Source organism: Phlebotomus argentipes, unplaced genomic scaffold (genome assembly GCF_947086385.1).
Source record: "Phlebotomus argentipes unplaced genomic scaffold, Phlebotomus argentipes genome assembly contig_35, whole genome shotgun sequence".
Lineage (NCBI taxonomy): Eukaryota > Metazoa > Arthropoda > Insecta > Diptera > Psychodidae > Phlebotomus > Phlebotomus argentipes.
In genome coordinates this window covers 48,957-119,831 of record NW_026776193.1, presented here as the reverse complement: position 1 = coordinate 119,831, position 70,875 = coordinate 48,957, and the positions used below count along the sequence as shown (strand labels likewise).

Genomic DNA, 70,875 nt, shown 5'->3' with positions numbered 1-70,875 from the left:
GATTGTACAAAGGCTCCCCCAAACCCCCTTGCGAAGCAGTAAAACCGTGTACGGCAAATGTCAGTTCGTTTGTGTTAGTTGACATTTACGAAGTGAGACAATTTAAACGATTTTCCAAGCTTTCACTCCCTTCATGATGTGGTATCTATCCCTGTGATGCATTTGACATTTAGCAGAAGCTTGAACATGTTAATGAAAAAAAGAAGATATTTCAGAAACTTTCCTCATGTATACATTGAATTAACAAAATCCAATCAATTTCATCGCCAATTATGGTGAGGGGCGGAAAATGTAATTGATTTTGAGAATATTAGTGCTTAATTTAAAAGAATGGCATCCTTGCTGCAAATATATCAGTGAGAAATTGTATTAAAAATTGGGGTATTTGACGAGATTGATCGATTATGATAAATCTAATTAAAAATTTCATTAAGCATTTATTGCCACGTCCCAGTTGAGCAGCAACGAAACATGCTGTGAAGAGGAGCGCGAAGAAGAATTTGGGCCAACGTGGGGTTAATGTAAATTTGCTCTGCTTACATAATTATACTAAGCATAAAATTGTTCGTGATGAAAGAGAGGAATAGAGAGAGAGTGAAAGCGCGTATCTTCACCACCCATATTCCCATTTGGGATGAACTCGTATTTTAATTTTCACCCATTTGTATTGCTATATTGTGTGTATTTGTAATGTCAGATACTTAAAAAATATACACCCTAAAAGATTAATGACCCTATGAAGCTTTCCCTCCATCTGTGTTACCCAGCAAATTGTGAAAATAATTAAATAATGTTTAAAATCCTTCAAAATGAAGAATAATAACCCAATTTACATGTTTCTCTCGTGATTACAATAGATTTTTTCTGTGTACACTCTTTGACTCTTCCTCTTCCACTTTTGCGTTCTGCGAAACACACTTTTTCATCTCATTGTTTGCTTGCTTCTCTCTTCTAAGCTTATCCTGAGCTCAAAAAATGATCTTCCTTTGAGGAAGTTTCGGGATGTCAATAGTGTTTCATAATTTTTTTAAATTCAATTGATTGAAGATGTGAAAATTTGCACGATTGAAATATCCATAAAAACACATGAAATTGATTGCCGTTCACCGTGTTTTTCCATTTTCTCAACTGTTTTTTTCTCAGCGTCATTTTCATAAATTTCCGCGCAGGAACTTTTAAGTCTTATCCCCGCCTTTATTTTTCTCTGCATTGTCGTCGGTTTTAGAATGGTGGACCCTTTTAGTATAGTTTGAATATGAGAAAACTTTGCGTAAAAATTGGTCATAAAGTTTCCATGTGCAGTTTTCATGTTATTAGATACATGCACAGCGCATGCATTTTTACACTAAATGTGTGGCAGAGTATCTGCGGGAGCAAGAAACTACTGCATATCTTCTCATATTCACGAACACGAGAGCTAATGACAAAGTGTGCTATATGTGTGAAATGCCGAAGCGAAAAGCACTTTGAAGAAAGCACCATAAAAGTTAGTGATTTTTCTCTACCGAGAACTGTACCTTTTGTTTTAGAGAATCCGCCGTGCTCATGTCGAGAGAATGTTTGATGTCGTCTTCCAGCTGAAGTGGAGTGCAGAAGGAACTCTCGAGGTTGGTGGGGGGCGGTGTGCACCCTTGGTGTGAGGTGTGCAAAAGGAGGCTCTGCGGAAAAATACAGGGAAGAACGTTATGTGTCCATTTCCTCTAACATAATTTTCTTTCATGTCGCTGCCATTGTTGGGCGCCTCATGCAAATCATTGCTTCACATTATAAAATTGCTGTAATCACTCAAATGGCAAAATATATACATCAGCGGACAAGAGTGAAAGAGCACGCGGGATAATACGTGCCTGCAATCATGTACTGAAATTATGCTGAAACTCTTCCAGATTAGTTGGAGATGGCAAATGATCATGAACTGAGATGAGACACGATGAAGATAGAGTGGAGGCGTTTTTGTCTTCTAATTAGGAAAATGTCTCGGATCAAAAAGAAAATTCCAAGATGTAATTTTTAGGAGTTAACATCAAGGGAGAAAAATTTCCTAATATCCTTCTCTCTGGGCAATATGTTGTTTGATACGATGTTATCCATAATTTACGATTACAGCTCTTCTTTTTCCTATTGCGATATAGAGAGAAATCATAGAGTGATTATTTGGGTAGAAAATCATAAGTTTGCAGACTCCCTTCCTCAATTGAGTATTCTTATTATCAAATAAAAATCTTTTCCCATCTCATCATGCGCCCAGACATCGTCAAATAACTTTAATTATGTATATACAAAGTTATGTGAAGAAACTTTCCGCTATGTAGCTCTTTAATAAGATTATACTTGAACATTTCTTATCGTAAGAAATAACTTCCGAATTTCACAAAATCTCCACCCGTAAAAATCCTTGGATCACGGCACACACATTCTAGATCCGCACATCTGTACACAATGACGAAAGCGGTGATAAATTGGCAAATGGTGAAATCCGATGAGCTATTCTTGACTGGGAATTGCATTGTTAGTCTTTTCAGTCATTTCAAAATTACTAATTTTTCCCAGAAATTGTGTAATATGTACACTATTGTTGTGGAGATTTCACAGATACGACAATTGACTTAGGGAGCTTTCTACTGATAATTTGAAATTTGAAAGCAAATAAAATAGAAATTACCGAAATACCCATACGGCATTTGTTTGTGGAACCGACGACGTAATGTAATCGGAAAAAATTATATAACCCTCCTAGATACATAGTAAGATCCTAGATTCAAAACGCAATGGGTAAATAATTTTATTTATTTACATAGCGATATAAAAAATTAAATAACCAGTACTCCTAAACGGCTTCCCTACATCACAAAATATGTGAGCTTGAGCAAAATCATGTTTATCAGTGGAAAGTAAACATAAATTCTGGGAAGGAGGGCCCATGTTTACTTTATTAATATATAGGGGTTCTAAGAACAGCTCTCATTCAGGGTTTCCCAAATGTTCGGGGTACGAAAGCCAAAGGTTCGTGCGCTCCAAAATCAGATCGAGGAGAACTAATGAGAACACACACAACATATTAAATTCAATTGCAGAGTGAGACAGAGAGAGAGAGAGAGACACTCATGAGCACAATTGTTCTCTTGATTAAATCTCTTCCACACTCACACCACTTGACGGGGAACTACAGTGACGCGCTGGTGTACGTAGTCTTCCTGTTTTTTACAATGTCGCTTTGGAATAGGCTCTCTTACGCACACCCGCAAGCGGTAATCTGCCTCTTTGTCACTCACACCCAGCGTGCGTATTTCACATTTCACGCGAATCTCGCATTGTGTGGCTAAGTAAAATGCTGGGCGAGAGAGGGACTCTTCCGCCATGCAAGTGACAAAGGAGGGAGAGGCTCTCTCTCATGCCGCACACCAACACATAGGCTGTCCTCATGCGAGAGAGAGGCTAGGGCTGGCCTAGGAGAGTGAGGGAGAGAGAGGAGTGACGCATGCTCAGTACTCATCGTGAAGTTGAAATCTCATGGCGAAATCCCACCACCACCAAACATTCGCCAAGAGACCCTCTCCTAGTTTGCTGGACTCCTGCGGATGGGAGCCTGAGAGAGATTTTCAGTGTGATTCTTCTCTGTGTCGATTTACCTGGCCCATTCAACATAAATGGCGTCATATCACTTTTTTGGAGTGAGTGTTTTGTGCTCATTTTTCGCCATTTGCCAACTTTTTCACTCGTGCTCCCGATTGTACTGAATTTTCCCCATCCAATCAACAAAAGGCATCTCATGTGTGTTAATTGATAAAACGCGCTTTTCGCGCTCTTTGCGCCATTCGGACCGGAAAACATTTCTGCCATATGTCTCACTACTTGAGCCACTTTTTTCCTCGCAAAAGTACAGTGTTGCTCGTATGCTTGTGGTGAGTTTTGAAAATTGTCGGAAGAGGAAAAAATGACATCCGCAGCGAGATATGAGAACGGAAATTTGCGCTGCACTCATATTCACTGTAATTTCCACAGACACATCATACTTGAGATAAAATATCCCCTTTGTCGCGCGGAGTGTGTTCTAAGAAATTTTTGTGCAAATGATTTGTGGAATATCTTCCGGTTTTAGTGTTCTCAATGGGAACATGGGTGGAAAAATCCCATTGTTGGGAGAGTTGAAGATGAAAAAAAACGACACATCAAAAGCCCCTCTTCATCGCCATGTGATGTGTTATGAAGTAATTTTTGCGAAATGATGGTAAGTTAATTTACATAAATTTTTATGCTTAGCCTCTGTGATAACCTTTTTCGAACTGTCTCGTCTTATCTCTACGCTGCGCAACAATTCAAAATCACGCTCCCAACAAAGCATATGGGCGCTATTTTGTGCTCTACACACATCTTTTTCCCTCTTCGACTGTGTCACTTGAATCTCTTTTTTTTCTTCCTACATCCACACATTCATATGGGTTATGAGATATGTTATGAGATATAGAACACTTAAAAATTCTCCAAATACTCCATCTCGCCATTTTTCAACCATCTGCACATGGGATGAAGACTGCGTTGGAAATAGCGAGGCAGAAAAATGGTTTTAGATGGTATTGAGAAGGGACAAGAAATGAAATGCCGTAGAAGTCGAGGGGGGTATAGATGGCATTCAAAGTGCCCATATAGCGTGGCAGCAATATTCCCTCAAATACAGCCAAGGAAGATATACCTTCTTTCATGGGAAGGAGAGCCCAAGGACCCTTTTGTGCATGATCCAATACACTCTTGCAAGCGAATTTTCCTCACTACGCTTCTGCACATTGTCTTGAGTCGTCCCATAGGTTCGTGCTGATTTCTGGCGAAGACATTTTTTTTATTTGTAACTTCATGCATAAATTTAAATTGCTTTGCAGTTTATCGCCTAATGTTGTTCAACACTTAATCAAAATACATATTTCAACATCATTTAGAAGCTAATGAAAAGTTAAACTGTTTATAAAATGTATCTAAAATGTCAGTAAGGGCTGTAGGCCATCTAAAAAAACTGTCATTTTCAACATAATAATTGGGACTTTTGCGTTGCCTCAGTAATAGTCATTATCAGTTATGCTTAATGGAGGTTCGCATAGGTTAACAAGTTTAGGCTACATAGATTGCGATCAATGAGTGCTCATGAAGTCACTATCAGAAAACGTGACGAATTTCCGGTGTGACCTAACGTGTTTTTGCTGCTGAATGAACGAGTCTGGGTGCCTGGGGAAGAGATTTAGTGCTGAAAATAGTGAAGGGTCTTCGATCAGGGGTGTACAACCCTAAATAGACCCAGAAAGCGGCTGACACTTTATTTTGGCGATGACACATATTAAGCAAGTGGTTTGGGCCCCGCAACATGACAACCTCCAACCCCAAGCTGGATGATGTGAACCCATCTGAATGCCAGACACGACATCCCGCATATTTGGGATGCTGATGCCTCACGCAGCCTCTTTTTCTCACTCAACAAATCTAAATTGGTACTGGTCGCTCTTTTTTCTCTCTCCTCCTTCTGTGCGCCTCACTGTTTCCCAATTTACAGCAATTACATTTCATTGCTGCTTGCTAGCCACTGAAGCTAATGCGCTGAAGTTGGACTGAGGCAAGACAAGAGTGGATGAACGCAGATTGGGATGCTGGAGCGATGGCCATTCTCGCAAATGCATATACAATAGAGAGAGAGTAGTGACTCTGATGGTGTGGCCACAATAAAATGTCCCATTGCATTCATGCCAACTGATTAATTCGAATAGCATAAGGCGAGGGATCTCAGGCACTCAAGTTCGTTTTCACCGCAATATTGTGTGTAGGTTTCCATATGGAAGGCTAGATAAGCAATGCAAATATTCATTTTGATTTCCTCCTATGTGTGTTAAAATTTTATCATGTCTTTTATCTGGGTGACCAAGCAAACTTACAAATTCTCAAGCACACACCACAGGGCACATAATCCATTTATGATTTTCTGAGGCTCACACATGTCTCGCTCTCTCGCTCTGTCTCTGGCTTAGACACATCATTCTGGTCGTTCTGCCTCTGACGTTTGATTCTATATTCAACAGTTTTTTCTCTTATAAACTACATTTGAGAATTCAATTGGATGGGTAGTTGTGGACTGGGAGTCGTTGGGTGAAATGTGGCCACCAAATATATTTTCCGTGATTTTTTCAGCCCAGTAAATACCAAATGTGGCAGATGTCGAATGGAATAAATACTTATTTAGCATATTTTTGACACTTCCTCTCTGCGAATCGCTGTGAAAACCATTATAAATGCTCATTGAATGCAAAATGCGATTATTCCTAAATGCAGGATCTGTCAAATTAGGGTTGGAAGTGTAAAATTAAATACACATTATCATCTAATTACTGGGGATGGGCTATTTACTTTCAAATACCTAGAAAGCATTTTGATTATTGCAACATCATGCATGCATAGTGTGATAATCGCACTGAAAACATTTAATTAATTAAATATATGCTCTTCACTTTGGATTTGTCAAAGTTCTGTGAACTTTCGCTACATATTTACCAATTGGTTCTATCAGTTATTTCGATGAGAAAGCGATGGAGATAAAATTGGGATTGAAAATTAATTGGGCAATCGCTTTACTAACCATGCACTCGCCTCAACTGATAAATCCACAATGTAATTAAAGAGTGTACTCTGAGGGGAGCTTTCCCGATTGGATCTCTCTCATCTCTAATTACAATTAACACTTGGATACGAGAGCATGTCTGTAGTAGTGAGCAAACAGCATTACAATAATGCACATATTTAACCAAGAGAATCGAGATATTTTCCTCGGACCGGAGAGCAATGCTCCAGGGATTGCAAGCCCTCGTCCATGTGTTCGATTTCACGTTCGGTAATATTGCAGAGGCACATTCCAATCGATAGTGGCGGAATGAATTGTCGCTTGTGGGGCCGTGCGATAAAAAAATGGGAGTGCGGGGGCGGCGGTTTGAAGTAGGTTGTGTGCTGAATGAATGTTTTAATCTCCTATTGATCGATGATAACGGGCAATTTTGTGCGCGATGCAACAATGATGCTTTTCCCTGTCTGGCACTGACCGAGAGAGCTTTTCACCCGACAAATGTCCAAAGAGCGCTCGTATTGGCACTTGCCCGGCTGCCATTTCACAAGTCGCCTCTCCAGTCCAGTGCCATCGACACTGGGGTGTTTATTATCAAATATGGCTCCGCTGGAAATTGTGATTATTAAATGAGTATCCATTATTTGCTTATTTCTCTGGGGGACTCCACTCGGTTAAATGAAACAACTCCGAGGAGAGAGACTGACACACATTAAATGTGTATTACTCTAGCACGGTTGATACAGCGTAAATTATCCATTAAAATATAATACGGAAAGCATTACATAGCACGATAGGCGAGATAGCGAAGCGGCATACAAGGGAGATACAATCGGGGTGAAAAGTGTACGCTGCAGTGCATTTTTCATGCAACACCGGGAAATATGACTTTCACAGTGAATTTGCTATCGATTTAATATTTTGTTGAGCAAATTCAAATCTCATTGGTCAAATATTTATTGGATCTTTTTTTGGGGCTTTCATAACACCAAAGGAAACTCATGATTTTATGATGTGCTTTGAAAATGTTCCAATTTCTGATGAAAAGTTTGCTCTAAAACATTATTTGATTTTCTTTTACTTCCTGCAAAAAAGTTTCATTCAATATAATAGTGACAAACTGCATCAATGTACGCAAAAGTTCATACACAAAGTTTGTTGTTCTTGCTGAATCTTGATAAAATGCGAGAGAACATTTATAGAGATTTTGTCACTTGCTTAATTACTTAGGCTTCTGGTGAACACGCACTTCTCGCAAAATCTGTGACGTTATGATGTGAGTTTCCTGAAAGCTCTCAGTTTACCTCCATCAAAAAGAGTCGTAAATGTGTTAAATTTTGTACCTTTTTCAGGGATCATTTAAAACCCCTTTCAATTCCGACACATTTACAATGTATGCCTAGTCCATTTCAATTTAAAATGTTGATGTATATTAAAAAAGAGTGTTGAACTGGTGTGATGGAGATTTCCGTGTGTATGGCAAAAGGTTGAGCTTAGTGATGTGCACACGTGTCCCACTGTTTGCATAGATACTGAATTCTTATTGGGTGTCACTAAATTGAAACTTCCCCAGCTGGACGAGAAGTACATCAATGCACATAATTCTGGATATTATATTCGAGGAGAAGGGTGACAAAGAGACTTGGTTATTTGTGATGTGGCCTTTATTGTTTTCTGGGTGATTTTTTGGTAAAAGAAAAACCTTCACTAACCCTGTGCCCTGACATTATTCACTTTTCTGGCCTCTTTTGTGTGTCATCCACAATTTTTTTTTAGGTCAGGAAAGAAAGAAGAGAGGAACTTTTATGAATTAATTAGTTGGCGGACTCTTGCATGCGCTCTACAATGGTGTGAATTTTGAATATTCTGTCACGTCTTGTACAATAAATTTTCGTAGTTAATTCCTTGGTGGCCTTTTACAAATTCTCAACTGACTCGGCGTGTTGTTGTGTAAATGTGTATATGATGGTGTTTTATCACGTCAAAAAGTGTGTTATCACTTTCGGTTTTGGGGCTTATCTCGAGCAAACAGTTGCTTCTCTTTTTCGCTCTATCATGCATTCGGGAGAGTCGAAGAAATATACATTTGCCAGTTTGCGACCACGTCATCTTCCGCGTTGCTATTAACAGAGAAATCATGGTGTTTTCCAGTGAATAAAATCACCAAGCTACAGTGTGACGAGTGAAAGCTGAAGTTCCGGCAGAAAATGACGGAAATTGGAGATGGAATCAGTACGAATGGTGTGTGTTCTGTGGGAAAGCGCGTTTCAGGGTGAGTTGTCATCTCGCTCGATTCATCAATATATATATATAGTGTGTTTCTACTGTGAGAGAGAAAGAATATGCATGACAGTGTGTTGTTTTATGAGTTTTAATCGACCCTAATAGTTGCGTAACACAAACTAACCAATTTAAATGTGACCAGTCGAATAAATTGGAGTTGATTAGTTCAATAAATGCGTACATAATTCACTGACGTTGCTTCGATATGAATATGTACAAGTCCGACTGAGTGCAGTGGGTATAATTTCATCTGCGGGTGTTTTCTGCATATTGTGTAAATATTTTCTGTCAATTTGCAAAGTCCTGTATTCCCGCGGTCTAGCGTGTTGTGCATGCATAAATGTAATGTTTAGCGTAGTTGCAGAAGGCAAATGAATGAGGATTATAAGTGTGTCCTTTAGCTCTAAAGACAGCGCAAGATTGTGATGATGCACGTCCGGGTGTATATTTTATTTAGCGCTGAACCAGGGCAGAGTTTTAAGCATGCCCATGAAAGAGGTGCTGATTCAGAAGAGTAATTTATTCACTGGTAAAATTCTGTCGCCATCATGAAGATATTATAAATATTTTCTCCTATACGGAGTGAAGAAATGAATAATCAGACGCTGGCACAATGTATTTAATGTATGTTATCATCGTGTGTGACACTGTGAAAATATCGCGCACACATTCAGCATAAAATGTATGAGATTGAATGAATGAAATGTTGCAAAGGCAGATATGATATTGTGTGGTGTTGAATTTAAATCAAAACTTCCTCCTAACTCTGATGGTGTATTTCAACACTAAACCCTTTCGCTCTTGGAACTTTCCTGCACTTCTGGGATGATGGAGAGCTCTTTGCCAAATGAGTATTAGTTAAAGTTGAGCCACAAAGTGTGAATTTGGGGGCTTTTAACACATTTATTTACATTTGCAGGATCTACCAGCTGAATATGTTCAATAAACTATACAATTACATTTACAAAATATGCAGTTTTCATAAAAATTGAACGACATAGCGTTTTAATTAAAAAATAAACCATATTTTATTTTCCATGTAATTTAAATTTGAATATTTCGTTGCCAACAAAATGAATTGGCGACGAATTGTTGGGCTAACAATGAAAACTCGTATATTTTCTTTTAATATTTCATGGATTGATTAAAAAGCGCAATCACACGCGATGGATAAATGTACCAAAAAAATGTATTGAAAAATATTGTGAAACCTCAAAATGGAATTTAAACTAATAACTAGTACAATATAGCGCTTCAATGGCGCGAATCAGAGTGGCGATATCAATTTAAGTTGAGGAGCTGAGGAAGAAAAATGGGGAAAGAATGGGAAATTTATGCAGCGAAGGGTGTTGGGGGTCAGCTGCCATATTTTATTTAGCTGGTGTGTTTAATAATGTATTTTTTCCTGCCAACACATTACTATGCAATCGTCTACAGAAAATAATTTGAATTTGTAATTTCAGCCATCAGACCCGTCGATTCTTCCAAGTAATTTTAATTCAATGCAAATAGCATATCACAGTGTTTGAAGCCACGAAATATTACCTCCTATTCCATTACTCTTGACCAATATTTTCTCCCTCCCTCAAACCAATTTTCTCACGAGGAAATGCGGGAGTCTTGTTTGTTTGAATATTCACAGTATAGGATGACTTTTGGGTGAATCTTTAAAAGTTTAATCAAGCTTTTTTACCCACTCTGTATATTTACACTCGCTTGTGCTTTTTTCTTAAGTGTTTCATATCAACCTCAAGGTATTCATATTGGTTTACTTTTAACACATAAACTGGACCAAAATAGATTTTGACCGGCGCGATATTCCCTCATACAAACATAAATATGAGAGTGAAGAGATTCTCATGATTAAACAAATAGTGTGTGGTCGGTTGTTCTTCTCCTCAAGTACATTCTATACCATCATTTTTTCGGCTCCACTCTGTGCCCATATATGAATTTCAATGTTGAAATTGGCCATTAAGATGTGGGTAAGTGTGAGTTGAGGTGTGAAAATGCAAAGAGGCTTCGTGGCATCTCAAATTCGGGCGTCTCGTGACCTCATCTTGGGGGATGGAAGGGGTGGCAAGCAGAATTAATCCCATATGTGGAGCGCTGAGATTGTGGCAAAAATTCCTTATTCCATTGTCATTCTCAGAATTTTGTGGCAACCGTACAAGACACAAATTCAAATTACTCCAATTAACTGCTCTACAAAGCATTTAAACTCCACATGACGATGTGGTGCAAGGGACTGTGTCGATTGTGAGCATAGGATGGTGGCAAATGAGATACATTTGAACATACAGGCTTTGACTAACATCTTCTTGGAGCTGTTCCCAACGACAGAGTCTCCGGGCGAAAAAGTCCTGAAATCTCTACTGAAGTGAATTTATAGAGATGGCATGCAAGGACAAACGCTGCACACTAAAGAGTTCCGGTGTATTCGAACCCTTATCATTCTCTCGCCCCGTGTGCATAACAAACTACTGGACGGAGAACTGATAAGGGCCCGTGTCACCCTATCACACCATCATCAAGTTGGAACTCTTGTAAAGTGAATTGCCACAACTGGACCGCATCAGTGTGCAGTAAAAAGAAATCGAGTGGGTTGTTGCAATCAGAGAACGGCTCATTTTGGCTGTTTTCTGCCTCACCATGTGGAAAATCTGAATTAATTGCCATCAAAAACATGCTGGGAATTTGTACGCGAGGATCACAAGAAAAGGCACAAGCGAGTGGACTTGAGAGAAAGTGTTGTGAGTGCTTCCAAAAATTGCTTAATTAAACTATCAGTGGCAGTGCAAAACTATTTATTTTAATTTATGTGTCGAGTACCAAACAGCCTACATAAATAAGTGCGGGAAGACTGCTATGCAAAAGTTCTCTGTTGCGAAACAAGAAGTCTTGGCAATGTAGCTATTGAATTTCTTGTCCCAGCACCAAAAGGATTACTTCTGCAAAGATTTAGATGATTTTGTCAAGAGGAAACAACTAAGGAGTGTAGAAACATCAATAAATAAAATCTTACGTCGACTTAAAACTAGGACAGACAAAGTGCCCTGCAAAACTACTCGGAAAACTTGTCTTGCATATCTCGGTGTTTGAGATTTAGGGACTTTTCAAAAGTTCACATACATTTTGATTAATTTGGTGTGAGAATTGTTAAGTATTCCCCTTTGTTTTTAAGCCTTGACAATAATTTCAATACTGATCGTCTTCAAGTGTAATCAGAAATCTTGTACTTGGAATTTGATATTTTAAGACCATTGAAATCTATGGCGTTATATTGAGAAAGGATAACTTCAGAGTATTTCAGTGCATCACAATATTCTGTATAATTTATGTGAATCGAATCTTGCTCAAATGGACGTAAATTGATATGAAATGAAAATGATAAACCAGTTAATCTCGTTGTATTTGACAGGGTCTGATTCCATTCATTTTCACAATTTCAACTGTCACCAATCAATATATGGGGAGTATAAATTCATGTGGAGAACAATGCGTTGCGGATATTACATATTTACCAAACATGGAAATGGCCAGAAATGGAAGATTCCCGCAGACACACCATCATACTAATCGACCGCCGTCTATTGCCATAGCCGTCCGGGCGCTCGCAGAAATGTGTGTGATTACATAATTCCATTGCTACATTTGAATGCCTGACAAGGGGGTCGGGCGGGGATGGTGGACTGTGCGATAGTGTAATTTTGTGCGGTCACCCTCGCCCCACTCACATGAGCGACAGGAGATCCCGTTGTCACAGGATGAGCGATACACCAGGGCGAGAGGGGGGAATTTCATACATTTTGCGGACAGTTTTCCAAATCCGGAACTAAATGGGATATAAACCGACAGGGATCATTCGATTAGGATATTTCAATTCGCAGCACTCACTCTTTTTCCTCGGCAATTTTCAGCTTCACACCCAGCGCGCGATCACCCCTCAATTTCCCAATGGAAGACACTTACGGAAAGAGATGTCTTTCGTTCTTTGTGAGAATGGTGGAAATTTATTTAACGTCGCACCTTTGCGGGGTGAATTTCAGGGGGTGTTATGATGGCAGAAAATTAGTTTGGAGGTGAATTGAGGCCCATTTCAGGAGTCGTTCAGCGAGAGAAATGGGCCCTTTGGAGGGCGCAGACGAAGATAGAGTAACGATTATTGTTATTTTTAATAACCACAGAGAGGCGTGCAAATTTCCTGGTGATATCTGATGGTGATACTGCAGAATCTCGCCTAAAAGATATACGCAAAGTGGGTGGAGAAAAGTGGGGCGAAGACACCTTGTGAATAGGATGAGAATGAAATTTAGAGGAAGTTCTTAATTAAAATTCTTTTTTAGTGGTGTTGGAGTCTTGCACATAGTGTTGAGTTTCATTAAAAAAGGTTTAATGAGAAAAAAGCCGAGAGGTTGAAACTGTGTATGGAAAAAAATGAGCAGAATAAAATTCACACTTTCAGACAATTGCATTCTTCTGTATGCGGATGGGCGACCATAATGGCAGTTGAGGGGTTAGTATCTCATTAAAATGGCAGATAATTTTCAAAGTGTGATTGTAATTGCTTGGATTGTAATCATGAGAAACAGAATGCCGTTGTTGTTCGAAGGCTGGAAATTGAATAAATTTGTCAAATATTCTCAAATTGTTTGTTGTTCACAAATTGTTAAATTAAATATCAATTTGATATTCATATTTTGTGATTTTGAAATGTCCAAGTAATTGCTTCGTTTTCCTCTACTTTCAATTCAATAGGTAAGTAAACATTTTTAAAAGTTTGGATTTTACAACACAACGAAATTTCAGTTCTTTACATGATTTCCAGATGATAAAGAATGCTGAATAATGCTGTCTCACACTCTTACTAAAGTTATTCTACTTCTAATTCGATTTTCATAAGTTTTCTTCAATATGAAAACACTGCAAAAGTTTTCCAAAACTGTGCTTAAAATCACCAAAATTCTCTTTTTGATGAGTTTGAGTGATTATTCTCCTTTTCCTTGTTAAGATGATATTAATTGGTGGATAAAACTTAAAGGTTCAAACTTTGGCCCATCTTTCAACGAATAAAACGCTCCATTTTATGGATACTGTGCATTCACAGTTTAGTTAGACATAAACAAAGAATTACAGCCAATACATTCCTTTTCAATGGTGATGAATTTCAGTCGACACTCTTGAATTTATTTCTTTTTACGCCTAAGAAATTTATAGAGATTTTGTATTGTGCAATTGGCAACGAAGACATTTGATCGTCTGAATTGTAAATAAACTGTCTTTCACAGGAGACGAGGAGAATCGCATGCATCTGGTCTAATTGTCCTTTGGCAAAGGAGGTATGAATGAATATTTCTATTTGCGTGTAAATATGGGTAAGTGCGAGATAAATGAAATTATACACTTAATCCGCAGTGACAACGTGAGTGACTGACAGAAGTTGAATCGTGTGCATTTGGCGATGAGCTGCGTTTGTCACATTAACAGCCTCGCAGAGTGAGTTATCATGGCGGATGAAATGGGAGGATCGTCGGATTGGTGGCCCTCTTACAGTGCCCCAGCAGTGATGATTTGTATGAAAATCTCACTGATGGCTCTATGCAATTTCCTCATGCTGATTGTTCTCTCTCTTCATGTGACTGTGCATATGCAATGCTGGAATTATTTCATCTCTTCAGTGGATAAAATTCAACAAACAGACATCTCAAAATGCACAGTGTCCAATATGTTAAAGGCAGCAAACAACGAGTGTGTCTGATTTGAATATGTAACCTCGTCGATTGCACATTGTGTGCCGACTTGGTTAAGGGGGCTCCAAAGATGGAGGACAACAATGTTGACAGGGAACCTCCTCCGAAAGGGTCGTGCCCATGTGCAGAGGGTCAATGTTGATTCACTGTGATTGTGTCACACGATTACCTTTGCATCTTGTAGCAATCTAACGACTGCCAGCAAGAATCTATGGAAGAATGGGCGAACCTGGGACCGAAACCGTCTGCTCTTGTCATCCAAGCACAGCTCAATTTCCCTTCCACCGGTCAGAAGGTGAATGCAAGTGCAGTGATTGATTTATTTTCTATGTATAAAATTTTTACACATGCTAGACTTTCGAGCACAACGCAATGTGCCTCTTTATGTGCAGATTTTTCATCTAAAAGCTCACTCTTGCCATCAAGCAAGTGCCACAATGGCAGAACTGAGGGCCCTGCAGTCTGGGTCATCAATCAATTTCGGAAGCGGTGACACTGATGACGCAATGATATCAAAGTATTTTTAATATCTCTTCAAAAATGCATAAATGTCTCCAGCAATGAGGGTAGTAAAAAAGGGACAAAAAATAATGCATAAATTCAAATGAATTCCAAAGTGCCAGATAGACATGATATTGTCGTTTTTAAAGTGGCGATAATTACTGGAAATCCTTCCTATCTCTCTCATGGAGCGAAATCACCCGCGATGGCTGAATAGCTAGCGAATGACTGTAGATATCAGCGTGGCATTTGCTTCGGTGCATAATAAGCACTTCCGCGCAGTGGCTTTTATCAATAATTGCTTGGCAAAGGTAGAGTTAAAGAGGAAGCTGCCACTTTTTATGTTCATTGTGGGGCGGAATGGCGATGCGACTATGATGATAGAGCTTCTGGCGAACGTCTTTTTTCAACCCTTTCACGTGAAGGGACGCGCGCGGGGTCGTGGCCGAGCTTGAGGATGACGATGATGACTGTTGAAGGAGGGCGGGAGATGCAAATTAACGTTGGCTTCTAAATGGAAATGGTCGAATCAAATTAGGGGGAAAAATTGTGATGTAATTCCAGCACGAAAGCAACAGACAGCCACTAAGTCTCTGGGACTTTTCTAATCCGATAAGAGTGGTGGTACATGGAGTAAATTAAATCCTATGTGGCGTGTCTCATCTCAGGTGTATCCTTCCTTTCCCAACTTACATTTCGATGGTTGTGTGACCCAACAAAGGGGTACACATCCAGTGCCACAAAACGTCCCCACCCCGGCAAATTAGCTGGTGAATCTGCTATCTAAAGTGGATGCTCGTCTTATCGTGAATCCATGCCATCTCTTATTTCTGCACGACTTGACTTGCTCTTGTGCACTTCTTCCAGCCGACAATCAGGTGTGTGTGCAGCAGGAAAGGTGGGGAATCGAGGTGAATTAAGCAGTCACACTTGAGTGATTCTCAACCACACAAAACACACACTCACCGTCCGTGTTTCTCCATCCAATCACCATCAATGCCAGCAATGTTGAAAATGGTGACCGGACAACACCTCCACTTTATTGCCACACACGCGACCGGCCTTTAATTTGATTACAGCCGCTGTTCTTCGTCGCACCGTGAACACGCCACTCTCCGCTCCTCATTCGCCTTCCTTTCAGCCTTTCGTGTTTGTCTATTCGACGCTGGAAAGCAACGAGGTTGGTCAAGAGTTGTGTTCCTTGGATTGCACTCCTCATGCTATGAATCACCGCGAATGCCACAGCAATTCAATTGGTGGAGCGCCCACTGTGAGGTCTTTTTGCTTTTAATTTTGGATTGAAAATACCTGACGTTGGCATTTGCCACATACGAGGGCACTTTTGCCATCTCCACCATCCCTAATAGCTGGGGACAGATTACGAGTGAGGCAATTCAAAAACCATGCAATCTTCATTAATTAAATCTAATGCATTTGTCGATTTAGAGCGGGAGCTTAAATTGGAACTGGAACCTCACCAGTGTGACAATTTTATGTTGAGTGCTTTCTCTGGCTGCCATATGAAATCTCTCTGTCCAGGAGAATTTCACAACATTAAAAATTCATAATTGAATGCCAAGAAATCGACATACCGAAATATTTGATTGCTTACTGAGTCGTGAAAATTACAACCATTTATAGATCGAAAGATGGAGAGATTATTGATAGTCACCGTATTTGCTTAGGTTTGATAAGATCTGTAAAATGTTTAATTGTACAATAAAAATCTGTACTTGTCAAATGTATTACTGTATTACCATAAAATTTAACATAATAGTGTGCCAAGTATAGTGTGTTTTCTGCGAATGTTGCAGTAAGTCATAGAACCCAAGTAAAAAGACACTTTTCATGAGTCAGTGCAAAATGTAGTGTTTATAGGGCGCAAGTGCATTGATTCATTGCCAATCACTGGTTACATCACAGATAAATCTTCAAAGGAAGCCATATGTTTATGAATGACTCGATTTCTCAATATGGAGTGCTTCAATCGATGTGAGGAAGAAGATAAGATGTGCAGTTCAGCTCCTTAAAATCGTGATCTTGTGCTTTTTCCTGTTGACTCTGGTAATGGCTAGTGGCTTCATCGTCATGGCGAAGAGAAAGAGGGCAAGAAATTGAGAGAAGAATGACTGTACCTTAACGTTTCCCTAATTAGTCCTCCATTTTTCCCTACTTAGGACTAATAGCACAGAGATTAGCTAATTCGATTCCCAATCTCCCACAGCGCCATCAGAGAGACGACCAAGTCCATCGTCTTGTAATAAATAAATATATAAATAAGTCACTTTTGCATTTGCACCCAGTGGAATTGGGGTGAATTGAATTAATGGCGGGAGACGAGGAGAGAAAGAGTGGCTGGAGAGATGGCGGCGGCGGTGCAAAAGTATCCAACTAGCCAATGTTATTGAGTTAATTTGAAATTAAGCTTCCAAATGATGTTGGAATAACAAAAGCATGCCCTGGAAGTGTTCGCATTTCTCTATTTTTCTGCTCATGTCCGAGAAGCGAGAAGAAGAAGTGCGGTTTGCCGAAGGGATGGAGAGAGCGAGAGCGTAGAAGCATGTGTCTTGGCGAGGACAAACGAAGGACTTGACAAAAGTTGTGAGCTCTTGTGAGAATTATCAGTCAGTCTCTGAAATTGTGTTCTGGAGTTCTGTGAACCGTGAGAGAATCCACCAAAATCCACATTCCCTTTCACATTCCCCCGTGGCACATTAGCACAAACACAGGGCATTGAAAGTTGTCACATACGAGTCGAACTCCACTCGACAATGTATGAGCACCGTAGGAACGCCTCTTCGACCGCACTCACTTGGGGCTTTCTGGGCCACCCTCAATTCCAGGACAGTGCTGGCATATATGAAGTTTTTGGGGAATACAAGGAGAGAAGCAAGTGGATAAATTGCCAAGCATGAGAATTTCCCCATCCGGCAGCACGGCAAACGGTCGATATGCGAGATGGTCTTGTTTAATTAACTGTTTGATAGAAAGGCCATTCAATGGATTACAATAACGTGAGCCGAACAGAGCTGGGCGAAATAGTTTATTGGCGGCTCAACAGCAAAAGAGAGTCCAAATGCTATAGCCATCGAGAGGACGATGGAGAGACTGCCAAAATGTATAATATGTGTATTGGACGTTCGTTATTGATTGGAAAATATCAAATTACGAAACTTTCCTATTATTTTTGACGGCAAGCGCACGACCAATGGGTCCAATCCAGTCGGTGAAATGACCTGCAAAAAGTGTGCACTTTTCAATTTCACATTCTACACGCGCACACAACATATTTTCACAGATTTACTGTGGAAAGTGATCGTCTGGCGAGATGCACGGTTTTGCCCTCTGCAAATGGCTGGGGAAGATCGAATTTCCCGAGATTTCAAGGAATTGAGTAAGATTTTCCACGAATCTGGGAGAAATTGCAATTCATTTATTTCTGAAATTACACCCGTGAAAACTCCCTTTATTTGTTGCGTCGATTCTTTGAATGAAGGCGCCAAGCGAATTCGCAGAAAAGTTCGAGGTTAGATTGAAATGTGTGGAATTGAAGGAAAATCAATTGTTGGCTGTTCTAATACACTGCCTTTTAACGAACTTTAACCTCATAAAGTGTACTGGGAATGGGACAGCGAACAAGTTGCACATATAGGAGATGAAATGGAAGGGCAATGGAGTGGGAAAATTGATTGGAGACACATTGTTAATCTCATTAGACGGCAAATTTCCAATCAATTGAATGCTTTTTTCCTGCCTCCATCGATCCTCACACTTATTTTTGTTGTTTTCCAAATCAATCTATTCAACATTGGCGCATTGAGCGCTTTAAGTGTTGGCAAAAGTTTTCATTAGACTGTAATGAAGCACACACACTGGGATTAGTTAGTGCGAGAGACAATTTGCATAAGGGATGATATTGTTGTACCTGCTAATTGGGATGGCTAGATTTAAATTTCTATTCTGTAAGAGACATGATGTGATTGGGAGTATTCCACCACAGTGATAAATATGAGTGGAAAAGATATTTTGTGGGTCGCTTTGTGGCGCGGTTTTCCCAATGCGATGTCTTGAAAAGTATTTCGTGCGGTATTCAAAACAACCCTGCGAATTTTTCTGCGGTGAGCGCTCTCCATCTTGTTAGCACACTATGTAATGTAACATACAGAGCTAAGGTATAACACCTTTTCCAGTGAAGATGCTAACTAAAAGTTTTCATCATTATCATCATCATTGTGATTCCACAGAGAGAGCGAGAGATGGGCGAAATTGTGGATGGTGGTTTTCATAAACTAGCAAAAGGATGCGAAACTTGCCTCATATTCCTCACCCACCTTTTAAACACATATACACAGATTGAGGTGAAAATTGACTGCCACACACATATATGTTCGGGTGGGTGGAGTGGAAAATGTTTGAGGAACAACGAGACATGAATTTAGTACCAATCATGGGCGAGGTGAGGTGGAATTGCGAGGAGGTAAAAGTTTTCCAGACATCCCCATATCTGGGCAAATAGGGAATAGAGAGCGAGAGAATGAGCAAGAAATCCATCTTAGGTTCTTAAGAGCTTCCATAATATCTCCTTCGACGCTCTACCACACCACCACCCTTAGCATTTTCCTGCCATTTCTTTGTAGCTTTCGCCTATATACACATCGAGGAGAAAACATGTGTGGAACTTTAATCAAAATCGAACACTCTCGGATTGTTTTCCCTCAAATATTGACGATAGGTTATAAAGGGCTCGAAAACAATATCTTCGCGCACTATAATATCCATTTACATGGACTCGTCGATGACGCGGCGAAGATAAATATTTTCCCAGTTTAGTTTTATTAGCACTATCTCCACACGATAAGTCTCGATGTACATGTTTTATATCCTGTGGTCTCACTGATGATTCGTCCGTCGCCTCGCTGTCATACTTCCTTCGCTCCGCACTGACCATCCCGGGGCTCAGCATCCTGATCGGCCCCCGATTGGCGCCACTCGCTCAGGTGTGCTGAAGTGTGCGGACAATCGGCGGCGGAAGTGGAGAGACACAACAATATGGAAGGTGCGAAGAAGAAGGAATGGAAATATACATATTTATTTGAATCCTTCTCCCATGAGACACCTTTCTTCCGTCCTGACTTTGTGTGTATATTTTAAAATAGAAAGCAATTTTTTGGAGGAAATCAACAAAGTTTTGATTAAACTGCCTTTCCACTGTGCGTCTCTCATTCTTTCATGAAAATGAAGGTAAAAATTGTCATATTTTTATGGGTTTCCCTCCCTCTCTCTCCCCACTTAACCGTCCCACAAATCCGCACACCATCGATGTGTCATGTGAACGCTTTGAGTGAGCTTCAAAAGCTCCCGCGTCTCAAACGCCGCCGCGTGTGCTCATGATGGAAATATTTATGTAAAATACCTCAAAAGTGTTTTAGGCTTTTGCCATAAGGAACAAGAAGGGAGTCTCGAGACGGGGAGACGCTTCAAATACACACATACAATTATTTTTCTCGCATTTCCCTCTCTCACCCAGCAAGCCACCCATATTTTATGGTACTCTAAACACCAAATTGCAGCGTCATCATCATCACAGAAGCAGCGCCTAGACGATGGAAGGGGAAAGTGTGGTGTGAATGTAAGGAGCAAAAGATCTTCGCGTGATATCTTTTTTTTCCGCCACCGTGAATACTTTGCTCGTCTTTTTTTAATGACAAAATAGAGAGGAAAATACTATTTGGAATTTTACACTCTCGAGGGCTCAGTCTTGCAAATGCTTCTTGTACGTGCTGTTGCACAATTAACATCAAGGTACGTGATCAACATGTGAAACAGATCGTCTGGCAAAATACTCTATGCTTCGCTTGGAAGTGATACATATTTCAGGAGACGGGATTCCGCATTCAAGCCCTTTCTGCGATCGAGCGTGAGGGTAATGCAGCGAAATTGGACAACTAAGTGTGGGAGCTAGATAATAATAAATAAATTGCTTTAAAGGTCGGTTTCTTGTTCACACCAAAAGTCCTTTTTTGGCATTCTTTTATTAAGCAATGTCGCAAAGTTAATGATAGATTATCCTTATATTTTAGCAAAGAAAGTTAAACTGTTATGAAAATAGTGCTTCGACTTCAATTCAGATTATAGTGAGTCTTCTTGTTCTAAATCCCAGTTGTCTGTAAGTTGAGCAAGACAGATGCTTTATGCAGTTTTCTGAAAATTTGATGAGAGTTTTGTTTTTTTTGTGGGAAACCCATCAATTTAGCTTCCACACAAATCCTTCATCTTCAGAATTTGAGGTTTAGTACTTTAGCGCAAGCCTCAACACAATTTACAACCCGTATTGCGTCACTGGCTGTTTATTTCCACCCTTCGTGCCAATTTCCACCCTGGAAATATTTCCTCCACTTGTATAGTATGAAATCAGCGGATATAGTGTGTCCAGCAATGTGTTTCAAATTCACGTAATTTTCATCAATATTAATTATTAAATTCAATACATTCCATCCCCGCTCCCGAGCCGTGCAGCACCATCTATCCACCCTCGCGCCGGGGCGCAGGGTGTGCTGCCGTCGACGTCGATGGACCGTAATGTGTGAACTAGGTAAGTGGAATGTTGTGGCATTCCTCTCGCTCTCATCTACGCCACGATCGCCCAGGAGCGCCCTTTCGGGCGCATACAGCTTCAACGCAGATTACATAATTCCACACAAAAATGCGCCGAGTTGAAACTCGCAGCTTGTCCATATTGTGCTATATTGCGACATTATACAGTTTTTTGCGTGTGCTGGGAAATGCACGCGGGCGGGGATCGTTAAAACACGATTAAATTATGGGGTTTTTGAATAATTCACGCACACAAACTATCTTGTCTGCCAACTACATGCATGCTGACGCAGTGTTGGCCTCTCCAGTGTTGGATACACATGAATTTGTGCGGGTGAAGTAGTGAATGTATATATTATGGATTTGTGCTCTCGAGGGCGACTCGGTGGTAGCTTAGCAACGCATTCGCAGTCGCCGTGACACCCCACCGATGGAGCTTTCGCTCGATTTCTCCGCCAGCGCGCCAGTTTGCATCGTCATCAGGTGGTGTGGAAGCCTCCCCTCGGCACGGTTATTTACCCTTGGCGGCAAACGGTGGGGAAATTTATGGGTGGCACCCCACTTTCGACGTTACTAGGTGACTTTTGCACACCGCACCTCGCAGCGCTCACGCGGACGGAGGGGGTGGAATTTAGCGACTCCGCCACGCAGTTAACACCATTTTCGAGCCCATGATATTGAACATTTCGCTCGATTGGCCTCCTCGATATCAAATAATTACCCTCCCTCTTGTCCTAGCGCCAAGTGCAGGACCTCAAGATGCGCCCTGTGAGTTAAGGTGTCTGCTGAGCCATAAATTCTCTCCTCGGGAAATTGAATTTTCTTCCTTTTTCACCCATACAGAATTTACTGCAATAATTAGGTTTCTGTGTCTCTGGGTGCAAAATTCGGAGATTGCATTTTCCACTTCACTGCAAAATTACGATGTCGCCCTTCCCCAAGATACGACCGGGCTTTTCCCCACCCGTGAGATTGATATGCCCACAGTAAAGAAAAGCATCTGAACCTCAATGGGACCGAGATGAAATATTTGTGGTATTTGGCCGGTGGGATGAAAAAGCTCTGCTCTCTCGTGGTGGGGAAGCGTTATGGCCAAAATATGACGTCGGAGAGCTTTTGCCTTGCCCCATCGGGTCGATATATCAGAGTAACACTGCACCCACAACTACACTGGCACTTGCTGGTAGATTTGCGCAGATGATAGAGATTCCTCCCGTGATAAGGTGTATGATGTAATTAATATACCGTATGGATTAATGAAAATTTCACACTTAAAATTACGTAAAACCCCATGAGGTGTGAGAATTCACCAACACGAACTTCTGCAGTGTTTCGTAGGTGTGTTTTTTTTTTCGAAAAACATCCCTTTTCCAAAAGTCATATAACTAAACGAAAATATGTACCGTGGATTTCCATATACACTGAATTGACTATTTCCAGCAATCACATTGTTGCCTAAAGTGGTGGACAACAATATGGGATCATAAAAATTCTGTACACACAATTCAGGTGTAAAGTGGAATACCGAGTAACATTTATGAAATGTTCGGCGAGGGGGACTTATAAAATCTTTTCATGCTACATTTATTTCAAGCTCGATGAAATTTCCATGAAAAGTGACGATGAAGAAGTGGCTCGGTGGACGTAAGACAGGACGGCAAGTGGAAAGGCCCCAATGGCATTATGATGTTGAGAAATTCTACCTGCACAGACTGTAGGGGATGAGAAAATGTGGTGAGGAATTCTCCTTTTGGTCTCATTGCAATTAATTGCTGGGTGATTTGCCATTTCGATGTAATGCAAACAGAGTTATAATGCCGCAAGTTCCACTCTACTGTCCCACAAAACCAATTTCCACTCGAGGTCAATGCACAGACACAACGCCGAAAGTCATTTGTCATTGGCTTTTCCCACAGGGGTGGAAACTCATGTGTCGAAATTGAACAAATTTTTCCAACGGACTAATATTCGTACAGCGCACAGAGTGAAAAGGAACGGGAATGACCTTTAGCAAAGGTCCGCAATTCTCTGGTGGGTGTTTAGACAAGGCAAGCAGTTAGGAGTGGAGGAAGAATATTCGTTTTGTCTGTAGTTCATCAAGTGGTCCAAATGTTTTGGGTTGAAATTCCAATAGAGTTCATGAAGATGAAGTTTAATTTTTATAACCTCCGCCGAATGAGGAAAGTTGGGGCACTTATAGGTTCCCTACTTTGTTCACTGACGAGATGCCTATAATGTGTAGTGTTAATATGATCTCTTGGAAGTTAATCGATGGCAATTTCGAGTCCGTGTTGGATAGTGTTTGGACGTAGGGCTCGTTCGGTGGGGTCGGGCTCATCAGCAGGAATGCGAATAAGATGACCAAGGCTCATCGTAAGGAGTTTAGGTACGTGACATGACACTGCAGATTACACATCGCAAATATCAGGACGATAATGACTTTGGGTGATATAACTTCCGCCCTTTCGGGGCCCCAATATTAGGGAGCCATATCACCATTTCTCTCTGGCGCTGTTCAACTGATTGTGAATTTGATTGGAAATTAATTGAAATTCAGTGTTAGAAAGGCAAGAAAAGGTAAAAATATCGTCCCAATTTTCACTCTCTTCCATTTCATCCCTTCGCCAAAGAGCACTTACTCAATTCCATTTCAGCCCATGAAACAAAGTTAGACAAGGGTGTGAGGGAATTTTGTTGCGCATGAGGAATAAACAAAATATCAAAGATTTTCTCGTATACAAATTTCTTCCGACAACACAATCTAAACTTCCTGCATACTTTCACCATTCGAGCTTTTCTCACTTAAAGCTCCATCGTGCCTTTCACACTGAGAGAAATACAGTGAAATGTGTAGAATTTGGCGAATTTGATTTTGTCTTTCACACTACGATTTACACCCACTTCGAGTTTGGCAACAAAGAATTCTACATAGGCAATTTTGCTGGAAAATATATGTATGCAAAAGACTGGGTAACCATCTTTGAGACTACTGCTCTTTTCTCTGTTTTCATGTGACTGTTTAAATTGACGTACTAAGAGTCAAAAACCAACATTTAGAATGTCAGAAAGTAGTTTAACGTCTCTATAGTAAAGCTCTTGCACCAGAACATTGGCAAGCAGTGATTTTTCTGAGTACAGCATCTCATCCCCACGAGGTGAGGGCAAAACGAGAGTCTGTCACTCCACCTTTCTGCCAAAGTGTGTGTGCACAAGAAAGTTTTATCACTCTTGTGACATTTTCTCAATTTTGTTGACGGAAAAGTCAAACTTAAAAATGGAAAGTAAGCAAATCACTTGTGCAGTGTTGCGAAGTGAATTAATTGTAATGGTCTTCAAAGCACTCCTTTGTCTCTGGGGTGATTGGAGATGGGGGAGTTGATTGTGGATGAGGTCAGGTTGGATGTTGTATTTGTTTAATTACTTAACAATTTCGGTGTCGGACGCCTGCTTGATTGATTAACGCGATGTTAATTACACTTTAAGGACTTCTCGCGCGCGCGGAGACTTTCACCGAATCCTGGGGGTTAAGTTTGGGGGTGGCAGACGAATGTGGGGCACGGAAAATCACTTCATTTGCAGAGAATCAAAGATACATATATATTTCTGCTAAAAAGTACTCAATCCATCATTTTTTACGTATTAATCTTCCCAGGGTGTGAATTGTGGGGCGCACGAAGATGGAGAGAAATCGTTTAACTGATTTGATAGCTCATCCGAAATCCAATTTCTGGTCGCTGGGGCTCATACAGTGAGTCGCTGTTGAAGTGAATGACGAAGGGCCCAGGCTGAGTGGCTGGAATAGTAAAAAAAAAAGAGAGAAGAGGAGATAAATTATAGCCAAGGAAAGTGGTAGGTTGGACAGTTTGATGTTGCTTCTGGTGTGACCTAGTGATATTTTGTCGCCCTGCTGGGACATCTCCGCCCCCGCTCGCATGCACTGAAATGACTTTATGATGAATAAATGAAAATTGATTACCAATAACAGAAGTGTTTGCTAAACTCTGGGCACAGAAGTAGCTGGCACGTACGTTGGGGAAACTCTGCCGAATCGCTTGAGGGATGAAGAGGTAATCTTCCGAGCGTCCCGGTGACTCAATTTGGGTGAAGCAAATATTATCGTAGCCCTCGTTATCCGCCGAGAGAATTGTGAAGCCCAATTGGAAGAAGAGCGATGTGAATCTTTCGAAATGGGCAAAATGGGAAAATAATAGAATATCTCTCATGTTAGTGCGCACAAAGTGCCACTACTCACGTGATTCTCTTGTCATTGGGGCGCCTCTTGAAGCAAATGGCGTAGTGCATGTTGCCGGGATAGGTGCCCATGCCATGATTGAAGTTGAACGACTCGATGAAGCCACTGGGCGTGGAAAAATACTGCAAGCAACCGCGCGGGGCGAGAATTGCCTGGTCCAGGATGTATGCCGGAGGTTGATTGTGTAGAACTCTGGGCTCTCTTGTATACTCGTCCTCCGCAGAGAGATCCTCAATCAAGTCCCTCCCAGTGCGGACTGTGACAGCTCCGGGAGCGCACTCAATCTGCGTCACGAGGATTCTCCACTGAGGATCCGGAAGGGCAGGATTCAGTGCGCGATCCATGAGGGTAAACGAGAGCTCCACGTTGAGCTGCGTGCCAGGAGTGACGTCAACATAGGCTATGATTACAACAAAAAGTATGTATGACTGTTCGCAACTGAAAATATCTGTTGCACAAAGAAATTTTACCATGTTGCCCATCGTTAACACCGCACAATTGGAAGTCCTTCACCTGGAATGTGTCGACAAGACACATAGGAACACCCCCAATATCCGTTGGTGGTGCCAACAGGAACGACTCAAAGTCAAGTCTCAGCTGAAAGGACACAATTCATAAAATATCCCGCTCAACTGTAATAATTACTATATTATTGTAAAACCTGGCAGATATTTTCATTAATCATGATGATGTTGTGATTGCAGTTTGTGACGAAGGGCCCTTCGCGCTCAATGTAAACTCTCTTGAGATGTGCCGTTCCACCGCATCCAAGGAAAGCTGAATTGTTGAGCCGCAGGATAAAAGAAATCAAACAATTTAATGGGGTATTGAAAAAGCTCGCTGCTTTTGCCATGGAAAGTAATTACCAGTGCAGCAGTACGTTCCTTTCACTCCACAGTCTCCCGGTGGAGTTTCTCCATCGGCTGCCAGGCAATCTGCTCGTCTCATGCATGTTCCAGCGCCAACAGTGCTGGTGCAAGGACCGTAGGTGGCTGCAATTGAAGGTTGGCGGTTGATGGGAGTTTGGAAAACAGCAAGGATTTCGCATTTTTCTATTATTCACTAAAGAACGCTAGGGCGATGTGCATCAATATTTTGTAAATGTAGGTTAGTTTATTGAATCCGGAAGGTAAATAAAACTCTGCTCCTGGGAATTGAGTGTGTACTCCAAGGATATTGGGGAAAAGGTTGATTTCCAAAAGTCTATTTTGGAGATGGCTCGAAGAAATGAAGGCGATATCTTATAAATCTCAATAAAATAGAAGCTTATAGGATGTATTATTTATCAGGCTCTCGCTATAAATTTATGTGCACTGAATTGGAATAACATTTTAGTGTTGTATCACGTGTATGAACTTTTTAATATTGCACGAGGGCACATCCTGTTGATGAAATAAAACTCACCTCGATTGGCTATATTTTGAAATGGACCAACTCCATTATTGCCGGTGTGGGTACCTGTGCCGCTGGTGAAGTGCAAAAATCCCAGAGAAATGCTCACAATGGCGAAAACTTTAATATCAGGCTGAATCCTCATTATATTTCCTTCTGAGTTTGACTTCAAACACACAACCGAGCAACTTTTCAATCGATGAAAGTTCCTGGGCGAAAACAGGGGAAAACACTTTACTTTGGCGGGCAGAGAGAGGGTGTATCTTGTGAGGGTGGAAGACAGTCGACTGGTAGTGCAGCATTGCTTCGCCCACTTTTTATATCCCATCGACTTCTTGGTGGGATTCACAAGGAGCGGCGATAGCCAGTTGCTGTTTTGCACTTAATTGATAAGCCAATTTCGGTGGGTTTCGCAAGACTAATTGCCTTAGGTCACCGCTCAAAATCACTGTTCTTTTCTAGAGCAATTCAATATTTACTCTCCACCGTTGTTCTACATTCAATGTACTTTCTCTTAGCTGAGAAACTCTACCAATTGATACCCGCTGAACAAATATTCTCCAACTACTGCATCATTCACAAAGTGATTTTCGGTGTTATGATAGCAATCTTACGTGAATAAACGCGTGTTTTAACACACAAATAATTCACACTCTCATGTACAACGAGAATACTTTATCAAATAAGGGGAAGTTACATATCTGATAAAATTTGAAAAACATCTTTCCGCGCCATCACAGCAAATTTCCCTTAAGCATATGGGCAAAAAATATGTCTGTGTTAAAACCGATTGGCGATGAAGCACTGTTTATGCTACACATGCAGCATATACTTCACACACAGGAAGTTCAAATTGAACAACGGATTTTAATCAATGATGGAAAATGTATTTCAATTTGCTTCAAATCTCCATAAAGTATTTGTTAATCCTGTGCTTATTACTGCTAAACCTAAAGCGTGTGATTTTCTAAGAAATTCAAAGCTTCTCAATTGATTCGATCCAAAGTAAAGATGAATATTCAATATTTACCAATTTATTTACACTAGAATCTACACAGAGACTGACTATAAGGCTACTTCTTACTCTCCACCTCATCCTCGCTACTGCTTCCGCCGTCATCCTTCGCTTCCTGGCTCAGATTCTCAGTCACATTCATGTTCTTGGAGATTTCCGCGTACTTCTCAAAACGGTACGCCTTCTTGGCCTCGTCCAGCAGTACATTGTGAATGAAGTTCCTGTTCAGCACTTTGTCCGGCACAAGAGGTGGGAAGGGATTGCCGCGCAGCTCCAGAACTGCCCGCTTATAGTGCCATCCAGGATAATCCCGAGGTGCCTTGTACATACGCGTGAAGGAGACGTTGTAGTTCTCATAGCGCGGCACCAGCACCTTGAATAGTTTGTGGACGCACTGCTTCTCCAGCAGCCAGAAGTCCGCCAGTTCCATGGTTGCTTTGTGGCAGTCTCCATGCCGAATGGCTTCGCTGATGAGCTGTAAAAGAAAAGTGGTCAGCATTGCTTAAGAATCTCTCCAGTCTGCTCTTACCCGTTCTGCGTATCCTCGAGACTCATCCGCCCTGGCAAAGTTCAACTCTAGCCGTTCATTCATGAGGAGCGCCGTGACAGTCTTTCGCAGTTTCAGCATTCGCCCTTCCGGACCGTCTGGACATGATAATTTTCTGTGCTTCGGCCGAATGGCAAACTTCAGCTGTGACACCAGCTTCGACACATCCGCCTGATTCATTTTCACTGCCCTGTGAGGACTTTTATCCCAGAAATGCGCGAGGTAACAGAGAAAAACCCCGGAAAGGGAAACACCACTCTTTCCTAACCTCTTTGGATATCAAACTTCAAGAGTTTTTCTCTACCGGAGATTAGCGTAAACACAGTATACTTCCAAATTATGCCCCTTTTGTCCGCTAGATTCACTGGGTAGTCATCGATTGTCAGTGTATCGTGTGAGTGAGTTTCTCGCGAGTGAATTTGTGCGGAAAAAGGTAATTATCGGTTGATATTTTTTGATTTTCCTGCACAAAAAGCTTCCCAATGGTTCGTTATATAGCTACATGAGTGAATCTCGAAGTTTCCTGTGGGAAATCAGGGTTTTTCACCGGAAAATCGGGTGGATGGAAAAAATCGATGAGTCCCTGATAACTAATCTCATTTAGACAACAACCAATGTCCACAGAATCTTCCAGCGATGTGTCCCATTTTTGTCCACGTGCTAATTTTAAATTTACACTTGTTCACGGCATAATCCGTCATACACTTTCAGTGTTGGTCGTGCTGTGGCTGGTGCTGGTTATTCTGCTCAGATCGTGAAGAGACACAGAGAGAGAAGAGATGTTCCACCTGAGAAATGTTGTTCGACACGCGGCCGTGCGGACGGAGCTGGCTGCAGTGGCCAGGAGTGCCCCAGTGGCGTGCTGGCAAGTGTCACGCGGCTACGCCGATCACCAGATTCCCGATAGACTGAAGGATGTGGGCACGGCCAAGAATCCCAAGTTCTACGACATGGTGGAGTTCTTCTTCCATCGCGCTTGCCAAGTGGCCGAGGATAAGCTGGTGGAGGAGATGAAAGGTCGCATCAGCACCGAGGAGAAGAAGAAGAAGGTCAAGGGTATTCTCATGCTGATGCAAAATTGCGATCATATCATCGAGATTTCCTTCCCGCTGAGGCGTGACTCTGGCGATTACGAGATGATCCTCGGCTATCGTGCCCAGCACAGCACCCACAGGACACCCACGAAAGGAGGTGAGTTTCTCCAGTCCCGGGTGTTCTCATGTGATCCAGACATGCACTGATTACCTCACTTCGCATCTCAGTCTCTATCTGGGCTTGAGAATGTGTGACGAAATGACGTAAATAGCCGGATTTAATGGGTTCTTTTTTTGTATGTGTAGACCAAAAAGTTGCTTAGATGAGGAATTTCTGTGATCACTTCGGAAGTTTGTTAGCCAAAAGTATGATCTTCTGAGATAAAAAGAGTGACACTTTTTTTTTTATCAGTCTGTGATTGCAGTTGCCATGCGCATTATTCGTACATATCTTTAAGTGCAAATATATTATAATATTCGAAGTAACTAAATTGAGTGGTAAAAGGAAGACAGATAAAGGTCTTTCATATCTCTGAATTAAGCCGGATGACCACAGAACTATCTCTTTGCTTTTCTGAAAGGTTGTTAGCCTCGAACTCATGGAGTTTGACGTGTGATGTAAGCATTTTTGGGCAGCAATATATACAAAGTCACTATTCCGTCTGCTATTTGACTACTGCAATTCAAGTGATGGACCCTATTTAGTTTGAACTAGATTTTTAATCAGCGAAAAAGCGAGTTCATGTGCTTTTGCGCATATGGTGAAAAAATGAGTTTCAGTTTCTCTATAGATTCGATCTCGACATTTTTGCATCATAGACGGAAATTATCAAGTTCAATGTGAAATTGAAATGTGAAACCGAGTCTGTTTCGCGCTTATCGCAAATTTTCGACTGGGTTTATTAGCATTCATGATCAATTTCAATTCTAATGGCCACGGAAAATATACAATTTATGGCACTTCCTTATAGGCCAATGGATTCTCTGTCATTCGAAATATTCCTCTACGCAAGAGTCTGGAGCACAGCGATGTGTAATTGCTCTTGTTTGGTATGAGAAATGTGGGTCAGAAGCAAGGGTCTCGTGACTTCAGTTGTCGCTCGGAGAGTGAGAAATTTTCCTCAATCTTCTGCACTTCTATTTCTATCGCCCGAGGTGTGAGTGTGTGAGATTTGTCATGCGAGAGATGAACATCAGCAGAAGTGTCTGAGCCGCGTGTACCGCGAAAACACGTTCCAAGGTCTCTTCCACACACTCTCTGGGCTGTTCTCAGTTGGTCATCGAGCATTTTGAACAGGTTTTATTCTCTGTGTGATCAATTTGTATCAGATCGTCTTCGCGTTGCCATGCGTCTTTCACCTGTTTCCTCGAAAGTATATCAACTTTTATGTAATATGTGTCACCATCTCTAATTAATTGCGAGTTGCCCAGTGAGAGTTTCTGGGTATGTGTGTATAGAAAGCGAATTGAGGATCGAGGCGGGCAGCAATTTTTCTCGCTCTCTTTCTCTCAGACTGATTGATTTTCCAATAAGAGTATTTTTAGCCAGTACGATGAATCTTTATCACTTTTGCCCGTGCACATGAAACCGATAATAAGAATCTCTTCTCTTTTGTACCCATTCTTTCTTTCTTTCTGTGTGAGAAGACCTTGATAGAGAACTTGAGGAAGGCTTTGTGCATTTTTACCGAGCGTGTGACTATCTCACATGCCACATTTCTTATCTGTGTTGCTCTTGATCTCACTACTAAATTGCTGGAAGTTTAACTTTATCAAAACTATAGGTACAAGACGTAATATTGGAAAATCCAGGGGGTAAATCCACGTTGAAGGATTGTGTGAACTAGAGAGTATTTTATGACTATTTAATCTGACATGCGCGAACGGCATTTTTGTAAGCCAAAGAGCATCGGTTTCCTTTCAATATATGTATGTCTCTCACAAATCAAGCTTTATAATCGATTGTAACTTGTGTTGAGGGGTGTGTCAGCGTCTCAGCGAATGAACAAGCCTCTTTAGTCTCTCGGTCATGCCACTTTTCTGTCCATTTCCTGTCGACCACCAACAACATCTGGCAAAAGTGCAGCCCCTCGACAAGTGTTTCTCCCAATTCTTCTTATCGCGTTTGGCGCGCACAAAAGCGCGCTGAGGCAATCATAAATTTGTGCCTTGTTGACAGCCACACGCTTTTATTATTGAATTGTTACATAAGAGTCGCTCTCTTCCCCGTGATAAGGGTCACTCGTCGAGTGTGGGATTTTGATGATCCGCAGCGAGGTGTGGATTTCATAAGGCTACTGCAGGAGTTTTCAGACAGGAAAAACGACCTCATATTCGTTGCCTATCTTGACTTGATTATTCAGAGGTGAATCATGTCAATTGACCTCGTGAAGATTAAAGCGAAGTAATCTGCCGAAATTGTATCTTTCTTTTTGTCGTAGTTTTTTCCTACATTCTGTTCTTTTCTTGTCCGTCTAGAGGAGAGGAATATAAATTGTGATTTTGCTTTGAGATATCTCTGTAACTAAGGGGTCTCTTTTAGTGTGTTAATGAAATTATTTGTCAATTATTGTCTCCGTCTGATAAACAAGCCAGAGGGAGCGTTTGTTCGGGCAATTATCGTGATTCAAGATGAATCAACAAGCTTACAAACTTGAGTTGTTGAAGTGCTGATTGGAAAAATTAGGTGAACAAATAGATTTTTATTTTCATTGCGAAATAAAGGTCTATTAATTGTCCCCTGAATTGTTTTTTTTTTCTAACACAATTATTGTACATTAGTAGAAGAATGTAAAATGGTACATTTTTTGCTTACATGTTCCCTTTTTTATAATCTGCCTCTTAGTTCAGATCAAATATCTTCATGATAATATCATTATGTGCGTTCTTTTTGGTGTATTGTAGGTATTCGTTTCTCGATGGACGTGTCGCGTGACGAAGTGAAGGCTTTATCGGCTCTGATGACGTTCAAGTGCGCTTGTGTCGATGTGCCATTTGGTGGCGCTAAGGCGGGTATCAAGATCAACCCTAAGAACTACTCTGAGCACGAGTTGGAGAAGATCACGCGTCGCTTCGCACTGGAGTTGGCCAAGAAGGGTTTCATTGGGCCCGGCGTGGATGTTCCGGCTCCGGACATGGGTACTGGTGAGCGCGAAATGAGCTGGATTGCCGACACGTACGCCAAGACGATCGGCCATCAGGACATCAATGCTCATGCGTGTGTGACGGGAAAGCCCATCAACCAGGGTGGCATTCACGGCCGCGTGTCCGCCACTGGACGCGGCGTCTTCCACGGGCTGGAGAACTTCATCAATGAGGCGAACTACATGAGTATGATTGGAACAACTCCCGGATGGGGTGGCAAGACCTTCATCGTGCAGGGATTCGGTAATGTGGGTCTGCACACATGCCGCTACCTGGTGCGCGCTGGGGCGACGTGCGTGGGCGTGATTGAGCACGATGGCTCCATTGTCAACCCTAATGGCATTGACCCGAAGGAGTTGGAGGACTACAGGAATGAGAACGGCACCATCAACGGCTTCCCGGGCGCTGAGGCGTACAAGGGTGAGAATCTGATGTACGAGCAGTGTGACATCTTCATTCCTGCCGCCGTGGAGAAGGTCATCACGAGTGACAATGCTCATCTAATTCAGGCAAAGGTGAGTGAACAGAGGAAAGAGAAAGTACATCTCTGGCACGGGAAAAAAAGTCACAATAATATTCATGAGAAAGGTATTAATAGCTGACGAGAAGCACTTTTATCACCGAGTTCTCATTGAAATTCGGCCTAAGTTCATGCAAAATCTAATTTTAGACTGCGACTCTTTACAGAGAGAGAGAGAGAGAGAGAGAGAGAGAGAGAGAGAGAGAGAGTGAGAGTGAGAGATAAAGACAAAGTGATAGAGAGATTTTCTGTAAATATTGCAGTATTTGGTGGGATTTGTTGGGATAAGATGCATTCACTAAGTTTGAATTGGTTTCAATGTAGATTTTACAGATGGAAAACAGAAGGAATTTATGTGTTTTCAAAGTTGAATCACGCTTATGTTGATTTGCGAGATCATGTGGCCAAGTGGATAACACAACGCGCGCTATTATGTAAGGTTTGGGGGGAAAGAAGAATAAGACAGTAGAGATATTTTCAGTGTCTGAAGTAAATAATATTCACAGCGAGTAGTTCTATAAATCTAGAAAGAAATTCAATCTCAGTCGCACAATATTATTACAATTATTCGTACAATCTTATAGAGATAAAATTTATGGAATCTTCAAAAGGGTTCTAAGAGTTTGGTAACTTGACTGTTTATTTTTTGTCATAAGTTTACTTTTTAGGAGCATCATATAAAAGGTAGGTAGAAAAAAACATCCAAACCAAAGAAAGTAATGATATCACGCGATTTTCAAGAGTGTACTTAAAAATTTGGGATGTAAAATTCGTAGGTTTGTCCGTTTTGTTTTGAAATTTAAGTTCAAGTTATACCGCGACACAAAATGTAGCATTGAGCAACCCCTTGTGCTACACCCAAGGACACCCAGTAATTTTCATCGTTTTCATCGATAAAGTGTGAACATCTCTAGTAAATGTCAGAGGGCGCGAGTGTCGAGCTTCCGTGGCGTCTTGTGTTTTGACAGTGCAGTTCCATTTTTTCGTCGCGAAGAAAATCGCTTTTCTGGGCCTCGCTCTTCGTCTGGGGCGCTACTTGTGAGCACAAATTCACACAGAAGGAGCTTCTACTTGGTATCGTGTATTGGGCGATTGATGAAATGTACGGCAAATCGAAGAATTCCACGGTGCCGTCTGACGCCCAGGCGAGGGAGAAACTCGCACTATATGTGTACGAATATCTGCTGCACGTAGGCGCACAGAAGGCAGCGCAAACTTTCTTGTCGGAGATTCGATGGGAGAAAAACATCACACTGGGCGAGCCACCAGGCTTCCTGCACTCATGGTGGTGTGTCTTCTGGGATCTGTATTGCGCTGCTCCAGAGCGTCGTGATCAGTGCGACCATTCGAGCGAGGCCAAGGCCTTTCATGACTACGGTTTTGTGAGCTCCGGATACGGCGTGAATGGTATGCCACACAACACTGGTCCTGCTCCGAGTCCACTGGGGCAAATGGCGCCCAATGATGGGATGTCCGGAGGTCCAATGGCACCCAACTTCTTCCCTCCGTTCATGGGCGCTCCGCGATATCCGCAAGGGCCTCGTCCTGGTGTTCGAATGCCGCAGGGCATGGGAAATGAGTTCAACGGGCCACCAGGACAGCCGATGATGCCCAACAACATGGATCCGACACGTCCGGGTGGACCACCGGGCATGGGACCGATGAATCCGCGCATGAATCCTCCGCGTGGCCCCGGTGGCTACGGTCCGGTCGGTATTCGTCCCCCACCGCCCAACAGCATGATGGGAGGTCCAGGGCCTGGTATGCCGCCAGGCATGGGCATTGCGGGTCGACCACAGTGGCAGCCTAACACGTCTTGCTCCGCCTCGTCACCCGGAACGTACGGCGGACCTCCTGGACCTGGCACACCTATCATGCCGTCTCCGCAGGACTCCAGCAATTCGGGTGGCGAGAGCATGTACACGATGATGAAACCAGTGCCCGGAGGCAACATGGGCGGAGAGTTCCCGATGGGCGGCGGGCCGGATGGTGGTCACATGGGCCCAGTGCTGAGTGGCGACGGTATGGATGGTATGAAGAACTCCCCGGCCAATGGGGGTCCCGGAACGCCCCGCGAAGACTCCGGCAGTGGCATGGGTGATTACAACTTGGGCGCATTCGCGGGACCAGGTGAAAATACGGAATCAGCGGCAATTTTGAAGATTAAGGAGAGCATGCAAGAGGAGGCGAAGCGCTTCGAGAAGGATTCCGATCATCCAGATTACTTCATGCAGTAGAGAGAATCTCTTGCTTTTCTTCTCGGGCTGACTTATAAGAATTATTATATAAGCTTAAATATGGATTGGATATGATAATCTGTAGTAGAATGGCATGTGTAAGTTAATTTTAAATGTTTAAAATCACTGAAAATCATATTGAATAAATTTATGATGAATATCAAGTGTCGAAGGGTTCTTTTCTTACTACATAGGAGGCTTTTCTCTCGAAGCTCATCTGATAAGAACGATTTTAGGAAGAACGTTGCAGAAATGTTGATATCTGACGGATGTGGCCATGTTCTTCTGCATCTAAAGCTAAATATCTTCTTTTCTCTCTGCATTACAGATCATCGCTGAAGCTGCCAATGGTCCCACAACTCCAGCTGCTGACAAAATCCTCATCGACCGAAACATCCTTGTGATTCCTGATCTGTACATCAACGCCGGTGGTGTGACTGTGTCCTTCTTCGAGTGGCTCAAGAACCTCAACCATGTGTCGTACGGTCGTCTGACTTTCAAGTACGAGCGCGAATCAAACTACCATCTTTTGGGTGAGTGTTTTGCTGAGACTGATTGTTGAGGTAATTTTCTAACCGGGGATTTACATTGCAGAGTCTGTCCAGGAGTCTTTGGAGCGTCGTTTTGGACGTGTTGGCGGTCGAATTCCCGTCACTGCATCTGAGGCCTTCCAGAAAAGGATCTCTGGTGCTTCTGAGAAGGACATTGTCCACTCTGGCCTGGACTACACCATGGAGAGGTCGGCCAGGGCCATCATGAAGACGGCCATGCGCTTCAATCTGGGCCTGGACCTGAGAACTGCCGCCTATGTTAACTCCATTGAGAAGATATTCACCACCTACAGAGATGCCGGTTTGGCGTTCTAAGCTGAGAGCGAAGGAGAGGGAGACAGAGAGAACACGAGATGCGTGAGATCCTCCGAAATGAAATTTTTGTCAGCAAATCAGCCAGAATAAGATTTTAACAAAAGGAAGGAAAAAGAATATTCGCAAATTAATATGAAATCACACTCTTTTTAGATGTAGAATGCAATTATGGAAAAAATATGGGTTTTTCTTAGAGAAAATTCCTCAGAGTTCTTTTCTTGTATAGTAGCAAATTCTCAATGGTTTTTTTCTTGAAAAGGAAAAACCCCAACAAAACACGGTAGAACTTTTTGAATACTTTGCATTGATACTTAAGGCATTTGCAATTTTCCTTGTTCTTTTTTCTATCACAAAAATAAATTCTATAATAATTGAAAAAAAAACAGAAAATGTGTAATATCACATAAAAATTGACATTTAGGCGTTCTTTCTCACTTTTTGAAATGCCGACCTGCTCTTGGATATGTACAATGATGGTCGCGCGCGCTGAGATAGCCGAATAAAGGATTTATAAAAGAAATTGTGTGTGTGTGGATTTATTGGCTTCACGGTTTGTAATGCTCCCACTTGCGATGGTTCAACTTGGTGAAGTCTTCTAAATGTTCAGCAATGTCCTTGAGGTACACAGTCAGCTTCAGGAGTTCCCTGTCTATGGAGCGATTCACGTGGGCTTGACGGAAGGGTCTTATTGTCTTATTCGCAATCTAATATTCATTAATTTACTTCATTTATCACATAATGATATGTAAAAGTAAGTTTAATCGTAAATAAATTCTTTTTCCTGTTTTTACTCAAGAATATTTTTGGGAATATCCATATTCTAAATTGTAAAATGAAAATCCATATGCAAATAGGAAAAGCTCTGCAGACTGTCTTCCGAATCTCTCTATTGGAAATAATTGCGGAAGGACGCGGCATTTAAAGGGTTTCTCAGACTTCACAACCTCACTTTACGTCATTTCGCGCGGGTACTTGAGCATTTTTCTGTGTTTCGTCCATTTATACGTATTTGTCTTCTCGCGAGTTTATCTTTGATAATGGCCAGGGCACGTGATATTAAAGATGGTGAGGATGTTGGAAACATCACGGAAGCGACGGAGGCTAACTTGTTCGAGGAGAAACGTCGTGAGCACTTGGAAAAAGTGGCCCTATTCAAGGATATCGTAGCTAAAGTGAAAGAATGTTTGAGGCTGGTGAAAAATGGCAAAGATGAACTGGTGCAGGAGTTCTGTAAGTTGCCCCGGTATTCACTCAATCTGTGATGTTCCTGTTCCTAGCATTTGGTGTCTCTTTTTCAGTGGAGATCATCACCCTCGTTGTCACTTTGCCGAATACTGATGATGGCGACAGGAAGACTCTCACAGACTTCGCATTAGAGTTCGAGAGAGCCAAGCGCAAAGTTGAGGTCAAGGTGGAACTATTGGAAGAGATGACAAGGATTTTCGCGGAGCAAGTGGATGCACTTGAAGCCAGTACGCCGGCGATGCCTGAGAACAAGGATAAGGAAACTTCCTCTGCAGGTTCCTCTGAGCGTGGGGAGAAATCTGAAGTCGCTGCTGAGGCTTCTTCCCATGATGCCCAAAATTGAGACGCCTTATCCAATTGACTGGGAGGAACAGAAGCTATACTTATTATACTATATTAACATCCGAGCATTGGAATTTCATGAATTTTCCCTTTTTTCTTTCTGTTGTAATAACAAGATTGATTACGCAATAAACTGAAATCCGTTCAAATGAATTTCGGTTTGTGTCTCGACTAATCAAATACCCTTGCTTTTAAACTCTCAGTTGCGATGGTCCAACTTGGTGAAGTCCTAGCAATTTCCTTGATGTACACAGTCAGCTTCAGGAGCTCCCTGTTCATGGAGCGATTCGTGTGGGTATGACCAAAGGGTCAAATTCGAAAACAGGAACGCGGATTCATGAGAAAATTACGTTGGATGTTATCAAACATGAATCTTATTCTTATCATCATTTGCTTGATGTTGGACTTGATGTCCAGGGCTGAGAGCATAATCATTGAATTATTATTGAATGTAGAGTCATCCTCTGATTCGGACTGATTCTCCTGGAGCTGAGGAACTCTACCAATTGATGCCCGCTGAACAAATATTCTCCAACTACTGCATCATTCACAAAGTGATTTTCGGTGTTATGATAGCAATTTTACGTGAATAAACGCGTGTTTTAACACACAAATAATTCACACTCTCATGTACAACGAGAATACTTTATCAAATAAGGGGAAGTTACATATCTGATAATATTTGAAAAACATCTTTCCGCGCCATCACAGCAAATTTCCCTTAAGCATATGGGCAAAAATGGGTCTGTGTTAAAACCGATTGGCGATGAAGCACTGTTTATGCTACACATGCAGCATATACTTCACACACAGGAAGTTCAAATTGAACAACGGATTTTAATCAATGATGGAAAATGTATTTCAATTTGCTTCAAATCTCCATAAAGTATTTGTTAATCCTGTGCTTCAATGAAAAAGAAGACTTTTTCAATATTCACAAAATATCTAATCATCCACAGATAAGGAACACAAGAAAAGAAGTCACGCAATATAATGATGTGGAATGATGAAAGAGTAGATTTGGATTTATTTTGGATTTCTTCCAGTGAGGAAAATATTTGGAACATTCTCCATTTGTAATTACAAATTAATGTTGTCACTGATCTACAGCAATTTTGAATGTGCCAACGTTCAAGTTTTGCGCTTAAATGTCTGCAGAAGAGTGTGGAGAAAATAATTTAATTTGAGGAATCAAGACAATGGAACAGACAAAATGTTATTTGCCTCCGCCATAATTAAAGCTATACTCTCAGAATAAATTGGATGACTTTCGGGATTTTTCTGGTTAGAAAAGATTATATTGCGCGTTGGAAAAACATCAATATTATACCCAAAAAAGCGTGGAATTATTTAAACACGGAAAAATCTCTTGAATTGACTTTAAGAAATTCCACATGACTTCATAGAAAGTGTGATTATACATAAAATTCTTGTATTTACACAGAATCCATGGAACGAAAGACAGCATTTGTGTTTCAACATAATTAATGTTGTCATATGAATAAACCACATCAAAGTGAAACTCTTAAATCTTATGTGTAAGTTTGAGCTTTTTGGCAACAACAAGAGAAGCGTTGTAACCGTCTTTTCTTGCTGTGGAAAAACTTTACTTGCAGTCAAACTATTTTTCTTTGCCTGCGAAATACAATTTTCTGTAAAATCTACCTTCTTAAGCTCCTGACACTGCTTAATATTGCATGAGATTCTGGGAAATTTATGCTCAAAAGTCCAAAGTCTGTGTACACAGAGCGAATGAAATTGGATATAGCATCGTCCTAATGGTATTTTAATACAAACAGATGTGGAGGATTTGTGGTAGAAAATGTGTGGTATATTTTCTCTTGTCTTACAGTGCAAACAAATAAGCTGCACTTCAATGCAACTTGATATTGGCTCTTTATGGCGTGGTGGTGGAGTTTTAATTGAATTTTTATGCCACCCTTTCGCAGTTCGACTCTGTCGCGGTGCAAAATTGAAGGTGAATAAATTTTCCTCCTTCGAAGACGGCTGGAAATCTGTTGTAATTGGGTGGTAATTAAATGAAAACGAGAGACTGTGGAGGGTTTTAAATCTCACTCCACTTGCCAAACAACAATGGGGCGCTTTCACTCAAGCTTTTCACATGTTTATGCTCACTTAAAAGGCGTTTACCCCAGAAAATCTCCCCTCTCTCAATACCTTCCTGACAATTGGGCATCCCAGCGGATTACGCGTGTGTGTGCGAAAAAGATACGCATCTCACTGTGTTTATTATTAGATAAAAATCTCCAGTTGCCATAAAGGCTTCGGCCAAATGAGGAAAGGTGTTGCGCGGTGTGGAGGAGATAATTAAATCGCTCTCTTTGCAGTGCAATTGATTCTGTTTGTCTTCTAATAATAATGAGTGTATTTTTTGAGGAAATTGTTTAAATTGTGCAAATATACATTCTACACGAGTATATGATGGCTTTTATGGCTTTCCATTTCCTCAAATCTTTCTTCTCCTTCTTTTGCCTCTCGTGCTGCGGATGGAAATAAAATAAACTGACCCAAATTTAGGAAGAACTCCAACCGAAATACACGGAGAAATACGTCTATTTGTGCAGACTTCCAAATGAAAATTCCATAATTGAAAAGATGTCGGCAGCAGGAACTCCTCAGAAGACGCCCAGAGAGAGAGAGAGAGAAAAAATGCCAAGATGGTGAGGGAGACGATTTGAGATTGTTAAGGAGATATGCTAAAAGAACGCGAAGGTACATTTCCTCCATCCGCGAGTCGCGGCCTTTTTTAATGGATTCACAAAAACGATTTCCACCCCAAACTCCCTCTGAAAAGTTTGACAATTGAAGCACCTCTCAACGACACAAAACAAATCCATAAAAAGTCATTGAGTTTTAAACAAGACGATTATTGATTCCGTGCCACCGACGAAAACCACAAAGTACGAGTCGCTTGTTTTATTAGCATGGAGAATGATATTAGTTTATATTACTTTCACAAAATCACTCTTCCATTTTGGTTCATAAAATATGGCACGAAAATAAACTTCACCCCCACACCCTGGGATTTTCCTTTGTGTTTTGTCACAACTGAATATTTTCCATTCGCCCAGAAGTAACTCAATAAACATGTCTAACATTTTCAAATTGAGTTTTGATGGAGAATATTGTTATCTTTGCACCTCAAAGGCTGCAATGTCCGAGAAATTCTCACTTGTTGATACATCAATATTTACCTGTTGACAATGACAAGGAGAACTCATGCAATGTTGAGAGACTCTCTCTTCGTCAGCAGAACACATCATCAACTTTAAAAGGGTCTCAACACGATGTTTGACGCCTAATCAAAAGGGAGAATTCGATATGGATTATTATACATAATCATGAGATCAATTTACCTAAATATCCAGAATGCAATTCAATAGAATATCCAAACTACGTTCTGGCTAATATATCAAAGCATTTAATGTACCTGCATTGGGCTTATAATAGGATATATGCTCAAGGCGATGCCACCTCATCATAAAGCACAATTTGCCAATTACTTCCTGGGATTGTAATCATTACAATTCACTGCAATCTTGTCTTTAAAATGGATAGAACATTAAAACAATCGCCTCGTCTTGCCCGGTTTAACAGGTTATTTCAAGGGGATGATAATAAGTCTTAAATCTGTACAGCACTTCCTGGCACTTCTCAGGATTCTGGACTTCATGGATTATTTATAACAAGGCTTAAATCAACTATAAACTAACTGAAATCTTAAATTTTCAGACTTACACTTCTGGTTCAAAATTTGGTGATATGAAGTGAAAATATGAGATTGTGTTTGATGTTAGGCTAGAAAAATATGTCAAAATTAAGATTTGGATAAGAATTGATTCACAATTTGTGTGAGAAAATTCTTAACAGTTCTCAGAACTCCTCGAGTTTTAGTTTGATTACCCTAAAAACGACTGAAAACTAACTCAAAACTAACTGAAATCAAACTGCCAACTGGAGTTTTCTTACAATATTTTGCACTTTTGGGTATTTTTCTTGACCTTAATCTTGAAGTTATATAAAATATTCATTACTAGAGCTTTTCTAACTCAAAATTGCTACTGTTTAGTGAGAAATTGAGGTTATGTTTAACTTTAGCTTGATTTTAACTTCCAAAATCACGATTTTCACTCATTTATTTCTGAAAGAAAAAAATAATTAACAGAAAATCAAAGCTGTGAATCGAATATTGCGAAAATTGAAACACTTCCTAATACTCTCTTTGAGCTGTACACCACTTCTCACTGTATTATCTCCCCCTTGCGTTGTGTGGAAAATTAAAGTGCCATCGCACGATGATAACGCACGTTAATGGGATCACAGTGCAAATTGAGTGAAATTTGCGTTGAAATATCCTTATAAATGCGAGTTACATCATGTACTTTATGTGCGCCGTTTACTTCATCAAACAATTTCCCTCTTTTCTGACCTCCGAAGTGAAGGCATAGACAAATCTAATTACATTGATTAAGCGCTCCACTCAGTATGACACGCGGCTAGTTAGCATTGTATATAGCAACTAATTTGTGGCACACTTTGCTTAGCGTAGTATACATAAACAACGGCTCAGGTACATTTAATTAGAAACAATTAAATAAAAATAGAGCTCGCTTCGAGAAACACTGATGCTGATGAACTGGCGCTGAAGCTTGGGAGATTTCAGGACCGAAGAGAAGACATTCGGTTGGGTATTTTCAGACGGAGAGCGAAAGTTATCTGATTTGAAGATGTGCGGCAGAAAATCGTGGAAAAAATTCCACAAGTTTGACGGTATTTGAAATTAAATCTGATAAGGATGGGCTGGAAGTTTTTGGAACGTGTGAGAAATTTGCAATGTGCCGGTGAAGAAGGGAATCTGAATTGTGTGACAAAAGGGAGAAAAATGAGTTGCGAGTCTGATTAACTTTTTCACTTCTGATGCCTTGAAAATCGTGGACAAACTTTTTTTTGGCTCCAAATATAAACCATGAGACGTTTCCCCATATATATATATATATTGTAAGTATGCTTTTCTGCTCGTCGAGTTCATTTTGCATGATGGGGTTTTTTTGGAGTCTTTTGAAGGTCGACAGAGAAATTCATGGGGAGTTTTCGGAATGTGCAAAGAAAAAGCCGAAAGGGAAGATAAAGCAGGTATTCTTATTTCATTTGTACACGAATTTTCCTTGCTGGTGATGTGAAAGTTGTAAAATGAAATAAGCAAATTTTCCCACCTGTTCGTTTATAGAATTTTTGTGGGCGTTCGAGAAGGTATATAATAAACAGGAAATTCTTAGCTTCAACTTCTCCAATTTCTGGGAAAATGTCTGTAGTTTCTTTTTCCCCTGTGAGAGAAACAAATCCAGGAATCTATTGAATTCACGCATCTGAATCCTCTTTCCAGGCGGGGAAGTTTAATTAGTCTAAAATACCTGAGCAACTTTATCCGGGAGTTAAATATTCGGAAAAGCTACAAATTATGTAGTTTGATGTGGAATTTAGGAAGCAACAGATAACGTGTGTTTATTAAATTATATTTGATAGAGGAATTTAATTTACAATAGGCTGGGTTTTGTGGCGCGTGGGTGGAGGCATTTTCCCATATTTTTCCCTTTTTCAAACACACACACACAATGAGGATCTCTCGCTGTGGGAAACCTTTCAAAATGAGGCTGTGCCTTGACGCCGAGTGTATTCCTTGTGAAGGGACGATGAGTGTCAGAGAGAGAAAAGATATTTATTAACCTCGGGAATAAATTAATTAATCTACCCCCTTTTTTGCCACCCCCACCGAAAATTCTTCAATGGCAAATTTGGGGTTTTCTTGCCTCATCATTTCTGCTTGAACTGCGTCCGAAAGTGTGTGGGTGTGTGTGTGCGTGAATCGTGATACACACAATTTGGAATTGTGGTCAGCTTGGGTAAGAGATTTTTCCGCCTCCACAGGCGTCGGGCGTCTCTGGAAAATTGTGTCGTGGTTGGAAATGAGAAAACTTCTCAATAACTTAGAGATCAATCATTAGCAAAGGCTCTCATGTGGTCCCTAATGTGATTGATTGATTTGAGAGCCCGGCGGCCACAAAAATGTAATGCTGTGTTGTGTCGGGAAATTTTCGCATCGCAGATCCTTAAGGCTGAAAATGTATAGAACCAAATTGCTCTGGCAAATCCCCTAAAATAATTTACAAATGCTACTAATTGAAGCGTTAAATGTAATTAATCCCAGAGATTTCACCCAAACTGGGATCAACTTCAAAGGGATGCTCTTCGGAAAAACATCCACTATCAGCTGTACTATGTGGAATTTCAATTTGCACACAGCCATAATTCCCACAGCCGCAACACACACACACATTATCCATTTTTCGGACAGAGTGGCAAGCATATAATCTTTTAGATGATTGCCAGTGTTATAAGTATTCATAATATTCCAATAAAACAAATTGGATAAGGGCTCGAGCAAGGGCGGGCGCTTGGCCCGAGGGTGGAGGAAAATTGAATGACCACACAGAACGCTGAAGAGGAGATAATTACAAACAGTGAAGAAATAACAACGGATAACATCGGATTACGAGAAAAGTTGCCCAATTTCTCCTTAAGCGAATCATATTGAGTGCTAAAAGTTGGAAATCTCTGCAGAATATCACGTAGAGTTTTATGATTAATGAATTCCAATGATTGCTTATTCACATGACAGTCTTTCTCTTTTGCCGAATGGTAATAAAATTTATTAATTCCCAATTCACAAAGTCGTGCAAAAATCTCATCTTCCAGCGCTAAACCTTATCTAGACTTGCGAGTTGGAGATATTTTTAGAGAGAGAAAGATCTTTTGGCAAGCAGAGAACAACAAGAGTTAAATTTACCACCAGTTTGAGCAATAAATTTTCCTATTGAAGTCCTGAAAATCCACCATCTATTTCTGTTTTCACTGCCAATTCAAATAGACATCATTTCTCCTCACGATTGGATACTAAATTTGAGAACATCTCGCCTTTCTCGTCTCGAGAATTCGATTTAAATTTCTTACATTGACCGCAGTTGTAAGAATCGATAAGAAAAGCATTCATTTTATTGTTTGGGCACTTCTTTCGTCAAAAGCTCTCTTTTACCCTCCATATAAAGAATGTTTCCCCAAAATTCCCACATAGACAAACGCATAATATCCAATCATTGACATCATCATCAGTATTTCTTTCATTGTACACCGCTTGCAAAAGACGTCATGAGGAGAAGGAAACTTTTCACACTTTCATTACAGTGAATTCAGGTGGAAAATGGAAAAATAATAATGCTAATTTCTCTTTTTCTCATATCCGCGAAGGTCGATTCTTTAATTTTCCATTCCAACTGCTAATGTCTCTCTGCTTGATATATTCATGCATACATTTCTTTCCCATCTCGAGGCATAAATTAAGACGACGCCACTGAAAGTTTTCTACAATTAAGTGAGAAAGTGTTTCATCGTGCGATAAATTCTCAGTGTGAAGGAAAATTTCTAAAATGAATAACCTCAATTTAATATAAAATGGGAGCATAAAAGAGCTTTTCATAATACAGCTTTTTATCAGTGCCTAATAAAATTGTGCGTTGCACTTTCCCATGCTTCTCTCTCTCTCTCGCTCTCGGGAGAGCTTTTAGCGCGCGCTCTCTCTCTCTCCCGCTCACACACCTAATTGACTGTATATTTTCTCTCTCTGGGAAATGCCTCTCAGGCGCGTTTGTGCATTTGTATGCTCTCAATGGAGAGTGAATTGGGGGTGAATGTGATGTTTGAGAAAAAGAATTCTCTCCGCTTGCGGCACACATTTCCACTCTCTTCGCGCCGATTTCGAGGAGAAGTTCAAAAGCTCAACGGCTTCCACTCCGGCAAGCACTTTCCGTTGCCAGTGTCTCGGAGTTCACTTCATCAGGCAGTGGATATCAGTACGCGGGCGTTTGTGATACTGGTGAGTTCACTTTGTGACGCGGATTCGCACACCAGAATAAATTCTGGCCTCAGAGGGAATTCCATTTGGCTCTGGCAATCTCAATATCTCAGTCACTCTGCGACCGTCGTCTGGCTTAAATCGTGTGCATGTGTTCCCATTTACTCACTCCGGAGAAGAATTCCTTAAGCATGAGAAGGCCTCTTCATTGACTGGGTGAAGAGCCTCTTCAAGATTATTATCACACACCACCAGTATTGACATTTAAAATTGTGTTTTTGCAGTTCTCCTTTTTTCCACGGAGTTTGTAAAGTGCGAATCAAAACAAATAAGAAGCGAAAAAAATATTGATAAGTCATAAAAGTGGCACTGCCGCAAGTGAGGTGACATTTAAGCGCAAGAAAAGCCATATGATAGTGTTAATCGTGGCACAATATATTGGATGCAAGAGAGTTCAAGCGATCGATTGTATTGGCATTGGTGTTAATTGAATTTGAAAGTGTGCAATCTGTTAATTAACTGAAATTACACTCTCGGTGTGTCTATAATCCACCTGGTGAGCACATAAAAATTGGGATCATTCGTGTCAAGTTCAGCCACCCAATTTAATCGTCATGTGGGTGAAACCGGTGCACTTTTGACGATCAGCATCTCCGAAGAGAGTCACCAAACTAAGTCCAGTCGTCATCGTCCATCGCACAGATCCAGGTGAGACACTTTGTCCCGTCCAAGACACGCAAAGCACTCCTCGCGCCGTTCATTTTAGAGATTAAAAAAAGAATGTTCCGCCTTAATATCGTGACTCTTTATCAAGAGAAAAATGCGCGCAAAAGATTTTTCCCGTGCCAACGCACACGAGAAGAAATTCGCTCTTGAAAAAAAAGGTTGTAATAGAGCGCTTTCGTGCTGAGACCAATGAGAAATTATTTAAGTCACGTTCAAATTTGCGTGTTACATCACATATTGGGGAAGAAGGAAAGGAATTGGGTTGATCATATTAGTGGCGAGTGTGTCTAAAAATTGCTCCATGTGTGGAATTAATAGGAATTCTTCCGCATAATTGCATCAACATTGCCCATTAGGCCTTCAGATGATTTTACTTAGTGAATTGATCTATTGTAACATAAATTAGCTCTAATTACCCTCCTGAGACGCTTCGCCATTGTTGCTGACTTACGCCCATTCGCAAACGAGACAATGTGATCCACTTATCAGCCGTTGAGTGTCACTAAACATGCTTTTTGTGTAGCATTTCGAGTGTCTTCGGCACAAACAGGAGCTCTTCTTGCCATCCAAAGGTCAAAAATGCATCCAATAAAGCGGAGAAACCTCTTTTGCCAGCAATGATTCGAGCTCAAAACATCTCTTTTGCATGACTATCAGCCATATGTAAAGTAATATTGTGTCACTGATAATGATGATTGCATAAATCATCACCTGCGCGGGGAACATCCGCTGAAGTGTGAAAAGCCAAAATTAATAAATTATACTCAGTGACAAAATACATCCCCAATTTTCGGCTCGGAAATGAACCAATTATTCCCATCATAATTTTATGCATTGAGGAAATTTTTTTTTAATAAAATCTCTGATGGTGCATAACTGATCTTGCGGTGTGTTTTCACTCATCCCGTAAAATTTTCTGCCCACATAAAGTCAACCACAATAAACTCAATAGTGTGGCGTCGTTATTTTCACCATTTTATAACATCCCCTTGTGGACTGTAAAATTATTTAATTATTCATAGTGGTGCCAAGTGAATTTAATATTACTTCACAAGACCATGAGACCTTTCTTGTCTCGTCTTCCTATCTCGGTGGTCACGGAGTGTTCCGGAAAATGTCAACCACTTACTCAGCATAATATGCTTAATGATCTTTTGAGAGAATGTTGTCACTCTCCACCCTTTGGAGGCTCTGAAGTGTCAGTGAAAATCACAAAAATGCCATTATACAAGTTCTCATTTTGCATATATGAGGGAAATTACCACCTTATTTCCGCCCATCGAGCGGAAACAGCACTTTGCAAGAGAGACTCGACAATATCTCTGTGCGAGAGGCGGGTAATGGATTCCGGGGGTAGTGAAAACAATAAGGTCCTTCTTCATCCCCATTACGTCCCAATTAGAGCATCCAATTAAATATCGTGTCATATTCCAAATGTGTAATTTCGCAACGCATTTCGGTATCAATGGACCGAATTGATTATTAGTCTTCGCTGCTCATTTATTGACGAAACATCCCGAGTGGAGTGAATTTGTGTTGATAAAATTTGCGCTGAGTGTTTCACCCATTTTTAAAGAAGCCATTAAAGCTTAATCCGCTCGCCTGACGCCCGGTGATATTTAAGCGTCCACCCTACGATGTTCTTAAGTGTAATTTTCAACCCCACCGAGCGCTCGTGGTGCAAAATGTGGGACTAATTTAAAAGTTATACTCGCTACTCTCGTGGCAACTGGCCCGATGGGAAGGTCCCACATTCAACAGGTTGAGGATACGCCGTAGAATTAAAGGCACCATCGCGAACGACACCTGCTGTGCCTTTCAGTCTGCACAGGACTAATCGATACCGAAGAGGCGCACATTCGCCCCCCCATTGTCCAGAGTGTCTGTTGTGCCACGCAAAGTCGCGTCACATTGGCCCTTAATTGACTCCAATTTGTGCTCAGATTAGGAACTTAAGACCGTCCAATTGAACTATCAATACATTTCATAGGATTGTGGAGTGTTCATTGGCCATTCATTGTCATTCGGATGCGCAAAGTACACTCCGTACTTATGATACCCTCATGCTCATGCACATGCACATAATGTATGGCAAAAGTATGTCGGTGATCAACCTTTGCATTGAAGTTCATGCCAGTGGATGATTTCATAGCATCAATGTCCTCTTTATGGCGCAGAATGCTCTTTGCATGTTTCTGAAGCTGTTATTAATGGCATAATATCCGGGAATAATTAGTATCTCATATTTAGAACATTTCAAATTACACCGCAACTGCTGGTGGAAAGCTCTGTGAGCCATCACTATAATCTCAAAACTTCCACCCACAGAGAAAAGCTTTTAGGTAAATCCTCGCATTTCTTCATGAACATGAAGTGTAATCATGGCAATGATGGCACTTTATCAGAAGGCCAACACACAAAGCATTCAAGTAGCATCGCAATTGCAGGCTTTAATCGCTAGGTAATACATTATGTCGAAAGAAATATTATTTCTATTTATACTTCTCTTTGTTTGCCACTCACCTCAACAGCCTCAGACAGAAGAAAATTAATCATAACAGAAACTATAAATAGTTTTTCGCGCAAGAAAAAAAAAGCCATAAGAAACGAAAATTGACTTGAATTACAAGAGTTTTCAAATGTTTTTCTTTCTCCTCTCAATGAGGAATTTCAATATTCAAACAATTCTACTGATTTTCCAAGGAGAAAATCAAGGTCCGAATTTTGGAATCTAAATTTGATTAAAAATTTGAATAATTTAGAATAAAAGGGTAGAAATCATGATTTCTGACCACAGAGAAATACAATCGGAATTTCCACATGCTTTAACAGTTTAAACTGCTGCCCCCTGGCGGCGATATGTGGAGAAAATAATCAAAAAATGATTGAATAATCATAAAGTTTGTGATCTGAAATCGTGATTGATTTTCCCCTTGTGATTTTCGCCAATTCAGTGAGGCTTCTTCAAGAGACGTCAGTCAATTTAAAGTGCATTATTAGAGTTTGTGCGATGACCCAACTATTTTCGTATAAAATGGTGATAAATTTGTCTGGAGAGAGTGTCGAAACTATACATCTTCAAGAGTGATTCTGTACAATAGCAAGTTGCGCTGAGTAATAGAATATGATAATGAAAAATGGACTGCAAAATACGACTTGGTGGCTCTTATTTCTCGTATTGCATTACGTGAATGATGAGTAGATAAGATTTTGAGCGCATTTTGCATGCGGAATTAAGAAGGGAGTGCAGTGAAATTGCATCATGAATATTAAATGACGCGACAGAGTGAATAAATTTCATACAATAAATCCATTGTCTTTAAGTTCCATTTCACTTGAGAAAATATTATATACTTTTAGTTGATACAATGCATATAATATGTATCCTGCGGGATGTGAAGAACAAAAACACTGAAGGTTGGAAGACTTCTCTTTCCCGAAGCCCCAAGAGAGATGTCTTTGCATGTAAACATCGCTAAAAGACTTTATAAATATTTCTCTTTCGAAAGCAAGAGCTCACGTTGAGTGAGGCGATTGACGACAAAAAGGAGGCGCGTTACTTGAGAAAGGAAATTCACCACCGACCGGAAGCAACAGTAATGAGTACAAGAATGTGGTGGAAAAAAGAAGTGAAAAGTTGTTCACGAGAAATTTTGCTGTAATTTCACACTTTGTAATGCGAACGGAGAAGAAATCACAAGACTTAATTTGTTTGATGTTTGGCCTCATCATCACTTTTTGTGGACTTCTTATCTCGCGTCATCCCGGCGTGTTATGATTCTCTCCACAAGGTGTGAATTGTTGTCGTTCCCAACCAACAATGGCAACGACACAACAAATATTCCACCAGAAAATACACGCCGTAAAAGCTGACTTATCAATGATTATGTGGTGGCGACAATTTCTGCTCAAACATCACGCAGAGCATTTCTTCCATCTCACACCTCAAAGCAATTGAGAAGACAATAATTGATTTCTTTGTGTGTGCGGCGCAAAATTAGTCTGCACAATTTTGATTATTATCTATTTAAAATTTCCCTCACAAATCGATAGAGGAAATGCTTTAATGTGAATTTACATAAAACACACATTCAGTCTATGGCATAACGATGAATTTGAATGAAATCTGTGCTGGTAATTATAGAGAGAAAATCTATATGAAGTGCATATGAATTAGCATTGAAATTTTTCGCAACGAATGAATATGCCCTAAGAGAATTATTCCCATTTGCACGTGTGGGATTGGAATAACATGCGTTTTCCATTCTTGCTCTATTCATCATATCAGCAATATTAATCTTCGACACTGTTTCGATATGATTCACTTCGTGCTTTATGCAAAAACTAACGCTAAAAGACAAACCACTTTAAAATCTCTGAGAAATGTGATGGACTAATTTGCCAGCAATTATCACTGTCGTGTCTTCTGTTTGATCATAATTGCTATGTAAATATAAATAGAAATATGTATAATTAACGGCCACTTTAGTTCATTTTAGACACAAAATTTATAGACATGCTAATTTGCCAAATGTCGGTTATTTATGAGCATGTTTTAAATTATGTTAGTGGTTCAATTTCGATAGATTGCTTCTTACACACACACACACTATTGCTAAACATTGTCGTTGATATTCTGCAAAAGAGTGAATTCTTATAAAAACCACACTTTATGACTTGATAATTGCATCAGAAATTATCATTACCGCCGCGATCAATCAATCATCATGAAAATACATTCTTCACAACACGCGCATCCTTTTGCTCCTCCTTTCGAGAGCGTATTTTACACCCTTATATAAAACAAGATATATGGCTCTGTTATATGCATTTAAGGTAAATTTATACGTTGTGGAAAATTCGATGCATTCAATTTGATGGTGAAGTGATAAAATCTTAAAAAGTGAAGAGAAAAGAGAGAATGAAATTTTGTGTGGAAAACCACCGTTGAGGAGATTGTATATGTGTGAAAATTGAATCTTATCACATGAGATACTAAAAAAACAGCAAATATTTACGCCAATGGATCCGCTTTATATTGGGTTTTATAGCGCGGTGAAGTCTCATAAATCTCCTTCGTTATACACTCAGATAATTATTTTCTTATCCCACACCATTTCAGCGGAATATACACCTTTTTATTAAAAATGTGTAACATCTTTAACTATTAATTAAGTTCTCTCTCTTTCTCACCCACTTTTGCTCGCCACTCGTGTTTGTGCTCATCTTATAAACACACAAGCGAAAAAGAATGGATTTTTCTGCTGAGAGATAATTTATCAATCCAACTGGAGTGCAAGAATGCGAAATTAGACAGAATTAATGCGGGGAAATTATTGCAATGCTCTCCATATTGTTTGTGCTGTATTTGAGAAAGTGTGCTGCAAGGGGGAGATATTGTGGTTGGAAGTGGTGTAAAACTTCACGAAAGTGTTTAGTGTCTAGAAAAATCGATTTGTTGCTTTTTTAGGTTATATGATTGATTAAAAAAACCCTCAAGATCATCACATTTGTGTTAAAGCAATGAATTTTTCTCTCTTTCTCAGCAGATTTGAGCTTTTTTGTTCGAAAAAAGTTCATATTTGTTGAAAAAAAGGCTTGAAAGTCAATCATAACCTCAAAAATATCATTTTAGTCTAGCAGAATGTGTCTTTTCTTAGTTATTTCCACGATTCGTGCTTTAAAATGGCAAGTTCAACTTAATAATTCAAAGTTTGACAGGATTAAAATTATTCCAAGAAGGATTTCTTGAGTGGATTCATAACATCACAATTTTTGATTTAGGGCTTATTATCTCCCCCTTGGCGTGTTGTACTGAATGGGGTTCTATTTTAAATCCCCAACGAACACAGACTCCGCGATGCGCTCATGTGTGCGTGGAGGAAAAGTGAAAAATGAGCGCTGGAAAAATTATAGACACTCGTAAACTTCCTTTTGATGATCTCCGTCTTGGCAATGGACCTTATAGTGAGTCAAAACACCTCTTCTCGCCCCTCTCAATATTTACAATTGTGATGTACGAGAGTGTTGGCGAAAAAGTAAACAGCTTAATTCAATACATTTTGCCACTCTCAGCATCCGAAATTGTGTGGGGCGCCCAAATCGGCGGGACTCAAAATGGCCCAAATTGTTTTTCTGCCTCGCTTAATTCTCTCTTAAGTACAATTTTTATTGGTGGCAACGTGCTCAGGCGATAGAATAATTCAAGGCTCAGAATGATACCTCGAATGTGGTGCAGAATAGTCGGGAATTGAGCACTCTTAATTGCTAACAACTGACGCACTAATTTGTCATTAATAAATATGTATATGATACGCCTTTTCGTTGTTCTCACTTGAAATTAAACCAAATTACAATCTCACCTGAAAACAAGATCATTGCCGTTTGTCTATTTTACCGACTCCTCTTGAGAGTTTCACTCTTGAAATTATGTTTTGGGGGTGGAATTTTATGGGGAATTCCATGCCAAATTGATTTCAATATATCGCTATATACACATAAATACTTAATGTGTTCTTCTGCCAATTTGCCAAAACTTTCGAGAGCAACACTATTTTGCCGTGAAACACATCTTATATTGTTTAATTAGTTTAAATTGGGGTTGTCAAAATAACTCCAAGTGTTGATTCTAAGAGCTCTGCTTCATGCCTAAACTGAAACTTATGACTTTTCTTGATGAAATATCTCACGGGAAGTTTGCAAACTACCTTGGGTCTCTTGAGAAAGCTAAATTTAGATCACACTCCAGAAGCACAATATTGTATAAATTCCCAAGGGGACTCATGGAGACAATTCACATAATTAGTTTTCATATTTGCATGGAGATTACTTGACTTTTCATCAAATAACGCTGTAAGGTCTGAAGTTTTGTGCACTTGATTGGGTCAACATTCTTTTGCAGGACATATAATTACTCCGTGAAACTCGAGTGTCAACAGCAGATTTCAATTGGAGAGTTTGTCACTCTTCAAAGTCTGGGAAGAAGTTTGAGAATTTTCACATTTACGAAAGCATTCTTGCATCGGAGAAGTTTCCTCGGGGAAGATCCCTTCGAGTGGTGTCCCATGATGATTCCAGGAATTAATTAAGTATCACGAGTAACAACAATACTGGGGCTAAGTGGGGCTAAACCGAGATAATTGAGTGTTGCAATTTCCTCACAATATTGACTTCAGCCGCCACACTTGAATCCCAAGAGATGCGCAAATTCACTCTTCGTTTTTTTTCCAAAGTCTTTTTCCATCTCTCGCGCTGAGATGGTGGAAAGGAGACTAAATGGTGAGGGAAATAGCCACAAATAAATAAACTGTGTCGGTTTGTTTAAATTTAATTGGATTTCTCGATTTGTGCTTAATTCTGAACTTGATAATTAAGTTTTCTAATTACAAATTTCTCCTCTACCGAAGCGAACAAGAAGAGAGAAAAACTTGTACTTTGTGGAAGAGAGAGAGAGACCTTAAAAATTATATCTTTTTTCTGTCTGACAAGGAGTTAAGTGACAAACATTTCTCACTGAGTTTTCCCCCGTTTCATCACTGATGAGTAGGTTAAGAGGCGTTTCAGTAGCTGAGAGTGGAAAACACTTTGAATGCAAAATTGTTCTAGCAGAAATTGATGTTTTTAAAAGTTTGCAACCTCACTGAATTAGCACTGAGAGTCATTAGTTTGATTAAAGTGGAAAGATGAGCTGCTCTGCAGGGAAATTCTCGGAAAAACCATGCGAAATGTTGGTGATGTTCAATGTAAGCAGTGATTAACCTTCAGCTGTCCCCGTCGTAAAGATTGAAGGAGTGACACGGGACGGGAATAATGTGTCTACAGTTCATGTAAAATATGATGAAGATTGAGGCAATAAAGTTTGTGGCCACGACAGACACTGTGGCACTCCTTGGAGACTCTTTCTGTAATCAAAATGTGGATCTGCCGCGCGGCGGTCAGTGTGTTAATGTAGAAATTGTCAACAATTTGCTCGTCAGCGCGCGAATTAAATCGCTCACGCGCACATGCGAATCCCACGCACACGACGCGTAATGAAATTATGTGCCCGGCGTCAAATTGGTTGCCAAGGAGCATTATTATTTGACAAATTCCATGCAAGTCAACCCATCAATGACGAATTAGCTCCAGACGTGATGCGCACTGAGTGCATCCTAAAATATTTACATTGCCATTATGAGGATGTCTCTTTGGGGTGCATTTTGGAGAGAGACAGCGGAATTTCTGTTTGGCTCCGAGCTGCAATTTCTTGGCTTTTCACCCGCTGAAGCAGAATTCATGCACCCTCGCAGCAAGGGGGAGATAATACGCCTGAAATCTGTACACGCCACAATTTCTGCGCTGAATATTTAATACTTTAGCCTCTTCTGAACGCCTTCAAATGCATTTTTCATTGCTTTTTAGACTCCTTCAACTGTTTATTGCACGAATTTCTGACTTATCACAATTTAAATGAGGTTTTTCCGTCTCAAGAAGCCTAAATTCTTCAAATGCTTAGATAAAAGATTGTAAAAACTGATTCTGCTGTTCCTAAGTGGGTTTATGATAAATTAGAGTCTCGATTGTCTAGATTTCTCCTCGAAAAATGCTTAGGAAAGTTCTGAAAAAATTGTGAGGTTATGAATTCAGCTTTAAAATCGATTTTGGACTAATTTTGACCATTTTAAACCTTGAAATGAGTAAATATAGTGAATATTGTAATGTTTTCACAGGATAGTGAGCTTGAATTTGCTTTTTGCTAACGAAAAGACATTCTTCTATACTCAAATGACATTTTTGGGGTTATGTTTTGCTCTTAAACAGGTTTTTATTATAGAATTTTAACCAAATTAGGTTCAAATTAGTTCAAGAAGAAGTTGTTAGACAGAATTCATAACCTCACAATAATGACCTTTAGAAGTGCCTCAAGTGTCACAGATTTCAGGCATGTTATCTCCTCCTTGGCAGAGGCAAAAGAGGAGTTATTGTGGGGGATTTTTCTGCTGCTAATTCACATTGATTTTCCCCAAGAGGATAATAAAGTCCTCTGCGAGTTACGTGATTTTTGCTCCTCCCAATGTAATAAAAGGAAATCAATCGGGCCGAAATATTTGCTTTAGTGCGGGGAAAAGTTATATTCTTCTTCATCTCTTTTTATGCATTTCATCCCGGAATTATCGTCCACAGTGAGGGACAGAGGCTTTTCTCTGCGGACAGAGTCCACCAGCTGAGGAGGGCACAAGAGGCAAAATGATGAGTTCCAGCTCCACAACCACGACCACAACTGAACATCCGCTGGTGCAGAAGCGCCTCGAGTGTCTGGAGGAGCTCAACAAATCCACCAGCACGATGGAGGACGGTGAGCTTAATTTTCACTTAAATTCTATCACTAGCATGACATTGTGGCGTTTGGGGTGAGTCTCGCAAGGACGGAGAAATAGAAGATATATGTTTCATATCCCCAGTGGGATCATATGAAATATAAATAACTTTCAATAAATGCCCCAAGCGATTATCTCAATCCTTCGAATACATATATTGTTTGGGGAATTCCCCGTTGACTTCCTGTTCTATACATAGACTGTTCCATCTCACTTCACCCGCCACTTTTCATTTTGATTGAGAGTCAAGGAAGGCGACGGGATCAGAGGGTGGTTCACGCCATCATCGCAGTCTGCCTCGTATATTTGTCGTTTGGGTTGTTTTTCATGTGTGTTAAATTCAATATATATAGCAATTGTCGTTCGGGGGCGTGGAGAAGGTGTCATAGAATAACCACAGAGTGCGACAGAGGGTGTAAGTGGGAGAAAACAGCCCCATTTCCAACCGCGCTCATTCAATGTAGATCCTAAATGCGCCGCAATCAATAAGAAAAAGCTCTTTGCTGGAAACTTTGGCGCTACAGGTTTTTCCCATTCACTATAAATCGCATTTGGGCATTCAATACACACAAAACCTGACAATTTTCAACGAGTTTATATACTTGTTTAACTATTTTTATTGTTGTATTTGACTCAAATAGTTTACATTTCACTGCGATATTAAATTTAGAGAATACTCGAGAATTTTGCTTTTGCCATATATTTATTTATGTGCATGTCACACAAGCATTCCTGCTCGAGGATATCCGGATGCAGGAACAAATTACATTTTCATCCTTATTTGTATTTCACGTGCACTTCAGCGCAACATAATAGATTTTGCACATCATTCACAATAAGTTGCCGCCAGTGGAGATGCTTTAAATAACAAATTGCACTCCGTGACTGTGAAATTCTTCAAATATTGGCGGTGTTTGGTGTGTTTTGCAATAATTCCGTGTTGATATCATTTGCTGAACAGGCACATATTGTCCGGGAACATTTGATGGATGGCTGTGTTGGCCAAACACGCCAGCAGGAACCGCAGCATTTGCTCCATGTCCAGAATTCGTCACAGGTTTCGATCCAGCACGTAAGTTTGATGTCCACAAATATGTAAACTAATTGCCATTGAAAATTACCAGCTGAAGAATGTGGCAAAATAGTTGCGCCAGTGTTGAGTTATATTGTCCAACAGCAGCACTTTGTATATTTTGTAATGAAATGCAGGTTATGCCCACAAGGAATGCAGTTCGGATGGAGTTTGGTATAAGCATCCTCTCACAAATAAAACGTGGTCCAACTACACAACGTGCGTTAATTACGATGACTTTGAAGTAAGTGCCTTGATATAAATTGCCAAACTTTGCCGTAAATTAGTTTCCCATCGAAGCCAATACAAACTTGTTCTTCTCTGCTCACTTATGATTTTCAGTGGAGGCAGCAAGTCAATTTAATATATGAAACAGGATACTCGATATCCCTGATTGCCATCCTGCTGTCTTTAGTGATTTTAGGCTATTTTAGGTGAGTCAAGTGCTAACATTTTCTTGTTGATTACCCTGCAATCCACATAGGCACATCCCTTTCTGCACTCGCTTCTCCAATTCCATCAACACACACACACAGAAAGCTGTTTAATGATGAAAATGTTGAATTGAAAGTGACTCACTTTCGCTCTGACTCGCTCTCTGCAATCAAATCAAGCCATTCTCCATGGGTGAAATATGGGAAATGTAAATACTTTCACTCACTCACCATCCCACTGAAAATCTGTAATGTGCTATTCTGAGTATCTCCCTATTGATTTTTAATCAGTCCCTCCATCATATGTATGCATGTGTGTTCTTTAAACATCCGATAGGTCGTTGAGTCTTGTTGATGGCATAAATACAGAGCACACGAGGCGTCATTCAAAAGGTTGTCGTTACTCCGCAGAAGCGTTCTTCTACGGCTTCCCACTCTTTTGTCCCACATCATTCTCTCTTCATTCACAGAGCACATTGATGTTAATTGATTTTTCATGCAATGCCACATATGCATAGGAATTCCACCCCGAGGGCGAAAGGGAAGGGTGGTGAAGACAGTTGGTTTGTCTTATCATGTGGCAAAAGTATGAATAACTTAGTTGACCTACAAAATCATTTGATGTCGTTTAATGTGCTTTTGAATAAAAAGAGAGCTTTGCAAATCGACGGGTGAATTGAAAACGATGAAAAGTCCAATTTTCACCGTACATTTTATCAGCGAAAATTGCTTCAAATTGCAATCAAACGCATGAAAACAGTTCTTTGATAAACTCAAATTAATTCTACGCTTTAGGAATTTTCCACTCTATTAAAAGACTATTAAGAAACAATTTTGGAAAGAAATATTTTAAAATTTTTCAATTAAAATCAATTAAAATAGTCAGAAAATTATTATTTCAGAGCAATATTAGAATTCTAATAAACGATTGTAAGGATTATTGAGGATTAAGCTAAATTTCAACTCTGACTTTTCACATTTTTCGATTAAGTCGTTGAAATGGAATGTTATTCAATGTGTGGATGATATTATTTGCAAAAAAGAAGTGACTTTTTCCCCATTTTTGCATGCCAATGGACACTATTGATGTCACAATGCTCAATTCACAGTGTGAATTTGCTGTGAAATGTGAACATCTCAATTTACTATAGCCGTGATATGTATACTTCCGACATCCCGGCGACTCCATCTCACAATATGGAAATGTGCATAGAGAATGTGAGGTGTGTAGCGAGCATTTTCGCCCGTGAATCAATTGCAGTGGCGTCAACGGTGTTATTTGTAACAAATATGGAATCTGAGCGTCACTCGTCTTCCCTTGGGATGTAATGCTTCATCTGGTGACACGTGGAAGTGATTAATAACCCGATGGCATTGCAGCTATGTATACTTGAGTGTAATTCATATTAGGTGTTACAGACTGTGATTGCTCAGAGTTCTTGTGGGGACTTATTTTACAGGATCAATCCTTGTCACGCAATTGGATCCCATTAATAATCTCATGAGGTCACAGTAATTACCTCAGATCGTTAACAAAGGCAACAACAGTTTCCCTCAGCATTGATGATAAGTGGAATTTGCATTCTTTTTTTTGTGTATGGAAATCACACAGAGAAATGATAAATATGCACATTAGCAGTGTCAAAAGCACAGTGAGACTTCTTGAAAAGCTTTTCTGTCGCCTTTCAAGGTGAATGCAAATATTCCCACGTTGTGCTTTTTATCAAAAGAAATCAATTCACACCAACCAAAAGGGACACAAAAGCGATTCTTGAAGTGTTTCGTATCCGGGCGAATTTGCTGCATTATCACGAGAATTTATTATAATGAAACACCGGATATTCCTAACTGGCCCTTTCACTTTACTCACTTTTTCGTCATTTTATTTATTATGTATAATGTGAGAGGAGGAATTATATGTATACGTAAAAGAATTTCTGAGCACGTATATCACGAAAACTGAGAATTTCCGCATCATGAATGAAATATTATACGACTTCATATAACCATTTCACATTATAATCCAAAGAGCCAGATTATAATCGTAAAATAATTCCATTTTCATCGTGACGATGTGGGTTAATAAATATTAATGAGATCATATTTTTATCCATTTTCCCACCACTCCAATTCGTCAGATATATAGTCTGTTTTATTGTCAAAGGGATGTGTTCTATTTCTCCTTTTATATCATCCCCTCATCGAGGGTGTGTACTCAGTCAAACAGCTTTTCTCACAACTCTGTGAATGCTAAAATTTATTCAACAGGTCCCTCAAGTGTTCCAGAATTACATTACATATGAATCTGTTTTCATCCTTCGCCGCCAACAATTCCCTGTGGCTGCTCTGGTATCGAGTCGTCTTAGGATCACCAGAAGTTCTTGAGCAAAATGAAGTGAGTCATATTCACCATCTTCACGTCACGTTTTCCCTTTTTGCATGCTGTATATGTGGGAATATTTGTTGAGCATGTGCTTTTCCTTTGGCACCTCTGGCGAGGAAGACAGCCTTTTTCTCGCTGTCTTGGCAGAATATCCGCTCGTGCACCGTCTTTCTGAATTTTATTAGCCTGATTTAGGGATAGAGAACAGACGATATTAACTATAAAGAGCATATTTTAAAATTCTAATCTGCTGTAAGAGTTATCCTGTGTGCGCCAGGAGAGTGTGTGTTTACACGCGCCTGGCGGTATTTTCCTTCATTTTATGATAAAAATTCAACAAAAATTCACGTAATATATGGATGTATGTAAATGCGAGAACGCACATTCTGTAATTCGCCATTGCCAGAGCAGAGAGTGAAAATATTATTCATTCATATAGGCTGGCTGTGTCGTGCTCCACCTGGTGCTCCACTACTTTCTCCTCACAAATTACGCCTGGATGCTCTGCGAGGGCTTCTACCTTCACACAGTCCTCGTGGCGGCGTTCGTGTCGGAGAAGAAGCTCGTGAAGTGGCTCATTTGGCTGGGATGGGGCGCTCCTGCCATTGTCATAGTGCAGTATGGACTTTTAAGAGGATTACACGGAGATGAAACAGACACAGTGCAGTGAGTTCCTCCGCCACACTTTGTTTCTCATTCATCACTGAGAAGAATTTATAATTCCGGAGATCTACTCATTTGAAATGTCTGGACTCAGACATATCAAATGTACAGATATTACCACATTTTTAATGTGTAGCAGAACTCAATTTTACATAGTTCAAATGCACTTGAAAATTACTAGATTTCTGCACATTTTGAAAATGTGCAAAATTCTGCACATTTTCATATTTCATTACAACATTTTTGTGTAGATATTTGTTGATCCTTCATATTTCCTTCTGAGTATTCTGATGTTCTATTAGACATTTCCGATTGTCATATAAACCTATTCAATCCACACATGCGAATGTGTGAAATCTACACATTTGAAATGCCTAGACATCAGTGTAGGAAATTTTTCTCCGTGAATTTCCCCCCACAATTCACCCCGTAATGCACAACTCATGAACTCCATGAGCTGCAGAACAGCGCATTTGTCTCTGTAATATTGAATTTATCCCTCACTAATCCGATAGCCCATGAAGTGAGCCATCAGCAAAGTTGCAACTACACTAATTTCACTTATTTCTTAATCCCACTTCATCGTGCGGCGCTGAATGGCAGGTGTTGGGCCAATGAGACGTCGTACACGAACATACTTGTTGCACCTGTGGTCATATCGATGCTACTTAATCTCCTGTTCCTCTGCAACATTGTGCGAGTGCTGCTGCTGAAGCTCAAAGCGCCGGCCGGGCCACAAGGCGGAGGACCTTCCAGGACCGTGCTGCAGGCATTCAGGTCAGCACTCTTTGCCCATCGCTGCAGAATCATCCCAAGTTTTCCTTTGATTAATTAGTAAAATCGCTCATTCAGGGCCACCCTCCTTCTCGTTCCTCTTCTGGGTCTGCAATACATCTTGACACCCTTTCGTCCGGCGCCGGGACATCCGTGGGAGCGCGTTTACGAGACTGTATCAGCTTTTACGGCCTCATTTCAGGTATAGCTCTTTATTAAAGTGTTTTCTCTTCCCCCCGCCGGCGGCCCTGTAAAATATTTAATCACCCCCACTGAAAGGCTTAACATTTTAAATGCTGTGCAATTATTCAGGAGCATCTTGAATTTTTGCGCTAAAGCACCTCAAAACATGATGATCCTTATAAATTGATAAAGGTTATTTTTTCTCTCGCCACCCTCAACATTCTATATGTGTATATATAGGGTTTGTGCGTCGCCTCGCTGTTCTGCTTCTTCAATGGCGAAGTGATGGCTCAGGTCAAGCGAAAATGGCGAACACTGTTTTTTCGGCCACGGGCAAATTCATACACGGCGACCCAAGTTTCGGTAAGTAAAGTTGTTTAATTAATGCCTTGGAATATAGAATTAAATTCAGCCAAGTTCAAGATCCCCGAACAACGAAAGAAAATTTATATAAGCCAACATTCACAAAGCACAATATTAGACTTGTTGAAGGAGAATTTTCGTACAATTCACTTTGAAATTTCTTCTCTCTGCTCTGTGTTCTCGACTTTGTTCCTTCAACCCTTCCATCCGTAATATCACACACATGTGACGCTTTCTTGGATTGCGGTGTTGTGGCACCACAAAGAAAGGGATTCCATGAGTAAATACCACGATGATGACGAGAGTCCATGAGTAAATACCAGCTTTCATGTCAATAGATCACTCAGTTGCATTCTGCGAAAAGGAAGTACAGCATATTCAATTTTCTGCAGAACGTATTATTGCACTTTAGAGAAAGAACATGCATGACAATTTTCTCTGCAATGTCCAATTTGACATCATGTGATTGTGTACAATCCTTGCAAAATATATTGTATACTGAATTGCTATTTGTATTACTGCGTAAGAGAGCATTTTGCCGAACTTGTATTGTGGAATCTCTCGTGGTTTTATGCTAGAGAAGAGATTTGAATTAACACACAAAATTACAAGACAGTCACACAAATGTTTAGACTTTTTTCTTCAAATCAAAAGGAATCGATTAAGATGTGTTAATTTTTTTCATTTCATTTCAGTCGGATTTTTCTCTTTAAGTATATATTATTTATTAATTTGAATGCATGCTTATTGCAAGTCTCTTCTCTACACGAAATCATTTATACTTCTTTGAAACGAGATACAATTGGCTAGATAGAGAGAAGATGGAAAGCATTGATATAAAGTAGAGGAATGTACGATGTGAAAGGTCACCAAGAGAGACTTCTCTAGAGGAATTCACAGTGTTGTAGATATTAGATTCGACCATCACGTAAGGTGGATTTGGTTAATTTCAATGTAGCCGCTCGGCTTGCAGTTTGTGCGATGTGCTCCACAAGTTCCTGGTGAGGAGAAGGTCTGACTAACAGAGTTGAATAAGAGCGCAGGTAACGGCAGCTCCGTGGACGATGATAATCACAATGAGCGTCTCGAATTGGTGACAAGAACACAAGCGGTCACTCACCAAGAGGACGCCAAAGAGTCACTCATTCACCACGAGACAATCGCCGACAACATGAATCCCTCCACCAGCACAACGGCCAATGGAGGCAGCCACAAAGTGACATTCACCAGCAACACAAATCCATTGCCACCGTCGCCAAGGGATGATCATCTGTAGTGGAAATGTCGTCCATCGAGTCAAGAGAAGGACGCACTTTGCGGCTCTACCGCAGAATGAATAGAAGAAAATGCTCTTTCAACTTAAAACGCGGGGACAATTCTTAGGAAAAAAAACACAAACAAACCTCCAAAGTGCCATAGATTTAGGGGTGGGAGAAAAGAAGTGTTGAGAAAAAGATACTGAATTTTATTGCGTGTATTTAGAAGATATTTAGAACTTTTATGAATGAAAATAGTTAGGAAATTATTGACCATTCTCAAGAGGTTTGTAGTCATCATTCTGAAATGGAAATTGTGAGGCAACTCGTGAAAATACTGAAAAATATATATATTTGTGATATATTTTTCTCTGACTTTTGTTCAAGGGAGAGAAATTTTGAGTTTCAATAATTTTCTTTCCTAAGAAAATATCAAACTGTTGAGTTCATGAATGTTCAGAGTAAATTGTAACTACAAAAGTATAATAAATATACCATCATGGATGTTAGAAATAATCCAATCACAAGAGGCAAAAAAAATCATCAATTTGAAGACTCTAAAACTCCTCTGCAGACATTCAAGACAGCTGAAATGCCTCTTGTGATGAGCAGAAATTAAAAGGAAACGAATTTAATGTTACTACGTATTTAGAAGATATTTATTGCGTCTTAATACAATGTGAAACAGGAAGATATTCGTGTACATAAATTACGCTTTAATTTAATGATAAACTGAATGTAAAACTTTGAAGAGTGCTTATCAAGAAAATATGAGAAAAAAATTGTAAAAAATGTGTCGATAGAAAATTAAAAAAGTTGCAAAATGAAGTGGAAAAGAAATGTCGTGTGAAATATGCTGAAAAAAATAGATTATGGAATAAAAAGTATTTTGATTTTGTATGTTTTTTCTAAGCTGGCATTTTAATTAATTTTCTGTCACTGCAATTTGTGCTTTAGAGAGTCTCTTGCGACTGTCCCGAAGATAATTTCACGTGTAAATTTGCAATTGAATCGAGAGCAAACAATATTGCCAAAACAGTTTATTGCATAATCATCTCTATATATGTGCAAACAATTTATTCCCAAATGATACGCAATATGCACAGAATCAATTTACTTTGAAGCACATAAATAATCAAATGACATCGAAATTTATTTATTATGGGGAAATAATAGCTGTCACACCCAAAATATTTCGACGATTACGCAAAATTAAGCAAAGGCTTTTCCTCCACCCCATCGAGATATTTATTATTTGAGAAAAATTCACGTCCAAAAATACCCTTACAACCTCGTTGTTTCTTTTTCTCCTCCGTCCACCGGCGAAATTGTTTATTTGCATGGAAAATAATAATGGAAATAACATCGGCCTCAGCAACACAAGTTGAAATAATGTTGGAAGAATTGTGTGGAGTGATTTTGTGCAAAAGGAAAGTTTAAATTTCCCGTGAAATTGAATAAATCTCGGATTTCTTTCACTGCCACAGCCAAAGTCTTGTCAATCTCTCTCTTTCTGCATCATCCGAGAGCAATGACTAACTTTATCATGGCAAGAAATGAAGGAAGAGAAGTTGAGAAATTCGAACAAAAAGATTCACATCTAAATCACCTTCACGACGTCCCTCAAATCCCAGACAAAGTTGATGGTGAGAAGAGAGACAAGAAGCATTTCCCCATGGATGAATAGCACATTAGTGATTTGATTTGTTCCGCGAATATGGGAAACATCTTTATTCTTGCTAAATTAAATATTAAACATATCGTGAAATATCCGAGGTCACTTGAAAATTTAAGGGTCACACTTTTACTGTGGGAAAGAAGTGGGAATGCTTCGTCACCTTCGAGTGGTGGATGGTGAATTTAATTCGCCAAGGGGCCATTGACACCGCCAGAAAAGTCTCATTGGTCAAGATTTTCGCACAAAATTCACGCAGTTCGGTAAGTAAGAATGTCGCTTAAAATTCACGATAACGCAATATCTTAGGAAAAATCCATTAGAAACTCTCTTTGAGTTTGTCTTTTTAGCTCCCAGAGTGATTGATTAATTATGCAGGAAGTTCTCAAGGAGAAAGTTTTCAATTAGCACGTTTGGAGCTTTTCTCGTCGTCGTCGCGCTGTGAAGAAATGGATGGAATTTCTAAGATCCGTGGATGTATGAGATTATTTCTATCATAGCAATTCAACAGGTAGGAAAATACTCCTTTTTGGAACGTGAGTGAAATGGATATTTTGCGCTGGGAAAAATTTAAGACAGTGTTAGGGAAATAAATTGTTTATCTGCAAAGCCATTGTGTCTGGGTGCTTTCAAATTGTACAATAATCCAGAAGATTACAGGAATCTCTCCTGACAGTTCTTGGTGAAATTTAATTTTTACCTTCTTTATCAGAGTAATTCTACACTCGACCTGACAACACACCATTTCATCCCTTATCACTGGTTTCACCTTTTCCCTGGGCTTTTGTGAGAGTTGAGCTCACCTTTCTCGCCCAGCCTCTTTGACTCCCGTGGAAATCCCTTAATCATTAATCGCTCCGACACCTTCTGTATTGCACGCAGAGTTTTATACTTCCCAATGTCGCAGTGTGTATATGGAATATCGATTGAGGGTTGGGAGAACTCCCCAAGCGGATCAATCAAGTGGAAATTCACGTGCTCAAGGGACGGGCCTATGGATGAAAAAACATAAATTCCTGCAGACATCGGCGATGGGAGGGAAAAAAACAAATCGAATGTCACATATTGTGTAGCCCATGTGACGATGGGGATGAGAAAGCTCTGGACCTTCGTCGTCGAACATCTTCATGTGGAGGAAACGAAGGAAAGAAATACGCCCGGAGGCGATCCAATTGATTTGGCGAATTGCTTGTGTGAAGCTCCCCGTGACTTTCATCCCTCTAATTATATTTACAATTCACAATGACATTTCTCTTCCAGCTCATGAACTTTATTCCCTTCGTCATGCCTCAGCGCGGCGTGCCGGAGTTTGCTTGAGCACTTAAATGGGTCAGTCAGTAAGCCCACTACTTACACACGAGATGATAATAAAAAGTTAATGAAGGGAATTATTCATGGCACGAAAACCTCCCTGGCTGAACCGCAAGTCTTTGTCTATATCGTCTACGATGTTTACCTATGAGAGGAAATTTCTCACAATAAAATAAATCCTTTCACTCCACAGATAAGCAAGACATCCAGCATTTACTGCCACCGTTGAATCGATAAGCCTGAAATACGTGAATTCACACAGTAGTTTTCTCGTTTCACTTAATTAATTACAATCAATACAATTTATATTCCATTTCATGCTGATGAATTACAATCTGTTCGGCGAATGCAATAAATTTGGCGAAAATCAAAAAGGCGCAAACCAACGTCAGTTAATTTGATAAATCATTTCGCACCAACGGAAAATTGGACATTTTGAGTCTGTATTGAAATATGATTGAATTTTTCCACACACTGTGAATATTATCAATTTTCATGTCATTTCTTGTGCATATTCTATTGATATTATTTTCTATAGATTCACTGGGTAACATCCAATTTGGTTTTAAAAGATGGGTTAAGGAGGGATCATCATAAATCTGGCTTTTGGGATAAAATATATGCCGGGAAAAGCCGGGAAACGACCTTTGAGAAGCATATTGGCAGATTTTGCAAAGGATATGAGCGAAAATGCTGAGGATTTTGGGTATAAAATCAGGGAGATTTTCAGCGCCAAGCATTAAGAATGGTTTTAGATGTGAGAATAGCGCCACTATCAAAATCTCCGCACATCGCAATCTTTGCTTTCACCTTATTCGATTTGCGTGGAGTTTGAGGGAAATTCCGGGACAAAAAATCGGATATCGATAAAACTTATCACAAGCAGTAAAACACTCTGGAATATTGCGGTCTTTTTCCGTCTCGCCAGTGAAATAACAGAAAGTCTACGCGAGAAACTCGAGATACTTGAGATGATGAATGAGATTTGATGGGACTATTTCGGAGGAATATGCTTGGTGGATTAAAAACAATTCACTGCAGATGATATTGACGCAGAAATTGCGACCATTCTTTTGCTGTTTTCTCCCCCAAAGTGGAATGGAAAGGTGGCTTGAGTGAAATATAGTGTAAGGAGACTACGTGCCTTCCATTGAGAGGGTCATTGGGGTTAAAATCCATAAACTAACGTTGTTATATAGAAATGGAAAGTTAACGATTTCCATCGTTCCACTCGAGATGATGAAGAGAAACAATGAAAGGAAAATTTCAGTTGGTAACTGGGCGAGAAGATGGTGAGCTTCGATACTCCCCAAAAGGGGAAATTTACTGGTAATTTTCCTCACATAAATATCTGCCCGGGGAGTTAATTAAAAATGCCGTCTCTTCAACCCCTTTTCTCGCCTTCAAATTCGAATTCCAATTTCTGATGGACCAACGCAAAACCTCCTTTTCTCTTCTATGTTTTTTTTCACAATTGTATTTGGTGTAGAAAAATGCCCTATAAGCACTATTTACAATGTCTGTCTCACGACCTCCGCTTGAATTCGATGCTATCATCCCAGGAAAGCCCAAAGTCATTTCTGTTTCCTCCACTTTCTTCTACACACCAAAAGCTCATAGTCCTAGATATTTGCTCTCCCTTGTGTGCTTTTTTATGTCTGCAGAAAACATTTACGCGCGCGCTTAGATTGCGTGTATCTTGTTAATATAATGATATTTATGCAAATTTGACTCCTTCCATTGGGGTCTCTTGGTGCGTGTATTTGCATTAGATGTTGTCTAGTGTATACAGAAAAGTGGGTGGGCGCCAGAAAAAGATTGCACTAGTTTGTTGTTTAGCACTCTCGTAGGATTTAATTCAATAAGTGTCTAATTTTAGAAAATACACCGCACATCCTCCTCAACGGAGATTTGCGCGTCTTTCTCTCTGGGGCGAAATCCATGCCAAATAGATATGACGAAGAGGCGAGAAGGACGTACGAAACTCTCCACACTTTATCTGTTTTGCACCACAAGGAATTACTGTGGAAAATATTGTGTGTGTGCGGCAAAGCATTGTTTGCTCACTGCACAAATAGACCATAATTCAATTCAGTACTATTTGGACAAACCGTGCAATAGAAACTAGACTTCTCTCCGAGGCTCATAAATCACACGAATTATCGTTTCTCATGCAAAATGGCCTGGAGACGAGATTACTTCTTACGTCGTGCCGTCTTCCCAACGTCGCCCATTCCGGAGTATCATCTCAAATTCATGAGTTAGTCGACTATAAAATATGAAAGACCGGCAACTGCTCGAATTTTTAATGGCTATGGAAATCCTAGGGAAAATATTACCGAAAGGATGGATGATTTTTTATATGTAATAAACGTATAATAAACCTTGTTTGGCGAGACAGTGTTCTGGCGTACAGAGAAAAAAGTTATAAAATATTGTAGTACTAATTTAAAGTTTTCCTATTTCCCAGTCAGCCAAGCAATGCGGAGTGTTGAAAATGAAGTTTGTATTCTTAACGCACATAATAAGGGGGTGAAAATAAGGCTTCGGGCGGGTGTAAAAGCTATTCATATTAATCAATAAATGGGTAGAAAAACGCCATCATGATAGATTGATTGTCTCTCGATGAAACAAGGAGGGAAGACTGAAAATATCTCGAGCTCCTCCGCCCCTCGTCATGCCAAAAAAAGAATCCCCAACACTGGGGCGAGTGTATGTGAATGGAAATTAGAATAAACCGCGCGCCAACCCAAAAATGAATTGATGGAAGAGATTTCCTTTGTCTCCTCCATAAGCTGGAATAAACGAGAGAGTCTCCTGCAGATGATTTTGCACAAAGCGTGTTGACTTTGTCGCACAAGTGCTCTCGATTGAGGACTCCTGATAAGTGCCTGTCTCTAAAGTCAAAAGATACAAGCGAAGGGGAATTGATAACACCAGAACATGGCAGAGCAAAGTCAATCTCACATATGTGGCAAAAGTTTCCCGAAACGCCAACGCGTGTGCATCTTCTGTGCCATTCACACTGATTGCCATCAATTATTTAATTCAATTTCGCCACGATCTTGAAAATGCTCACCTTGAATTCAAGCTGGGCTGAATTCGTTCCACTTTGCTGTGCTTAATGCACTCTCTTGCAAAGTCTCTGTGCGCGATCACGATCGCGGAAGATGTTTTGCGCGCGCGAAAATGATCACACAACCGATGCGAGATTCGCTAACATTACCAATTTGCGCGAAACGCCAAAGTAAACCCCATAGAGGAGCTCCAAATAAATAATTCAATGTAAATCTGCTTGTTTATTTTTCAGAGAGTCATAAAGCAATATTTGACGTAATGAATGGATATAAATAAATGAAATTATCCCAAGAGAAGCCCGCGCGATTTTAGAGCAATAGTGCGGAGGGAAATTGAATTTGACCAGAAAAAACACGCGATAGGAGGAAAAAAAAAGAGAATTTCCGTATTTTGTTAATGAATATTGCTCGTGAGATTGAACCCAAACTTCATGGTGAATCCGCGAGTGTGGAGGAGAAATAATATTTTAACGCTGGGAGGAAGAAAAATATGGCAAAATATAAAATGTGAAAAATTGGGATATAAATGATGGAATGAATATTATTTTTTGTCAATCACTTCCTTCCATTTTCGAATCAAATTCAGCACTTAACACGGAAATGGCTAGCATATTTCACTCCCATCGTGTGCACATTCATGACAGTTAACGAGCTTTTTCTACAAATTCTATTAAAAGCTCCCGCCGGCAATAAATCTGGATAAAGATGTGCGAATTCATGTCGTATAGACTAAATTCACTATATGGCACATGTACTAATTCACCCCAAACCACTTTTTTCCCCACTTGACCAAATGAACGTGCTTTTTGTGCTCTTGTGAGACAGATTTTTGTCACAAGATGTAATAAATTATCTGTCGTCATTCACACACGTTCACACGTGAGGACAGCGGAGGAGACAAACTTCGGGGGAAGCCGAGAGCTATAAAAGAGGCCAATAATATTTATATGCGCTTGTGTATGATCTTCATTCCGCACTTTCAGAAGGTGAAAAGCACGGGAGAATAGGTATTCCGGAATACCTTGTTGCCTTTTCCCAAATTTCTAGTTAGACCTTTTGGACACAGCCGCGAGGAGTCGCATGAGTGTTTTTGGCTTGGTCTTTGCGTTGAACCGGTAGGGGCGCGCGCTCCGTCGGTAAATTTTCGGCATGTCAGCCATGGCGCGTGTTTGAAAAAATGTAAACAACAGTGAAAACTCGCGAAAATCCGCTACTTGTGCGCACATTGAGCAGGTAAGTCATCATCAAATGCAAGAACTAATGTTCTGAGACATTTGTATGATGGAATATCGAGGTTTATTCTAAATTTGTGAGCAAAGTGACTAATTTGACGTGTCTTCCTTGCGTTTTCAGTGCTTCTCGAG

At 40.2% G+C, this 70,875-nt stretch overlaps 6 protein-coding genes across 9 annotated transcripts; 4 read left to right on the top strand and 2 right to left on the bottom strand.

Annotated features, from left to right (window-relative positions):
• Window positions 1-25,328: 25,328 nt before the first annotated feature.
• On the bottom strand, window positions 25,329-27,506 carry LOC132264464 (uncharacterized). Its single transcript, XM_059764683.1, has 7 exons — window positions 27,374-27,506; window positions 26,836-26,961; window positions 26,631-26,746; window positions 26,440-26,566; window positions 25,970-26,369; window positions 25,694-25,896; window positions 25,329-25,510 (listed from the first exon to the last, which is right to left on the bottom strand). Exons 1-7 carry the CDS (start codon window positions 27,504-27,506, stop codon window positions 25,410-25,412), a joined length of 1,206 nt encoding a protein of 401 aa, XP_059620666.1. The 3' UTR covers window positions 25,329-25,409.
• Window positions 27,507-28,385: 879 nt separating this feature from the next.
• Window positions 28,386-29,213, bottom strand: LOC132264422 (large ribosomal subunit protein bL17m-like). Its single transcript, XM_059764632.1, has 2 exons — window positions 28,906-29,213; window positions 28,386-28,851 (listed from the first exon to the last, which is right to left on the bottom strand). The coding sequence occupies exons 1-2, from the start codon at window positions 29,101-29,103 to the stop codon at window positions 28,435-28,437; spliced, it is 615 nt and encodes a 204-aa protein (XP_059620615.1). The 5' UTR covers window positions 29,104-29,213; the 3' UTR covers window positions 28,386-28,434.
• Window positions 29,214-29,255: 42 nt separating this feature from the next.
• LOC132264420 (glutamate dehydrogenase, mitochondrial) lies at window positions 29,256-36,736 on the top strand. Its single transcript, XM_059764629.1, has 5 exons — window positions 29,256-29,356; window positions 29,635-30,114; window positions 32,862-33,616; window positions 36,187-36,391; window positions 36,453-36,736. Exons 2-5 carry the CDS (start codon window positions 29,703-29,705, stop codon window positions 36,722-36,724), a joined length of 1,644 nt encoding a protein of 547 aa, XP_059620612.1. The 5' UTR covers window positions 29,256-29,356; window positions 29,635-29,702; the 3' UTR covers window positions 36,725-36,736.
• LOC132264421 (single-stranded DNA-binding protein 3-like) lies at window positions 34,544-36,023 on the top strand. The gene has a single exon (XM_059764631.1). It carries the CDS (start codon window positions 34,722-34,724, stop codon window positions 35,856-35,858), a length of 1,137 nt encoding a protein of 378 aa, XP_059620614.1. The 5' UTR covers window positions 34,544-34,721; the 3' UTR covers window positions 35,859-36,023.
• Window positions 36,737-37,691: 955 nt separating the features above from the next.
• On the top strand, window positions 37,692-38,421 carry LOC132264439 (uncharacterized). The gene is made up of 2 exons (XM_059764656.1): window positions 37,692-37,954; window positions 38,023-38,421. The coding sequence occupies exons 1-2, from the start codon at window positions 37,762-37,764 to the stop codon at window positions 38,310-38,312; spliced, it is 483 nt and encodes a 160-aa protein (XP_059620639.1). The 5' UTR covers window positions 37,692-37,761; the 3' UTR covers window positions 38,313-38,421.
• Window positions 38,422-46,226: 7,805 nt separating this feature from the next.
• Window positions 46,227-64,276, top strand: LOC132264437 (calcitonin gene-related peptide type 1 receptor-like). 4 transcript variants are annotated; one of them, XM_059764651.1, is made up of 11 exons: window positions 46,227-46,794; window positions 56,127-56,298; window positions 57,282-57,392; window positions 57,530-57,636; window positions 57,735-57,826; window positions 60,095-60,221; window positions 60,649-60,875; window positions 61,476-61,649; window positions 61,725-61,848; window positions 62,070-62,192; window positions 63,229-64,276. In XM_059764651.1, exons 2-11 carry the CDS (start codon window positions 56,190-56,192, stop codon window positions 63,466-63,468), a joined length of 1,434 nt encoding a protein of 477 aa, XP_059620634.1. In that variant the 5' UTR covers window positions 46,227-46,794; window positions 56,127-56,189; the 3' UTR covers window positions 63,469-64,276. The 4 variants fall into 4 exon arrangements, with proteins under 4 accessions (XP_059620634.1, XP_059620633.1, XP_059620635.1 ...); XM_059764650.1 differs by having other exon boundaries at window positions 46,227-46,946; XM_059764652.1 differs by having other exon boundaries at window positions 46,227-46,946; window positions 63,166-63,344.
• Window positions 64,277-70,875: the final 6,599 nt, after the last annotated feature.

What these genes read in the sequence shown, in the direction of transcription:
- LOC132264422 (XM_059764632.1), bottom strand. Translation starts at nt 29,103, where the DNA reads ATGAATCAGGCGGATGTGTCGAAGCTGGTGTCACAGCTGAAGTTTGCC. An exon ending in CTCGAGGATACGCAGAACGG is followed by an intron (nt 28,852 to 28,905) that starts GTAAGAGCAGAC and finishes TTTCTTTTACAG; the next exon opens with CTCATCAGCGAAGCCATTCG.
- LOC132264420 (XM_059764629.1), top strand. Translation starts at nt 29,703, where the DNA reads ATGTTCCACCTGAGAAATGTTGTTCGACACGCGGCCGTGCGGACGGAG. An exon ending in CAGGACACCCACGAAAGGAG is followed by an intron (nt 30,115 to 32,861) that starts GTGAGTTTCTCC and finishes GGTGTATTGTAG; the next exon opens with GTATTCGTTTCTCGATGGAC. An exon ending in CTCATCTAATTCAGGCAAAG is followed by an intron (nt 33,617 to 36,186) that starts GTGAGTGAACAG and finishes TCTGCATTACAG; the next exon opens with ATCATCGCTGAAGCTGCCAA.
- LOC132264464 (XM_059764683.1), bottom strand. Translation starts at nt 27,506, where the DNA reads ATGAGGATTCAGCCTGATATTAAAGTTTTCGCCATTGTGAGCATTTCT. An exon ending in TTAATGAAAATATCTGCCAG is followed by an intron (nt 26,567 to 26,630) that starts GTTTTACAATAA and finishes GTGTCCTTTCAG; the next exon opens with CTGAGACTTGACTTTGAGTC. An exon ending in AGCAAACACTTCTGTTATTG is followed by an intron (nt 25,511 to 25,693) that starts GTAATCAATTTT and finishes TTACTATTCCAG; the next exon opens with CCACTCAGCCTGGGCCCTTC.
- LOC132264421 (XM_059764631.1), top strand. Translation starts at nt 34,722, where the DNA reads ATGTACGGCAAATCGAAGAATTCCACGGTGCCGTCTGACGCCCAGGCG.
- LOC132264439 (XM_059764656.1), top strand. Translation starts at nt 37,762, where the DNA reads ATGGCCAGGGCACGTGATATTAAAGATGGTGAGGATGTTGGAAACATC. An exon ending in TGAACTGGTGCAGGAGTTCT is followed by an intron (nt 37,955 to 38,022) that starts GTAAGTTGCCCC and finishes TCTCTTTTTCAG; the next exon opens with TGGAGATCATCACCCTCGTT.
- LOC132264437 (XM_059764651.1), top strand. Translation starts at nt 56,190, where the DNA reads ATGATGAGTTCCAGCTCCACAACCACGACCACAACTGAACATCCGCTG. An exon ending in TTAATTACGATGACTTTGAA is followed by an intron (nt 57,637 to 57,734) that starts GTAAGTGCCTTG and finishes TATGATTTTCAG; the next exon opens with TGGAGGCAGCAAGTCAATTT. An exon ending in GATGAAACAGACACAGTGCA is followed by an intron (nt 60,876 to 61,475) that starts GTGAGTTCCTCC and finishes GCTGAATGGCAG; the next exon opens with GTGTTGGGCCAATGAGACGT.